The sequence below is a fragment of the Rattus norvegicus genome, chromosome X, assembly GCF_021556685.1.
Source record: "Rattus norvegicus strain SHRSP/BbbUtx chromosome X, alternate assembly SHRSP_T2T, whole genome shotgun sequence".
Taxonomy (NCBI): domain Eukaryota; kingdom Metazoa; phylum Chordata; class Mammalia; order Rodentia; family Muridae; genus Rattus; species Rattus norvegicus.
The window spans coordinates 11,096,601-11,168,689 of NC_141554.1; the positions used below are offsets into that span (position 1 = coordinate 11,096,601).

At 41.0% G+C, this 72,089-nt stretch overlaps 1 protein-coding gene and 1 non-coding gene across 2 annotated transcripts; one reads left to right on the plus strand and one right to left on the minus strand.

The window, feature by feature from the left end:
- Positions 1–3,934: 3,934 nt before the first annotated feature.
- Positions 3,935–4,041, minus strand: LOC120099406 (U6 spliceosomal RNA). The gene has a single exon (XR_015647265.1). It is a non-coding gene; the product is annotated as a U6 spliceosomal RNA (small nuclear RNA).
- A 24,777-nt stretch (positions 4,042–28,818) lies between these two features.
- On the plus strand, positions 28,819–36,147 carry RGD1564748 (similar to Mortality factor 4-like protein 2 (MORF-related gene X protein)). Its single transcript, NM_001446896.1, has one exon. It carries the CDS (start codon positions 29,057–29,059, stop codon positions 35,951–35,953), a length of 6,897 nt encoding a protein of 2,298 aa, NP_001433825.1. The 5' UTR covers positions 28,819–29,056; the 3' UTR covers positions 35,954–36,147.
- The last annotated feature ends 35,942 nt before the right edge of the window (positions 36,148–72,089 follow it).

The window sequence follows — 72,089 nt, forward strand, 5'->3', positions numbered from 1 at the left end:
CACTTCCTGTTATTTTCATTGTTAGAGGTGGAATTATGTTTGTGTCTCTCTCTTTTGGTTTTATTACAAGGAGATTATATTCTTGATTTTTGTATGTCATATTTTCTCTCCTTGTGTTGGAGTTTTCCATCTATTGTCCTTTGTAGGGCTGGATTTATAGAAAGATATTGTATAAATATGGTTGCGTCATGGAATATCTTGTTTTCTCCATCTATGTTAATTGAGAGTTTTGCTGGATAAAGTAGCCTGGGCTGGCAATTTTGTTCTCTTAGCATCTGTATGACATCTGTTCAGGATCTTCTGTCTCTTTATAGACTCTGGTGAGAAGTCTGGTGTAATTCTTATAGGTGTGCCTGTATATGTAACTTGACTTTTTTTTCCTTAGTGCTTTAAATATTCTTTCCTTGTTTTGTGCATTTCTGGTCCAACCTATTTGGAGTTCTGTAGGCTTCTTGTATGTTTATGGGCATCACTTTCTTTAGGTTATAGAAGTTTTCTTCTATAATTTTGTGGAATATATTTAATGGCCCTTTAAGTTGAGAGTCTTCACTGTCTTCTATACCTATTGTCCTTATGTTTGATTTTCTCATTCTGTCATGGATCTCTTAGATGTTTTGGACTAAGATCTTTATTATTTATTATCTTTGATGGTTGTGTCGATGTTTTCTATGGTATCTTCTGCCCCTGATTTTCTCTCTTCTATCCCTTGTATTCTGTTGGTGATGCTGCTATCTATGACTTCTGGTCTCTTTCTTAGGTTTTCTATCTCCAGGGTTTTCTCCTTTTGTACTTTCTTTACTGTTTCTATTTCTATGTTTAAATTCTGGACTGTTTTGTTCAACTTCTTCACCAGTTTGGTTGTGTTTTCCTGTAATTTTTTCAGGGAATTTTGTGTTTCCTCTTTAAGGGCTTCTACTTGTTTACTTGTGTTGTCCTGCATTTCTTTAAGGGAGTTCTTTATGTCTTTCTTAATGTCCTCCATAATTATCATAAAATGTGATTTTAAATCTAAATCTTTCTATTCCGGTGTGTTTGGATATCCAGTATTTTCTTTGGTGGGAGACCTGGGCTCTGATGATGCCAACTAGTCTTGGTTTCTGTTGCTTATGTTCTTGTGCTTGCCTCTCGCCATTGGGTTGTCTCTGGTCTTAGCTTATCTTGCTATTTCTGTCAGTGGCTTGACCCTCCTGTAGGCCTCTGTGTCAGCACTCCTGTAGAACTATTTTCCTGTTTTCTCTCAGCCCTTTCTGGTAACAGGTGCTGTGCTTTCAGGTCTGTATGCGCTACTGGTTACTGTCTTTCAGCTCTTGGTGCAGGCAGGAATCGAATGGGTCCTGCCCCTGACTACTCTTTGGTCCTTGTACCCAGGGGGCACAGCTCATACTAGGCAATTCCCTCTTGCATCAGGAAGGTGGACAGAAGGTAGTCTTCTCTGATTTCTCAGAAGTATTTGCACTTCTGAGGCTCCAGCTCTCTCCCCCACAGGATTTGGGTTCAGGTAGCCTTTTCACCGGTTAATTTCAGTTCAATTCTGGTCACAGACCAGAAATGCAGGTACGGTCAGATGACTGTTCCATATTCCTGTGTCCAGAGGCACTATTCAATTTTCTCTTCTACCAGGGAGGTCATCAGGGGTTGGCAGAAGTGGCAGTCTGTCCTGTGGCCTCAGGATGTTCTGCATGTGTGGGTGTTCAGCTCCCTTCCCCACAGGCATACATTTGGTTTTTAACTTCTGTTAGTTTCACTGTGTCTTTGTTCAGTTTCTGTTTCTATGATCTGTCCATTGCTGAGAGTGGAGTGTTGAAGTCCCCTACTAGTACTGTGTGAGGTGCAATGTATACTTTGAGCTTTTTCCCCCCATTTTTAAAATTAGCTTTATTCCCAAATATAAAATACAGTTTACAATTATTATGTGCATCATATTAACTCAAGGAAAGTAACAATTAGTATTTTAGAAAAAAAGGAGCATAAAGTGTAAGTGTACCTAATTCTGGAACCCATGTTCTGAAATACTAACACTTCATTCAGTTACCTCAAACAAACAAGCAAATAAAATAGCCCATTGGTTACTGAATGCCACTACGACAAAAGAGCACACAAGTGGAGCTTATACCCACCACAAAAACAAACAAACAACAATAGAAAAACCAAACAACAACAACAAAAACCCTTCTAATTCATTTGTGGGTTCAGAAGTCCAAAATGATTCTCAGCATGCTGAATTCAAAATGCCGCCAAGTTGATCTCCATCTGGAAGTTGCAAGAGAATATTGTGTTTCCTTGCCACCTCTTTCAACAGCCAACACAAGAAACACTCTATCAACTGTTTCCCATGTTACATTTCTTTCCAGTATCCAGGGATGCTTGTGAATGCATGAGACTCAGGTGAATAATGAAGTAAGCATTCTTTACTTCAAGTCAGCTGGCCAGCATATTTAACTTTAAACCCTACTTTAATACCCCCTGGATTGACAATTCTGAGGGTTAGCAATTGATTCCTCTAAGTATCTGTTTGCTGACTGAGGAAAATACAGGTGTTCCTTTTCACTGAAGCACGAGAGAATTGTGGTTTTGAGATGCCAAGATGTTTGCCCACCTGTTCATAGCTGCTAAGTGGAAAAGTGGTGATGTCTCTGTCTATGCTGATCATCATCTTCTGCATGGTCAAGGTTCTTTGGCAGGGGTGATAGTTTATTCAAATGGAAATATTTGAGGTATTAATGAGAGGTTTGTCTAACACATGAGGCATCCATCTACAGAGAAGTTCTAACCATCACCTGAGACTTGAAACAGGATCGACTACGACCTTGAAAGGAGATGGCAAAAGCAAAGATCTAGAATTGAAATGTGCTAGCCTGGGACAACCCTACAGAGAGGGGCTAGTGGATCATGGCTCTGCCGCCACTTTTCTCCTTCCCTCTGAACACCCACATTCAACAGTTTGGCAGAAACAGTTTAACACATTCAAATTTGGCAGTTTGGCAGTTTCTGACTGCTTAATGAGTCCACACAGGCCAGCAGTGGAGGGCAGAAGCAAGCAGCCAAAGAGGGGATATGGACGACACCACAGGACAACAAGAATCCCTGGCTTATCAATTTGATGTTTTGCATTAATGGCCATTTATTTCTTGTTTTCACTACAAAGTTTGGTTTTGGAATTAAACTTTATAAGCAATTATAACTGAAGTGTTTAAAAGTCGACATTCTCCCTCACTCAACCCCTGCACAAAAATGCACCTACCTGACTATTCTTACTGATTTGGCTCTATGATTCAGGGTTTTATACTCACTGATAATGACTGCTATTTATTTACTTTTTTCATCTTTATTAACTTGGGTGTTTCTTATTTACATTTTGATTGTTACTCCCTTTCCGGGTTTCTGGGCCAACATCCCCCTAGCCCCTCCCCCTTACTTTGAGCTTTAATAAGGTTTCTTTTATGATATAGATGCCCTTGCATTTGGAGCACAAATATTCAGGATTGAGAGTTCATCCTAGTGGATTTTTCCTTTGATGAATATGAAGTGTACTTCCTTATCTTTTTTGATAACTTTGGATTGAAATTAGATTTTATTTGATAATAGAATAACTAGTCCCAGTTGTTTCTTGGACCATTTGCTTGTAAATTTTTTCCAGGCTTTTATTCTTAGGTAGTGTCTGTCTTTGTCACTGAGGTGTGTTTCCTGCATGCAGCAAAATGCTCGATACCATTTATGTATCCAGTCAGTTAGTCTACGTCATTTTATTGGGGAATTTAGTTCATGATGTTAAAGGATATTAAGGAAAAGTTATTGTTGCTACCTGTTATTTTTGTTGTTACAGGTGGAATCATGTTTGTGTGGCTATCTTCTTTTGTGTTTGTTGAAAGAAGATTACTTTCTTGCTTTTTCTATGGTGTAGTTTCCCTCCTTGTGTTAGAGTTTTCCTTGTATTAAAAATATGAAATGCTTCATGAATTTGTGTATCATTGTCATATATGGGTCATGCTAATCTTCTCTGTGTTGTTTCAATTTTAGCATATGTGCTGCTGAAGTAAGTATCAATTTGTTTTTTTTTTTATAGGAGGGAAAGTACTTTGTTAAGGTTTTCAAGGTGTTTGCCTTCATTTTTTAGTATAGTAAAAGTGATTGTAGGTACAAAGTGTCCAGCAATCACCCCAAGACTAGTCAAGGAGAACCTCCAGTAAAGGCAGATAGCTCTGTTGGCTTGACATGACTGCAGACAGCCACACACCTATGATGTTATAAAGTTTAAAGCTATCAGAGGGTTACCTATCAAAACCAAGTGTTCTGTCTTTTATAGTATTTGAAAAGGGTAGAAAATGCTTTCTCTCTGTGGTCAGTCTCTAGAAGACCTAGTGAATCATACTTATTTTATCAAATCTATACAGGCTAAAAGGAAAACAAGGTCTTTGTGTTTAGCATTTTATGAGTAGACTCGACAGCAAACTCCTGTTCAACATGTCAGAGGAAAAATGTCTTTTGTTTATATGTTATATTGGTAAATTTTCACATACTACCTAAGCTCACAGAGAAGCTGAGTCTGGAATGCAATTTGCTCCTCCCACTCCAGACTCAGCCCTGTTTTCAAAATGGCCTCCAAAGCCCTCTTTCCTGATTCAGTCTGGTCCTCAGACTCTATGACAGAAAGAAAAAGGGAACAAAAGTCATTGTTCCCTTTAAAAACAGCTATTGATTGTGAATGCACCAAAATCACTGAACAAGGTAGAAACAGTTTCTTGGGAACAAACTGCTGGACTATCTCCTGGGAATAAAGAGCAGTAGCTCAGTTGGGAGCAGGTTTATGTAATACTCTGCAGTGTAGAGGTTTTCCTGAAAGCTGTCAGGCTAATCAGAAGTTAGAGATACTTGCTGGAGGCAATTGACCATTATGGGAAGAACAGTGAGATAGCAATAGGTCTTGGTCTCTGTTCTAGAGCTATGAAGAGGCTCCATGACCAAGGCAGGTCCTATACAAAAAGCATTTAATTGGGGATTTCCTTACAGTTTCAGAAGCTTAGTCCTTTATCATTGTGGTGGGAACATAGCAACATGAATGGCTCTTGAATAGTAGCTTAAAACTGTATCCTGGTATGCAGGCAAAGTGGAAGAGGGCATGGGGCAGAGACTAAGACTGAGCCTGGCATTTTCTTTGAAACCTTGAAACCTACCTCTAGTGACATACTTCCTGAAACAAGGCCACACCTCCTAACAGTGACACTCTTAATAACATGGACACTGTTAATACCATTCAAATCTATGACCCCCACAGGGACCATTCTTATTCAAATCATTATCCACGCAGCTTTAAAAAATTTTTTTTCCAGATAAGTGGGAGCTTAAATATCACATGGTTTCTGAGAAATTCTGGTTTTACATTTTTGCTTACCGGTAAGGTTGAGACTCAAGCTGCAATCTTAGGACTTTGCAGCACTGTCATTTTGAGGCCTACTTTTTGACCGAATATTCTAGCCTTTTGTTGATTATAAAAGGTGACATCAATCTTTCTCTGCATAGTTTTGGTGAGTAGGGGTGTTGAGAAGAAAGAAAGAACAAAGTTTAGGGCCTGTAGGCTGTGGACAGCATCTAGCCAGGGGCTCATAGAAAGGGGATCTACTGCTTGTCCCAGCAGTAACTGTCCTTAGCTTGGCAGAGGCAGACTTGGTAGCTGTTGTGGCTGGGAGCACAGAGCATTCTTCTACAGGAGAATTAAGCTGAGGCTTTGTAGTTTAACACCTTCTCCATGGCTTCCCATGACAGATCTTGAAGAAAGAGAGACAGTCCATAGTTCTAAACAGTTTATTGGTTGTTCATGGCAGAAAATGAATGCATAACTCAACATACCCACTTCTCAGGGTGAACCTGAGATTAAATACCCTTTTCAGGGAGGAATGTCTGGGAAGGGAAGCTTATTGACTAAGCCCTCTGGGTCTCTAGGTACATTATGAGCATAGAGAACTCTGTTTTGGGCCTCTGTGACCATAGAACACATTTCTTTTATGTGAGGAGCATGGCACATGTTCTAGTCCAAGAGTCTGGCAGAGAGCAGGGAGTCTCCTAAGTCTCAGGTGTGTGTGCCTGAGTGTCTAGGCCTCAATCTGCTCTTCCTTACCAAAATTCCTGGTGTGTTTTTATGTCCCACACTAAAGAGACAGGGAGTAACCATTATTATATGAAGTGTGAATATTAATGGGCCAAGGACAGGAAGGAGCCAGGGACCCAAGGAAGATAAAAATGAGATCCTGGTGTCAGGACCTGATTCCAGTGGCTGAAGTTTGTAGGCTAGTTTGTGAAGTTTTTGTTTGTTTGTTTGTTTTTGTTTTTTATTATTCTTTTTTCAACTTTTGACTGACTTGTTTACGTACTTGTTTCTTCAATGAGAAAGAAACAAATTTTCAGGTAAATAAGTCAAGGGCCCTCTGATTCTGTAGGATTGCTGAGGCTAGAGAGGTGATGTACTTTTGTAGCACTTGAAAAGTAGTTGACACCTGGATAGTGTCTGTCCATTAGATGGAGTTCTGTTGGGATAAATATGAACTGTGTCTCAAGCCCCTAGTTAGTGGTAGTTACCAGACTTACTCCAATCAAGAAAGGAAGAGCCACACAGCTCTTTGTGTCCTATGAGTAGCTCAAGGAGTGTGTACAATTCTTCCGTTGTGTAGAGGGTGAGCTGAGGAAGTTCAACGTTAAGAAACAGGGGCCATGAGTGGATTTAGTTATGAATGGTTGAGTTTAAAGTGACACTAGAAAAGGGTCCCCTCTAGGGCTAGTAAAGATTATATGATTGTGATAATAGCATGGGTAGATAAAGGGCAAGGTGATAAACAAATTACAGGTGGGTGTTCTTTTAAAAACTAAATCCAAGCTGTTTTATTTTTACCAAATGAAGACTATTTGCTTTTGTGAAAGCCTGATAGCTCAGAGAGGCCAAGAAAGCACCAGCTGACTTTCCCACTCCTCCAATGTCCCAGAAGAAAAAAAGCTCCTTTTTCTTCTCCAAAGTGTCTTAAATACCCTTCTCCTCAATGTTCCTCCTTTCTGTTATGTTTCCTTCCTGTAGGCTGGTTACTTGTTCTGCACCTTGACCTAGGATTGACTTTATTTAGCTCTTGGATTAAAGGTGTATGCTATGGCTTAGTCATACCACAGGTTATTGCTTATAGCAAATAGATAGCTGTAGGATCAAAGGCTGAGCCATATAACAATTAGAAATAGTTTTCTTACAGTCCACAATTTTGGGGCTCACAATGTGATCAAATACCTTGCAACAGGTAGGGATGAAGGGGAAGAAATAGCCTTAGAGCTATAGGGTATAGCCCTTAAGGCCACATTTATAAGGGGGAATGCTACCACCAGGGATTGTTGTAAGGGAGCTCAAAGGACTCACCAGTTAGAGATCTGGTAAAATTCCTGTAATAGTTGGAAGAGTCCAATGATTCATTTAGAATAGTCATCTAGGAAGTGGAAATAAAGAAGAGATCTTTAAGTTTAGAAGCTCTGAATGTAGGTTAATAGCTGATTCTTCAATAGCCTTGATTATAACACTGGTAGGGGTGTGTGGTACCTGTTCTACAATATGAAATTTTTAACTTTTCCTCTTGGGTCAGGGTCTACTTGTGTATCCATATAGGCATGGATATCAATGCCCTCAATGTATTTGTTATCTCAGGGATTTCTGATGGTGAAGGTGACTTACCACCCACCAATATCCTTTAACTATTTGAGGAAGTTGCTGTAGTCAGGTCTTGATTAATGCTATTAATAACTTTTTAAGGCATCCCCTGTAGTCAGAAGTTTTTTTCTTATGGTAAGGCTTTATCTGGTTGTGCATGAAGCATAGGTGTTTGTTGTCAGACTCTCCCTCTTCTTCCTAGAAGGTACTCTGTCAACTGAACAGGCAGCATGGATATTAAAAAGTAAGGTGGGTATTGTGAGCAATCTTGTGAAGTTAAGGATTTTGGGGAGATCTTTCCCCTGGGCAAATACCTAGAACTTTTAGCACGTCATGCCAACTTAATAGTTCTGAAGACAAAGAAGACCTCAGTAGGACTGGGGAAGAAAGAGCCCATGATAGGTGTCTTCAAGGATGGGGGCAGGTGAGAATTTAAGTCTTAGCGGTCCTGTTTACCCAATGGGAGCACTTCTCAGATGAGTGATCTAGAGCTCATTTTAGTTGTGATAGATAGATCTAAGTTGTGACTCCCTGAAGTATGGTTGTCATTGATCTGATGAGCGTGACCTGGTGTGGGTCCATGCAGCATGGATTGAGGTTTTCAAACAAACTCAATCTCCTTGAAAAAATGGTTTGGGTGCTAGGCTCAGTAGAAGGCTATGGGAGGACATGATCAGCATCGTCCAGGAGAAGTTGTCTTAATTGTCTTGCCTGTGATTGGAGGTGTTTTAGTTAGGGTTTCCACTGCTGTGAAGAGACATCATGACCAAGGCAACTTTTATAAAGGTCAACATTTAATTGGGGCTGGCTTATAGTTTCAGAGATTCAGTCTACTGTCATCATGGTGGGAAGGATGTCAGTGCCCAGGAAGACAAGGTGCTGAAGTAGGAACGGAGAGTTTTACATATTGATTGGAAGGCAACCAGGAAGACTGTCCTCTGTAGACAGCTGAGAGAAAGGTATTTTCCTAACTGAGCAGAGTCTAGGCATAGGACTTCATAGCTCATCCCCACAGTGATGTATATCTTCCAAAAAGGCCACACCTCCAACAAGACCATGCCTCCTACTCTTGCCACTTTCCATGAGCCAAGCATATTCAAACCACCATGGGAGACCTCTCCTTTTCTGAAGAGAAAGTCAAGAAGAGTGGAAAGAATTGGGAGGAGGGAGAAAAAAACTGCAGACTGATATAAAGTAAGTAAATTAATTAATTATTTTTTTAAAAAAGAGAAAAAAGTCATAACAAAAAGAGAAGAGTGTCTTGGAACTCCCAAGAGACATTTTATAAAAGCTGAAACAATGTTCTGATATCAGGTTCCTCCTAGGTGAAGACAAGCAAGTTATCTTCAAGTATATCCTTTATATGTGGGTGTAAAAGGGTCATTTTTAAGGTCTAGAGTGATAAAGTGAGAAGTTGAGGAAGATCTCTGAGAAACCAGAGTATAAGAGTAAGCACCGACAGACAGACAGACAGACAGACAGACACACACACACACACACAAACACACACACACACACACACAAAAGAGTAAGCACCACCTAATGGACAGGAAGAACTGTTGCATTAATTATCCTGAGATCCTGGACCAAGCCATAAGAGCCATCAGGTTTTAGAATGGCCAGGATTGGGGTGTTATAGGGAAAGTGATTGGCCTTGAAAATACCTTTGATAAAAGGATATTGTATAATAGGTTTTAGGACTTATGTTCTAAGATGATAAAGTATTGATAACAACACAGTTAAGAAGTAGGGTCCCAGAGTAACATCTTAATGGGGTAATGATGGTGGGACACTAAAGTAGAGGGTGTGTCCTGTACTTTGGGGTCAATGAAGGAATCTGGAAGACAACAAGATAAAGTTTTAGAATAATCCTTTGTCAAAGGAAGTTCTTCAGAGGAAAAGTCCTGAAGGAATTTGATGAAAAGAAAAGGAGAAGTTTAATTAAGATATCTCTACCCAGAAAGAGGGAAGGGCAGCTGGATTTAATGAAAAAAGTAATGAGTGATAAGGTGGCCCCAGAGGGGAAAGAAAAGCAGGTTGTAACCATGGACTGGCGAGGATATGGGCCCTTGGACAAACTCTTGATTCAAAAGGCATTCAAGAAGTTCAAAGTTAATCAAGGTTAATTAAGTAGGTGTGCCCAACCAAATTATGACACTCAAAAGGGGATAGGGAAATGTGTGGTATACTGATATGACTTTGTAGAAAGGAAAAGGTGAACAGGCAGCTCTGAGAAAAGTATAATAGTTAAATAAATAGTTAAATAATTTACTTGCCATCAAAGAGAGGCAAGTAGGCTAGTAGAGAGGAAGAAGCAGTTGAAGGTATGGACTCTGTATCTAGAGACAGAGATGGTAAATGGCAGAAGCCAGGAGATGCAAATGACCCTCACCACAGAAAGGATGAATAGGCATATTAGTTCAGTTAAAAGGATGTAACAAGGGGTTGGGGATTTAGCTCAGTGGTAGAACGCTTGCCTAGCAAGCGCAAGGCCCTGGGTTCAGTCCTCAGCTCCGAAAAAAGAAAGAAAAAAAAAAAGGATGTAACAAGCCAGGTGTCCCTCTAGCTTTTGCCATCAAATGTATGTGTGTTTATCAAAATCACCAGACAAGACTACTCCATGGGTAGCAAGAGGTTATTGGGAACAAACTTCTGGGCATGTCATGGGAGCAGAGAGTAGCAGGTAAGTGGAAGAGGCAGGCATATTTTATAAACTAGTCAACAGGATGGGGTTTGAGCTGACACGAGCTGTCCAGGTTAATTACAAACTAGATGCACTTTAATAGTTTTTCTTTTGAATGTTTGTTTGTTTGTTTGTTTGTTTTGATAAGTGGAATGTCTCAATTATGTAGTTTCTGAGAAATGGCTTTAGGTTTCTGTTTCCTGGGAAGAACTGACATCTGGTCACCATCTTAATATACTGTCGCCAGCACTGCCATTTTGGGGCCTGTTTTGTTACCTAATAGTGGATAAACAATTTCCAGCAAACATTGCTATTACTTATCTTGAAAAATACCTTATAGTAAAAACAACTAATGGAATACTCTATCACAACAACAACAACAACAACAACAACAACAGCAACAACAACAACAACAACAACAACAACAACAACAACAAAAGGTAACTAAAACAGACTAATAAAAATGCATACTGGGTACCAAAAATTATTTAACTATTTTGTGAGTTAACCAACAGGGAACATCAAAAAGAGAAATAAAAGACAGTTAATAGTCAATCTATGGAAAGAAGAGCGAGGACTTTCTGCCTAGAAGTCTTTCAATCAGTAACTCCAATGTAATGGTTTCAACAGGGCTTCATTATCTGCTTTATGGGGAAGGTTGTAAGCAGATTTGATAATATTTTGCTTTTTATCTGCTGTTTTCTTTCTATCTGCTACTGATACCCATTCAAAACCAAAAGCATGGTAATGGTAGAACATTCTCAAGTTTGTACAAAAAAATGTTTTTTACTATCTTATGTTTTCTGTAAGATTCACCTAGGAATCCACAGAACCCCTGTACTTTAACAATATAGTAGTAGTTTGAATGAGAATGGTTCCTACAGGTTCACATATTTGAATGCTTAGTCATCAGGGAGTGAAAACTCTTTGAAAGAATTAGAAAGATTAGGAGGTGTGGCCAACTAGGTTCTTAGGGACTATAGGACGGACAGCTCTTGAAGTATTCTATAATTTGACAAGTCACCTCTTTTCTTGCTTAGGGAGTCCATGGAGACCCCAATCAGTGGATTCTATCCAGTATCCAGCTTAGAATGAGATGGTTTAACACATGGGAAAATTTTCCCCAAAGTTTTCAGGCAAAGCCACTGTCAAGCAAGACTTGACTTAGCCTCACCCAGATCGAACAACTGGTTATATGGAGACTAGAGGAGCCAGAAGTTCCTCTTAAGCCCAGGTAAACCCTGATGATTAGATGCTCAACTTTCCCTGACAGGACAAATGTACACACACACACACACACACACACACACACACACACACAAATGATATGTTGATTTTAACAATTCAAGTGATCACATTCTTTCAGAAATTAGACTTAAATTTAGCTGTACAAGATTTTTTGGAACTATTTGACACTACTGATTTCCTTCTTGATATAAAAATTGCTGCCCAGATATGAGCCTTCAGGCTTCAGTTCAACTTAACTGTAATGCCTATCTGTAGTGAAGAGGCATGGGTTCTCTATTGTTTTAGCCTAAAAACCCTGAGCCTTCTTTTTTGCACTGATTAGCTAATTACATCAGATTGTGAAGTTGAGCTCCCATAAATAGGATGAAAATCAGTCATGAACTATTTCAGGGATAACAGATAGGAGCTATGTTTGCCTCAGTGTACTTCAGCTAATTTGGGTCTTTGGCACACCCATTTTACAAAAAAGAAATTGCATCTCTCGTGTGATTTTCACTTTGTGTGTCCCTTTGTACTTCAGCAAAGTAGTATACTGATTGTCAGGATTAAGTAAAAGGGCAGCTATCTATCTGCAAAGGAGTTCCCTTCTGTGAGGGATATTGGGTTGACAGTCTCAAAACTATGATTGGGTCTTGAAATGGGAGTGAGAGTATGAGAAAGTGTTCAGAGAATCATGATGGAACCTGAAAAAGGAAGGTGAGGCTTCCCTTTAAAGCCTGGAGAAAGCTTCATTAAGAGAGGATTGTGGCTTCATTAAGAGTGGAAAGGAAAGAGAGAGGTGGAAGGGAGAGGGACAGACAGAGAGAAGGAGAATGGAGATAGAGAAACAGACACACACACACACACACACACACAGAGAGAGAGAGAGAGAGAGAGAGAGAGAGAGAGAGAGAGAGAGAGAGAGAGAGAGAGAGAGAGAGAAACACACACACACACACACAGGCAGAGAAGAATAGTGCTTCTATCACAATGATGGTGAAAGAAGTTCAAATAATCTCTTCAGAGAGCAACCTTCATCTTCATATTAGAGCTCTTAGAAGTCTCTCCAAGGAGTCAAACCAATTCCTAGAACAAACGAAAGTCCTGACTTTTTATAATGTTTTAGGGATAGTAGAAGTTTCATATTATGGTATCAGTTCAATATAGCATACATGACAACCAGCAGGAGTCAGATATCATACTTTTGAGAGTTGCCAATTCATATCACAGGCTGACTCTTAATTCTCTGTCTCAGGGAGAGCTGCAGGTAGGCCTGGTCTGATTCAGGCTATGGGATCATACTTAAAAGTGCAGGTCTAAAGGTACAGAACTGTGTCTGAACACTGATGATGCCAGGAACCATTGGAAAGAAAGGAGACAAACTGTAGTAAAAGCTTATCCATTCATGTTAAACAGCACAAGGATTGCAAAATGTGAAGGTGAAATGGTGAAAGCCATGACAAATGTAGTTGGAGCCAAGAAATATGTGTCCGATTGGACAGAAGCTCAGCAATCTGAAATTGTTAAAGTGTATACAGCAAACTGTATGTCAGAAGCCAGGGTCACAGGCAAAAAACAGAGGAAAATATCTCTTGTTGGGATAATGAAGACTACAAGAATGATTGAATTTTTGTAAAGGGAGGGGAAGGTAATGAAATATATTATGGTGCATTGAATAAGAATGTCCCTCATAGGCTTAGATATTTGAATACTTGGTCTCCATTTGTGGGGGATATCTTAGGATTTTTATTACTGTGATGAGACCATGAGCATTGCATAAAGAAAAACATTTAATTAAGACTGGCTTACAGATTCAGAGGTTTAGTCCATTATCACCATGGCAGGAAACACGGCAGCATGAAGGCAAATGTGGTGATGGGAAAAGAGCTCAAAGTTCTACATATTGATCCTCAGACAGCAAGGAGACTTTGTGCTACACTGGGCATAGCTTGACCATATGAGACTTCAAAGTCCACCCCACACTTCCTCCAGCAAGGCCACCCCTACTCCAACAAGGCCACACCTCCTAGTACTGCCACTCCCTATAGGCCAAGCATTCAAACTATTGAGGCCATTTTTTATTCAAACCACCACAGAGTAGTTCAGCAGTAGGGGTAGGCTTCAATTTGAAAAGCCTTATGCTACTTGTAGTTCATGCTTTGTGCTAGTAGTTTAAGATGGGAGCTTGCAGCTCCCTATTCCTTGCTGCCATGTCTCCTTACCATGATGGACTTTTCATTTAGTAGACATAAGCTAAAATAAACTCTTTCTTCTACAAGTGCCATGCTCAAGGTATTTTACAGCAAGAGAAAAGTAACTAATACAGATACCAAAGATTCCAAAGAAATTGATTTCAAAACAGAGTAATTTTCGTTTAGTTTTCAATAACAAGTATCCATTTTGATTTGGTTACATAGGAATTATATGCTCATTACTGATCACTTGGGAAATAAAGAAAAAGTTTAAATTTACATAAGCAAAACTCATGTAGAAATTTGAAATCGAGAGATTACATAACAACTGCTGAGGAATATATAAGTACATATAAACAAGCACACACATTAAGTCATTTAGAAAATCATGAGTCCCACATTTTACAGAATCCATTTCTTTTGTGCATTCATTTATTTCAAGGGACAATGCAGTGATACTTTTCTAAGCCAAATCTTATAAGTCTCAGGTGTTTGAACTTTCAATTGTTGACAGAAAAGAAGGGGAATATGGATTATCAACTTTAGAGGGAGACTTTGGGTTAAAAGCAAAATAGGTTTGTTAATAAAAAACTAAATGTAACTTACTAACTTCATATATTTGAGAAAGAATAACACATTTTAGAAATCTATAATTTAAGATTTGAAATGCAAACATAGCAATGAGATTATATTATGGTTATTGAGTTTCAAAACCAAGAATGACTAACCAAGCCTTCCTAAGATTTTTGTTAAATCTAGCTACACTTGTCAAAAATGTATTCTAAGTTGTTTGGAAATCACTACAATCTGGCCCTATATAATAATAATTGGCCAGTTTCTGAGCAGAAGAAGGAACATAGAGATGGGTAGTAATGCTACCCTGGGACCATTAGCTTTTTAAATCAATGAATGTTTAGTTGAAGATATTCTTGTATATAAGTATATTGAGGTTTCAACGTGGAAAAGAACATTCTCTGGCTCTTGATTCTACTTTGAGTTTGGGGCTACAGTTCCAGATTCGGTTGGACCAATAAGGGGTACTGATAAGTTTTTGAAAACCAAATGTACATTTGTAAACCAAATGAATGCTTTTCATCACCCCATAAGAGGATAAGAATCAGAAGTCACCCAGTAAGGCTTAATGTAAGATACTTTGAGAGATGGCTACATTCTCCATTTAGAATTGATGTGGATGCTTCCCTCTGTGGTTGCTACCTGGCAAGAGCCTGTTTAAATTCCTTTCAGACAGAGTAAAAGACTTCTCATCTCATGGGTATACGTGCATTTTGAAATAGAGTGGAATATTCAGAAACTAGTATTTATTATAATAACTATTTGAAATGTTTAATAGTTGTGAAACTATTAAATAGTTAGAACAGTTCTCGAAAGGTAAATGACAGGTTTTTATTTTTCCCGACTGTGTAAACATAGACCTTGAAACCTTTTCTGTATTAGTTTGTACAAATGCAGCTTTTTTTTTCCTTTTAGTAACTGAATGCTTGTTCAATCACATAGAAATTTAAAAGTGCATTTAAACAGTAACCTACTGATGGACATTTAGATTGTTCCCAGCAGTTTGCTCTTATAAACAATGCTACAACAATCTTTATTATATATACTCACTAAAATAAAAAAGAATTCTTAAATGTACAATTGCTGAGTCTATTTTATTACACTTAACATTTAGATAGACACTGACAAACTTCTTTCCAAAAACTCTTTGGCAGTCAGGTAGAAACATTTACCATTGAAGCCTTACAAGCTGAGTGTGAAGTAGAAAGGAGAGAACATATTCCTCAGCCATGTCTTCGGACTTCTACATGTGCCATGGAAATTACACATGCGTGCGTGTACACAGACACACTACTACTACTACTACTACAACAACTACTACTACTACTCACTACTACTAGTAATAGTTGTTGTGGTAGTAGTCATTTATTACATTTATTTGTGTCTTTCTAGGAAAGGAGGGCATGCAAGCCACTGTGCCTGTGGTGCTCAGAAGATACCTGGTCAGAGTGAGTTCAGCTCTCACCTCATCTCATGTGAGTTCCAGGAATGGAACTCAGGTTGCCTGCGTTGGGTACAAATGCCTTTCCTGTTGATCTATCTCACTGTCCCTAATAATAATTTTTTTATAATTACAATACTCACTCAAATAAAAACATTTGCAGCAAGAACATACACAATCACATGCTTTTTAAAAAAATATCTCTTTGTCTCTAGGTACACAATCCAATGTGAGCATGTATAGTAGGTTCTCTCTCTCTCTCTCTCTCTCTCTCTCTCTCTCTCTCTCTCTCTCTCTCTCTCTCTCTAAGTTAGAGGATAATATCCAGGGCTCAGCTCTCCCTCTTTCACCATGTTGACACATTGTACCACGTTTAAATTAAATTAAACATAACTATCATCTCAAATATTCAAACATGTTATTTCCTCATTGGAGAACACTCAGAATCCTTTTTTAAAATGCCTGAAGTGTTCAGTATGTTATTGGTATCTTTATTACTCTATGTAGGATGATATCATTATGTAGATGAAGGTAGGTACAAGATAGAATGAGGCCTGTCATTGGACCAGAGGGAAGGATGGGTGGGAGAAAAGATTTAGAAAGGGGGAGGAGACTGGAGCAAGGGAGGGGAAGAGAATATGGCTGCGGGTATTAAGATTCCTTTCTATACATTTGCAGATTGTTATGACTATTCTTAAGGGAGGGATGTGTACAGGATTTTGTGTATCTAGATGAGCCAACTGTGTCTTATCTAGGTGGGCAATTATATCTTATCAATTGGATCAGAGGTTATTGTGTTGTGTGTTCTTTCACGTGGCAATTTAATTGAGTTCAAGAGAGTATGTAGTGGCTGGACACACTGGACCACCATAGAATTGGGATGTGTATGTCTGGCATGGTAGCAACCTGCCTTGGGAACTAGATGGATAAAGAGATTGTTGCTGGGCTCAGAGAGTAGCCATCAGCAGTGTGATATGGGATGGAGCAAAGCCGGTGAGATGCTGTACTGACTGAAATGAAGATATCTAACAGATGTCTTAGGGCACTACGATGCCAGACCTAGTGTGGGGTAAACGAATCATTTTATTTAATTTTACCACAACAACTCTACTGTGCGATAGCATACCAGAATCAAGTTTTATTCCTGTATTCTTCTAACTTGATAAGTGTTGATCAGCCTCTGTCTTCTTAATCCCTCTACTCTCTACCCTAATCAGTTGATAACAATCATTCAACTCATTTTCATTCTTAAGGCTAAATAACATTTTGGTGTGTATTCCATTTTTGGTTTATTTACTCATTGATGCATACTTTTTATTTCTTATTTTTTAGGAAAATATATTTTACTGTTTGTTTATTTGCTTGTTATTTATTTATTTACTCATTTATTCATTTATTTTTGCATGTTATATGAATGTGAGTGCCACAGCTGGCATGTGGTATATGGAAGTCAGTGGATAATTGTTATACAGATTCATTAGCTGGCTCGATCTCTTCCAAAAGTTAGCCCCACCCCCAGGTAGACTCTTCTTTGAAACAAAGAAGAAGTTAACTTTTGGAGAATGGAGGTCTGATGGGCAGAAGAAAACCAATCCTCCCCCCTCTACTACACAGGATGAAGGCTACTATGAATTATTTTACACCCAGCACAAGTCTCCATTCCAGGATCCACATAGGCCACGTGAGGCTAAATCACATGGTTTGAAGCCTTTTCACACTTTTTGGAAACTTGTAAGAGTTAGAAATTCCCTTTGTTTATATATCTAAAGATTTTCCTTCAGGACTCTTGTCATGCTATGCATGATGACTTTCTCTCCTAATGTAGCCCCTGCCTGGACTTGAAGGCCCTCTCTTCTATTACCAGGTCCTATCTCTCCTACCTTCAAGCCTCCACTATGTTGTCTCTGGTATGACAGTAATTATTCTCGTATTTCAAAGATGAATCATCTCTGACTATTGAGACAATAGTCACAAAGTTCTCTCTTCTAATAACATCAATTTGTGGAGGAGGGCTCAAATCTCATCCTTAGAAGTAGATCTAATCCTTTCCAGTCTTAGAGCACTGCAACAATCAAAGAGTCCAGCTAGTCTTGAAGGATGTTAGGCAGATCTGAGCTATTGAGACATAGAGACTAATTGAACAAAGGAGGCTTCAGTCTAGATGTTTTAGTCCTGAGCCTCTCAAACAATGTGCAGAGTGTCGAGAAGAGGGATGAGTTGGATGGACCATGGCCAATTAGTCATCTTTTAGCGGTTACTCAAACTGTTTTAGGAGTTTAGGAGCCTCAATCTCTCAGTAACTGCTCAAGACTGTCAGAAGGGTCAGCAGTTAGAGTTCCTCAGAAGAGGGTCAACCCAAGGAGCTAGGATAATGCTGAACAGTTAGCAAGGATCCAGAACATAAGCAAGGAGGTAGGAGCTGCACACTTTGTGGAGAACATTAAGAGACAAACTTACATGAGGAAAACTTTTACATCAAGGTTAACATGAGCTACAACTCGCTGGACCATGACCAGAGAGCTACAGATGGATGAGATCACTATAATTAGTTTGTTTTTTTATCAGACATCAGACTCTTATATAAGAACAAGCAAATGGAAGCTTAGAGAGGAAGTCCATTAAAGTCAGCATCCAAGGAATGAATCTAAACAGCAGTGTCCTTGCTTTCACATATGATAAACTTTGTATATTTGATTCAAACATTAACAATACTAGCTATTATTTAAATAGCAAAAAGAGTCTCTCAAGTAAAACACAATTTTTGATTAGAAACAACTTGATAAGGTGAAATTGTTAAAATTGGGCCATTACCTTTAATGACCATATCTAGAATTTGAATAGATGACATAATACATATTTTGTTGACATCAAATTGTTATATTTATGTTCCAAGACTACATAGCAAATATATTTTATAGTGTCAAGCTATATAAAGAAACAATTTAATTCTAAGTTTTATTCTCTCAAAAGAAATCATTTCCAATTTTAAAAAGTATACTCCCAGAGACAGTGTCTGCACTGTCAAGAGTAAATGATTCACTTTACAAAGTTTTCTAAAATTAATCCTAGTAACAGAAGCTTTAAAAAATCTCCTACAGCATTTTTATTCCATGCCCCCAACAGATGAAAGCAGTTAGTCATTTCACATATGTAATAAATAATTTATATAGAACATAAACTTTATTGACAATGAAGGCTAGAACAAACTCTATTCCTTCTGCAGAAGGACAGATCTCTAAGTCACTACATCCTGACAGCAATAACCATATTTCTTACATAATCTTACTTTAAAAAATTGGCTGTGCAGAGGCATAATTTGTAAAGCAAGATGATCAAATTTGTAGGGTATGTGGTGCCTTGCTACCAGACAGGCATAAGAACCAGTAAGGTTGAATGAGCTTGAAATCCAGAATCTCAGACATTTGATGGCAGGAGTGGAGCCATTGCCTCTGTCTATGTACCTGCTCTGGAATACATAACCACAAAACCCCACTGAGAGGTGGGTATACAGTCAGGTAGCATAACACCTGGAGTTATTCTTTATGCTAATGAGGTATCCAGACAGCCTTGAGCATTTTACTAATGAGCTTCCCTTCCTGGGTATTCCTTCTCCCAAAAGGTATTTAATCCTTGGTTCACCCCAAATAAAGTATACAAATTTACATCTAGTGTTATTTTGCAAGACTCCCAAGAGACCATCAGGGACCATAACTCCAGTGTAAGCACTTGATAGCCTGTATTTGAGTTTGGACTCAGGTCAAAACCCCTCCCTACGTGACACGTTATGAAAGTGACACTCTCATCTAGGGGATTAGGGTTTATATAGGGAAGTTTTATAAGCTGAGGTTTTTAAGCCTTGGGAATCTTTTTCAAGCAAATATCTAAGTCTTGTTTGGGGGCAGTTGGTGACTCTTACAGTCTATATGCAGCCTCAGAAGCCAAGCTGAAAGTCAACACTTGGATCGGATTCCGTTCTGATCCAATAACCAGATTTCTCCAGGTTTAAAATTAATTTGGGCCCTCATTTTTGTTAGGAAATCCCTCGCCAGTACCGGGTAAGGACATTTGGGAATGGCCGTGAACAAATGGGTCACCCGTCCCATTCCTAAGTCCACTGTTCTTTGGGTAGTCTATGAATATTGCTTGGTTCCTGTGTCACCCTGGACCCAGGACCTCTTGGAAGACAGTGGCCCTTTAGCGTTTAAGAGCACTGCATATTGAGCTCCAGTATCTACCAGGAAGTCTAGAGGCTTCACCCTGAGTTTGGGGAGGGGGTGCGAACCTCGACTCCCTCAATCTTCTTTTCCCTCCATGACCATGGTCTTAACCTTTGGCTTTCTCTTTAGGCATTATTTAGCCCAGGGTCCTTGTAGAAGGCAACATTATCTAATGTTGGTCGACAGCCTCCTTTAGGCTTCGGTAGTAATACATCGGAGCTGGAACTTTCTCTCTTGGGTCTGGAATATTATCAGCCATAAGGACTTTGGCTAAATCTCTATTTAATATCTTTCTTGTCTTAATCTTTTTATTTTTAGTTTCTCTATTATGGTATACCTTCTCTGTAACTTCCTTTAAATCCCTCAACAACTTTTCTCTTAATCTTTCTAATTTTCTAATTTTTATAACTTTTTCTAATGTCTGATGTTGACTGATTGATAAACGCCAGGGACATTATGTTAGAATTCTATGCCTCCTCAGGGTCTAGGTGCATATTATAGTGGAAAGATTCCATGTTCGACTCAAGAAATACTATTGGGCCTTTATTACTCTCCTGCCTGGCTTCATAAACCTTGGCCAAATTTGTGGGCTGCCTACCTGCGGCCCTGAGACCTGCCATCAGAATCTGGCAGTAGACTCGAAGATGCTCCCTACTTTCACCTGTGTTGTAGTCCCAGCCAGGTCTCCTGAGGGGGAATCCATCATTGATATCGGCTGGGTTCTGGGTTGGGGTGCCATTAGCTCCCAGAACATTCTTTCAAGATTCTAAGATGTTCCTTTTCCTTATTGTGAAAACAATCTGTAAAGCTGCAGACAGTTACCCCAAGTGTGCTGATGAGTGAAAAGGATAGTGTCAAAGAGACCTGTGCATTTCCCAGGGCTACAAGAGAATTGGGCATTTTCCCTCTTCAAATTATAAAGATCAGCTGTAGCAAAGGGCCAGTAATGGTGAAGCTAGTTCCCTTGTTAATTGACTGGTCCCACTGCTCTTAGGAGTAAAACAATACTCCGGCTCTATAGCATTGGGGGGCAATGTATGCCTGGTCCTTGTTTCCTGTGCAGGCCTCCACTTCTATTCCTGAAGTCAATACCACTCAGCTGGACATGGAACTGGAGGCTGCACAGGGGCTTCTTCAACCGGTGGAGTGTAAGGCAGAGGAAAACAATGTCTTCAGGAGTGCTATCCTGTAAGATATTGTACAGCAGGGTGGTAGGTTTGGGAGCTTCCTGTTTCCATTCTCCCATCACAAGGGCTGGCATTGCTCCTCTTGATGAGGAAATATTAACAAGGGAAAAGAGGAAAGACTTAACCAAGGTGGTGGGTTAGTGAGCAAATCCTTCCAAACTACTATATTAGGGATTTGATCAGGGTGCCTCTTGAGCCTTTTGAAACACCTGGTCTTCTACCACTAACACTGTGGAGAGATGGAAGGTCACCTCTGGCAGCTAGCCAACATCAAAAATTGGCCACTCTGAAATGAAGTTTGTGGTCATTATCCCCTTTTCAAATCTACTGAGAGGTTGTGAGCTCTGGCCCTAACTTCCTTAAAATGGGCTAAAATGATATTGAGAGGGTGAGAATTAGTCTGTTCCATAGCATCCATCAAAGTCCAATACAGATATAAACAAAATATATAAACAAAATACAAAGAACACAGTAGACAAATAAACATGCATAAACTAGCTGTGCCCTGACTGAAAACAGAAATGAATCCAAAATCTTGGACTCACAAACTCCTGCCCCATAAACTGAAAGTGGCATGGGGAAGAAAGTAACTGATGGTGATGTTCTTCCTCTACCAAAAATTCCTACCCACAAGGGGGTGACTGTTTCACCCTTTGTGGGGTCAGGAACCCTTGTGGCTCTGACCTTCCAGCATGTCTACTCTTAGCTACTCATTGCTGCTTACACTGCAAGGCCTTCCTCAAATTGAAAGTAAGAACAAAGACAGACAATTCACAGAATACTGAACTCTCACCAGCCAGTACTAGACTCTCCAGGTTGGGGATCCTGGGGATCTGGGGGATCCCAGACAAGCCCCCACAATGTTATGCCCATTTAAAAAAACCCCAAGATACTACCAGGGACTACAACTCTGATGAAAGCACACCAGAGTATTCAATTTCGGACTTGGGTCACAACCCATCCTGCATGACAGCTTTGGAAAATGACACTCGGGTCCAGGGGCTTAGAGTTCATATAGGGAAAATTTGCAAGCTGAGGTTTTTAAGCCTTGACATCATATGATTGGGTAAATGGGTAAAGGAATGCTAACCTTCAAACTGATAGCAGTTGTCCAGACTACAAAGAGAGACTACACATCTTAAAAGGGGCATCTTTGACCTGTTATCAGTGACCAGTTTTTCCTGTTGTCACAAGCTGGCCACAGCTGTTATGTTCTTTTCGTCTGCTGGGAACACTTGGTGATCTCTTTCCCATTGTTCAAGGGTGGGGGTCGTATTACTCCAAGGACAGGAGCTTTCTTCTTTCTCCAAGGACAGAAGACAGCAGCCTTTCCCAAGGTTTCCCAAGGATAGCAGCTTAAAATAAAGTTTAGAGGACAAGATGGAATCTGTACTGCTGTTTTCTGTCTCTTAACTACCATCAAATAAGGCCATATTAACCAGCAAGGAGTTTCTCAGAGAGCTGCTTCATTAAGGATCTCTGTGGGGAAGGCTTTCTACCCTCCAGCCCCTCCAGTACTCTTGGCATTCACTCCCAGTTAAACCATATTCTGCTTGTCCTGGACCCCGCCTACCCTTCCTGCCTGTTGCGCAGGATCCCAGAGGGGAAAGATAGACCTTTACCAGGCTCCTTGACTCCCTCTCTAGGCAGTAAGCTGGTGGCACCTGGGTACTGATCAAGGAGGCTGGGAACCACTGTGGACTTTCTGTTTCAGGCTTTTCCCTGCCTCCTCCCAGCAGTGTACTGGCAGCAATCAGGCATCCCCAGCAGAGAGGCAGAATGCAGTACTACACAAATGAAATGAGCTTTTGTCTTTTGGAGTCTCTTAGGAAACATCAGTGCCAAAGCCCTTCTTCTCCTTGTAGGCTTCAAGGTGAAAGGACAGGTACTGGCCCTAGAGCTCTCAATCTGGGTAGACATTAGATTATATTCTCAAAGCACCACAGGTGAGCCAGGTTGAAGAGAATCCCTTAGTCTAAGTCATCTCCTTCCAAGCAATCTAAGGGCTAAGGATATCACATAATAGAATCATTTGCTGAGTCTACAGATATAAAACCCACTGTCAACAACACCATTTGGATATTCTAGAAAGCTTTCCAAAGCTGAGGGTTTGATTACAGAATATCTGGTATCCTTCTTTAATGAGGAAACATGGGTCATGAGGGTGTAGATGCTGGAATTAGCTTTTACTTTTAGGAAAGAATTGAGTGCTAGAGTAAAAAGCAAGGTCCATTGAACTAGCCTACAGGTCCCATACCCATTAGATGGTAGGCTAAGGTACAAAGTTGTCCTGGTCATAGCATCATTATATGTCAGTTCAGGAGACATTAAGGGCAGAGTAATTGCTATTTGCTTCTCTGTTATTTAAGATGCTTGGGTGATATGAGGGTGCAGTCTCTGGGATCCTTCTCTGGGTAAGAGAATCTATTCCCTGGCCCCCAAATCCTGTCATGTGAGACATGAGGAGAAATTTACCTTTAAGGTAAAGAGAAGTTTTTGTTGTTTTTCTGATTTGCCCTACATTGCCAGAGCTGGTAAGGCCTAAGCAGGTGGAGTCAGAAGCAGTAGACCTCTGGCAAGTCTTATTTGCCATGCATCCTTATCGTGCAATGAGGCTAGCATGCAACTTACTATGGTAGGATGGTGGTCTTTCCAAGAGAACTTAGGCTCCATCCAAGAAAACGACTTGAGCTGGGTGGGTTTCCTGACATTTGAGTGTATAGTAAATTTAACTGATTTCACTCAAGCATTTAATCTTTTTTTTCTTCCAACTTTATTAACTTGAGTATTTCTTATTTACATTTTGATTGTTATTCCCTTTCCCAGTTTCCAGGCCAACATCCACCTAACCGCTCCCACTCCCCTTCTATATGGGTGTTCCCCTTCCCATCCTCCCCCCATTATCGCCCTCCCCCCAACAATCATGTTCACTGGGGGTTCAGTCTCGGCAGGACCAAGGGCTTCCCCTTCCACTGGTGCTCTTACTAGACTATTCATTGCTACCTATGAGGTTGGAGCCCAGGGTCAGTCCATGTATAGTCTTTGGGTAGTGTCTTAGTCCCTGGAAACTCTGGTTGGTTGGCATTGTTGTTTTATGGGGTCTTGAGCCCCTTCAAGCTCTTCCAGTCCTTTCTCTGATTCCTTCAACGGGGGTCCCATTCTCAGGTCAGTGGTTTGCTGCTGGCATTCGCCTATGTATTTGCTGTATTCTGGCTGTGTCTCTCAGGACAACATCTGGTTCCTTCGGCTTGCACTTCTTTGCTTCATCCATCTTGTCTAATTGGATGGCTGTATATGTATGGGCCACATGTGGGGCAGGCTCTGAATGGGTGTTCCTTCTGCCTCTGTTCTAAACTTTGCCTGCCTATTCCTCCCCAAGGGTATTCTTGTTCCCCTTTTAAAGGAGGAGTGAATAATTTGCATTTTGGTCATCCTTCTTGAGTTTCATGTGTTCTGTGCATCTAGGGTAATTCGAGCATTTGGGCTAATAGCCACTTATCAATGAATGCATACCATGTGTGTTTTTCTGTGATTGGGTTACCTCACTCAGGATATTTTCCAGTTCCATCCATTTGCCTATGAATTTCATAAAGTCATTGTTTTTGATAGCTGAGTAATATTCCATTCTGTAGATGTACCACATTTTTTGTATCCATTCCTCTGTTGAAGGGCATCTGGGTTCTTTCCAGCATCTGGCTATTATAAATAAGGCTGCTATGAACATAGTGGAGCACATGTCTTTGTTATATGTTGGGGCATCTTTTGGGTATATACCCAAGAGAGGTATAGCTGGGTCCTCAGGTAGTGCAATGTCCAATTTTCTGAGGAACCTCCAGACTGATTTCCAGAATGGTTGTACCAGTCTGCAATCCCACCAACAATGGAGGAGTGTTCCTCTTTCTCCACATCCTGGCCAGCATCTGCTGTCACCTGAGTGTTTGATCTTAGCCATTCTCACTGGTGTGAGGTGAAATCTCAGGGTTGTTTTGATTTGCATTTCTCTTATGACTAAAGATGTTTAACATTTCTTTAGGTGTTTCTCAGCCATTTGGCATTCCTCAGCTGTGAATTCTTTGTTTAGCTCTGAACCCCATTTTTTCATCTTTATTAACTTGAATATTTCTTATTTACAATTGTTACATTTCAATTGTTATTCCCCTTCCCAGTTTCTGGGCCAATATCCCCCTAATCCCTCCCCATTCCCCTCTCTAGGGGTGTTCCCCTCCCCATCCTCCCCCATTACCACCCTCCCCCCGAATAGCCAATTTTATATACCTGATTTTGAATATTATTTTATATCAAATAAACTACAAGTTTACTTTAAACTTATTATACTTGCTTTAGGTTTAATGTTGACAAGATACATAGAATACTTTATGATGGGATATAAAAATTGTACTCTCTCTTCAAGTTTGCTTCTATAAATGAATTACATTTGTATTAAGCATGAATGACCAATAAGTTCTATATCTTAATTATATTTAATAGGCTATATGAATTAGTAACTCTATTATAAGATTAAGATTTTATAATTTTATGTTAAGTTTAAGCTTAAAAAATTATATTTCTTGAATTAAAGATCATTTAGCATCAAAAGAAACTTTAAATCATAAATACCCTCCACAAAGAGACTGGAGACTCATTTTCTTGAACTTTTTATAATATGATTTTACAAAATGCCAGTTTTTTATATGACTCAGTTTCAAAACAAACCACCTTGAAAGCCTGGTATTACAATGATAAGCAGAGAGCTCAGTCGGTAGTACCTGCATTTATTTATATTACATGTTTGCCTTAGCCATAATAGTGGTGAAGTCACATTGCAAGCCTCATGGCTGTTATAGACTCCAAAGTGAGCCTAGGTCATTACTTAAGATGACAGCAAGCTACATGGAACTCCAAGGTGAGTATATCAGGCACATATATTTTTCGTAATCAAGAGTTGAATCCAAGGTACATCACAGTGTGTTATAGCAACTTAAAATTACTTATACATAGATTTTTTTAAAGCTCACATTCAATGAATTTGCAAATCCTAAAATACAGAAAATTAAAGTCTTACAAAAGCTTTAAAGATAGTAAACAAAAACAAGGAAAAGAGGAGACAAGATATTCAGAAATTTAAACAAAAGGAAGAAATGAAGTATATGATAAACAACAGTATCCCTATTGCAAATAGTTTATATTTTATCTAATTTTAAGCACAAAGTGTCTTTTCCTCTGCTCTTCTGGTTTGTTCTTTTTCTCTGTAACTGGGTCAGGTGACCAGCCTGACACAGGACAGAGACATGCCTGGGTCTGGAGCAGATGGGCCAAAATCCTACTACAGAGCTGCCTTCTCAGTAGACTAGAACAACATGAAAAATTTTTTCAGTAGCATTCATGTTCAAAAGACACCTGAACCTCTATAAGATGGAACCTGTGATCTATATATCCATAACCAGTTTGCGTGTGTCTGCAGATGGGAGCTGAGAACTTCAAATCACTTTACCTCTTAGCCATGAAAGACACAGCAGAATGTTTCAGGTTTGGAGAGGCAGAAACTTAAGTAGGTCCAAAACACAAGGCAAAGAGGCATATGGCAAAGGAGTCTTATAAAGATACAAGTTTAGATGCCCAGCAGAAAAGACAGATATTCTGGCTTTAAACCTTGCGAAAGATGTAAGGGAGCTAGGATTTATATGTGGGAAGTGACCTCAGACCCTACTGCTATCCATCTTATGGATTATTTCTAATTCTTGCAACTGGAACATTCTCTTCTTCTCTCAATACATTTTCTTGCTTAACCTAATCAAAAGCTTATTCAGTTTGTGGTGCTTTGAATGAGAATGGTCCCTATAGGCTCATCAGTTTGAATGCTTAGTTCTTAGTGGAGCTATCTTGGAAGGGTTAGAACGTTGTTGCCTTGTTTAAAAGCCAATGCCAGGCCCAGTGTCATCCTCTCTGTCTGCCTTCCTGTGGATCAGGATGTAAATTCTCAGGCTTGCCTACCTGGCACCAGGCTTCTCAATGTTTTATGGAAATGGAATAATCAGTTTTATCTACTGTTTTTCTACTCTATATCTTATTAATTTTTACCCAAATCTCCATTATTTTATTGTTCTTGTTTGTTAACTTCCTTCTTTTTCTAGTGTCTTAAGAGGGTTAGATTATTGAGTTGATAACTTTAAAAAATGTGTATGTGCTCTTTGTATGTATGTGTATGAGTGTTCAAAAAGCTCAGAATAAGGCATTGCATCCTTTAAAGTACTTGAGAAGAATGTCTATTCTGTTATTCTTGGGTGAATTTTATAGATTTATTTCTAAGATTATTTGCTTCATAGAGATGTTCCATACTTTTATTTTATTGTTATCTTCTTTTTAGTGTTCTGTCTTAGTTGGGGTTTTATTGCTGTGAAGAAACACCATGATCATGGTAACTCTTATAAAGGACATTTAATTGCAGATTCAGAGATTTAGTCCATTATTATCACAGCAGGAAACATGGTGACATGCAAGCAAACATACTAGTACTGAGAGTTCTACATCTTGATCCACAGGCAGGAGGAGACTCTGTGCCACACTGGGTATAGCTTAACCATGGAAGACCTCCATTCCACCACACAAAGAGACACACTTTCTCCAGCAAGGCCACATCCATTCCAACAAGATCACACACCCTAGTATTGTCACTCCTTATAGGCTAAGCATTCAGATACATGAGTCTATGGAAGCCATACCTAGTAAAACCACCAAATGTTCTATTCATTACTGAAAGTGGCTATTGAGTTCTCCAATTAGTACTTTTGAATTGTCTATTGTATTTCTGTGACTTTTTGTTTCATATACTTTGTTCTATATTCTTAGATGATTAGATGTTCGTTATTGGAATAACTTCCTAATAGTCTAACCCTTTCATCATTAGAAAGCTTTCTTTATCCTGTAATATTTTTGTTTTAATATCTATTTTTCTTTCTGATACTCACATTGGCACTCTACCATTCTTAAGGTTGCAATTTATGTCTTGTATCTTTTTCCATTTTTTTAAACTTTCAATTTATCTATATACTTTTTGAGACACTCAGTTTAACAGACTCATTTCTTAGTCTTGCTTTCTCAGGGTGAATGGAAATGAACTCATTACCCCACTCAGAAGTGGCCCAATCCTGAATGCAAGGGAGAAAGGGAGGATGAAAATAGACCTATTATTCCTAGGGGATTAAAGGCTAGAAGTGACACCCCTTTCTTTTTCTCCCTCTGGGATGTAGGAATCTCAAACCTGGAGCTTCTTTATATCCTTTCAACTAGGATTGAATGGTAAGAACCAAGTGATTCAGGCAGAAAAAGAGTCACGGAAACGAAATTGCTTTAATCAAGAAAGGTGAACAGCACATACATGTCTTTAATGCCTGTACTGTGGGAGGGAGGCAGAAACTTTGGGATCTTTGCAAGCTTGGGGAAAACTTGGAGAAAAAAAAAAAAAAAGGAAGGGAAAGGAAGGCCCTCCCTTCTCATGGCCATCATTGTGACATCAGAGTGGTGGTCCAATCATTTGGCTATGGAACATAATAAATTTACATAAGACTACTGATTGGTTGACGGGCATAGGCCCGCCCCCAAGATGACGTTTGTTTACGAATTGTTGCCAGAGAAACCGGCATTTGCCCTGCGGGTTGGACAGGCAGCAGTAACGCTTTTCACTGCCGCTCCTCCACCCTCTTTAAAAAGAGCTAAATTTGATGTAAAATCAGGGAATTTACTCCTGAATGTAGAAGTCATTTGGACTACAGAGTTCTGGGTTCGGTTCCCAGTTCATTTTTCCAGTCAGTCCAGAAAATATGGGAATTGATTAGTTCTTCGAAGATAAAGCAAGAATATTGCTTAAATGAGTTCCAAAAAGAAAGGTCCTTACCTTTGTGACCAGCAGTTTGCTGAAGGAGACGACTTTTCAAAGCTAAAGCCAAGCGACAGGCGGGTCCGAAAGGCAAGAAGTGTCTCCTCACCACAGAAGTCAACCGAGCTGAGGAGTCTTCAATCAACTCTTCAGAGACGACGGCGGGCCCGCTCTGTGAAGAAAAGCCATTCAGTGGAGAAAAGTTACTCTGAGGAGAAAACCTGTGCTGTGGAGAAAATTCCCTCCACTGAGAAAGCCTACTCAACAAAGAAAAATCCTTCGGCTGAGAAGCGTCGTTCTGTCGCCAAGAAACATCACACTATAGTTAAAAGCTCCTCGACCGAAAAGCTTCTGTTAGCAGAGAAGCATGCCTATGCTGAAAAATGCCTTACTACAGAGAAGAGATCCTCTGCAGAGAAGCACCCGCCAACTTTAAAAGGTCGGATGACCCAGAAAAGTGCTTCTGCTGGGAGGCACCACTCTGAGTCGCACCGCTCTGGGAAGACCCTTCGCTTTCCTGAGAAATCCAACATTAAAGAGAACCATCATTCATCTGTGAAGCATAGCTCTTTAGAGAAAGATCATCCTGAGGATAGAGGGCGTCCTATCAAGAAAAGATGCCCTACAGAAAAATCTCAATCCACAGAGAAAGGTCAGTTGACAGAGAGAAGTTCCTATGCTCCTGCCACTGAGAGAGGCCGCCCTACCAAGAGAAGTCAACCTACTAAGAAGGGTCTCTCTAATGAGAATCGGCACCCTGCAAAAAAGGGCTATTCAGCCAAGACACCTGGCTCTGCAGAGAGAGATCACCAGATAGAGAGAGGTGGTGCTACAGATAGTGGACTCTCTACAGAGAAAGATTGCCCTTCAAGGAGAAGACGGCCAGCCAAAAAAAGTCATCTGGAAGAGAAAGTCCACTCCCAGAAAAGTAGCTATGAATCAAGAGTAATTTCTGCAGAAAAAGATGGTCTGGCAGGAAGAGTTCGCCGCAAAAGAAGCAACCCTTCAGAGGAGGGTCACTCAGTCAAGTGTAGTATCTGTGACTCAAGTGTACCCTCTGCAGGGAAGGATCGCCCTGTAAGAAGTCGCTCCGATAAAAGCAACCCTGGAGAGGACAGACGATCAGTCGAGAGTGGTATCTCTGCATCGAGAGGACCCTCTGCAGGGAAAGATAGCCCTGCAGGAAGAGGGCGCCCCAATAAAATCCGTAGGGCAGAGAAGGGTCACTCGATGGAGTATGGTAGCAGTGCACCAAGAGGACCCTCTGCAGGGAAAGATCGCCCTGGAGGAAGAGGTCACCCCAACAAAAGCGGCCCCACAGAGGAGAGTCGCTCAGTTGAGAGTGATACCTGTGCATCAAAAGGACCCTCTACTACAGGGAAAGAGCGCCCTGTAAGAAGATGTCGCCTTAACAAAAATAGCCTTGCAGAACGGTTGTGCTCAATCCAGTGTGGTATCTGTACACCAAGAGGACCTTCTGCAGGGAAACATTGCTCTGAACGAAGAGGTCGCCCCAACAAAAGAGTTCCTGCAGAGGAGGATCGCTCACTCAAGAATATCTCTGCATCAAGACGACCGTCTGGAGGGAAAGATCGTCCTGCAAGAAGTCGCTCCAACAAAAGCGGCCCTACAAAGGAGGGTTGGTCAGTTGAGGGTAGTCGCAGTACATCAGGAAGACCCTCTGAAGGGAAAGATCGCTCTGGAGGAAGGGGTCGCCCCAATAAAAGTGGTCCTGAAAAGGAGGGTCCCTCAGTCAACGATAGTCGCAGTACATCAAGAGGACCTTCTGCAGGCAAAGACCGTTCTGCAAGAAGAAGTAGCTCCAACAAAAGTGGCCCCACAGAGGAGAGCCTCTCAGATGAGAGGGATATTTGTGAATCAAGAGGACCTTCTACAGGGAAAGAGCGCCCAGCAAGAAAATGTCGCCTCAACAAAAATAGCCTTGCAGAGCAGTGGTGCTCAATCAAGTGTGGTATCTGTGCATTAAAACAATTCTCTACAAGAAAAGATCACTCTAGAGAAAGAGGTCGCTCCAAGGAAAGTGGTGTTGAAGTGGGGAGTCACTTAGTCAAGAGTGGTGTCTCTACACCAAGAGGGCCCTCTGCAGGGAAAGATCTCCCTGCAGGAAGGGGTCGCCCTAACAAAAGCAGCCCTGCAGAGGAGGGTTGCTCAGTCAAGAGTAGTATCTCTGCATCAAGACGACCTTCTGTAGGCAGAGATCGCCCTGCAAGAAGTTGCTCCAACAAAAGTGGCTCTGCAGAGGAAAGCTGCTCAGTCAAATGTGGGATCTGTACACCAAAAGTACCCTCTGCAGGGAAAGATCGCCCTGGAGGAAGAGGTTGCCCCAATAAAAACAGCCCTAAAAAGGAGGATCCCTCTGTCAAGGGTGGTCGCAGTACATCAAGAGGGCCCTCTGCAGGGAAAGATCGCTCTGGAGGAAGAGGTCACACCAACAAAAGTGGGCCTGCAGAGGAAAGTCGCTCAGTTGAAGGTAGTCGCAGTACATCAAGAGGGCCCTCTGCAGGGAAAGATCGCTCTGGAAGAAGACGTCACACCAACAAAAGTGGGCCTGCAGAGGAGAGTCGCTCAGTTGAAGGTATTCGCAGTACATCAAGAGGGCCCTCTGCAGGGAAAGATCGCCCTGGAAGAAGAGGTTACCCCAATAAAAGCAGCCCTAAAAAGGAGGGTCCCTCTGTCAAGGGTAGTCGCAGTACATCAAGAGGGCCCTCTGCAGGGAAAGATCGCTCTGGAGGAAGAGGTCACACCAACAAAAGTGGGTCTGCAGAGGAGAGTCACTCAGTTGAAGGTAGTCGCAGTACATCAAGAGGGCCTTCTGCAGGGAAAGATCGCCCTGGAAGAAGAGGTTACCCCAATAAAAGCAGCCCTAAAAAGGAGGGTCCCTCTGTCAAGGGTAGTCGCAGTACATCAAGAGGGCCCTCTACAGGGAAAGATCGCCCTGGAAGAAGAGGTTACCCCAATAAAAACAGCCCTAAAAAGGAGGGTCCCTCTGTCAAGGGTAGTCGCAGTACATCAAGAGGGCCCTCTGCAGGGAAAGATCGCCCTGGAGGAAGAGGTTACCCCAATAAAAGCAGCCCTAAGAAGGAGGGTCCCTCTGTCAAGGGTAGTCGCAGTACATCAAGAGGGCCCTCTGCAGGGAAAGATCGCCCTGGAAGAAGAGGTTACCCCAATAAAAGCAGCCCTAAAAAGGAGGGTCCCTCTGTCAAGGGTAGTCGCAGTACATCAAGAGGGCCCTCTGCAGGGAAAGATCGCCCTGGAAGAAGAGGTTACCCCAATAAAAACATCCCTAAAAAGGAGGGTCCCTCTGTCAAGTGTAGTCGCAATACATCAAGAGGATCCTCTGCAGGGAAAGATCGCCCTGGAGGAAGAGGTCGCTCCAACAAAAGCAGCCCCACAGAGGAGAGTCGCTCAGTTGAAGGTAGTCGCAGTACATCAAGAGGGCCCTCTGCAGGGAAAGATCGCCCTGGAAGAAGAGGTTACCCCAATAAAAGCAGCCCTAAAAAGGAGGGTTCCTCTGTCAAGGGTAGTCGCAGTACATCAAGAGGGCCCTCTGCAGGGAAAGATCGCCCTGGAAGAAGAAGTTACCCCAATAAAAGCAGCCCTAAAAAGGAGGGTCCCTCTGTCAAGGGTAGTCGCAGTACATCAAGAGGGCCCTCTGCAGGGAAAGATCGCCCTGGAGGAAGAAGTCACCTTAATGAATGTGGGCCTGAAAAAAAGTGTCCCTCTGTCAAGGATAGTCGCAGTACATCCAGAGGGCCCTCTGCAGGGAAAGATCGCCCTGGAAGAAGAGGTCGCTCCAACAAAAGCAGCCCCACAGAGGAGAGTCGCTCAGTTGAAGGTAGTCGCAGTACATCAAGAGGGCCCTCTGCAGGGAAAGATCGCCCTGGAAGAAGAGGTTACCCCAATAAAAGCAGCCCTAAAAAGGAGGGTCCCTCTGTCAAGGGTAGTCGCAGTACATCAAGAGGGCCCTCTGCAGGGAAAGATCACCCTGGAAGAAGAAGTTACCCCAATAAAAGCAGCCCTAAAAAGGAGGGTCCCTCTGTCAAGGGTAGTCGCAGTACATCAAGAGGGCCCTCTGCAGGGAAAGATCGCCCTGGAAGAAGAGGTTACCCCAATAAAAGCAGCCCTAAAAAGGAGGGTCCCTCTGTCAAGGGTAGTCGCAGTACATCAAGAGGGCCCTCTGCAGGGAAAGATCGCCCTGGAAGAAGAGGTTACCCCAATAAAAACATCTCTAAAAAGGAGGGTCCCTCTGTCAAGTGTAGTCGCAGTACATCAAGAGGATCCTCTGCAGGGAAAGATCGCCCTGGAGGAAGAGGTCGCTCCAACAAAAGCAGCCCCACAGAGGAGAGTCGCTCAGTTGAAGGTATTCGCAGTACATCAAGAGGGCCCTCTGTAGGGAAAGATCGCCCTGGAAGAAGAGGTTACCCCAATAAAAACATCCCTAAAAAGGAGGGTCCCTCTGTCAAGTGTAGTCGCAGTACATCAAGAGGATCCTCTGCAGGGAAAGATCGCCCTGGAGGAAGAGGTCGCTCCAGCAAAAGCAGCCCCACAGAGGAGAGTCGCTCAGTTGAAGGTATTCGCAGTACATCAAGAGGGCCCTCTGTAGGGAAAGATCACTCTGGAAAAAGAGGTCACCCCAGTAAAAGGGGCCCTGAAGAGGAGGGACCTTCTTTCAAGGGTAGTCGCAGTACATCAAGAAGGCCCTCTGTAGGGAAAGATCGCTCTGGAGGAAGAGGTCACTCCAACAAAAGCGGGCCTGAAAAGGGGGATCCCTCTGTCAAGGGTCGTCTCAGTATATCAAGAGGATCCTCTGTAGGGAAAGATCACTCTGGAGGAAGAGGTCACCCTAATGAAAGGGGCCCTGAAAAGGAGGGACCTTCTGCCAAGGGTAGTCGCAGTACATCAAGAGGGCCCTCTGTAGGGAAAGATCGCTCTGGAGGAAGAGGTCACTCCAACAAAAGCGGGCCTGAAAAGGAGGGTCCCTCTGTCAAGGGTAGTCGCAGTACATCGAGAGGATCCTCTGTAGGGAAAGATCGCCGTGGAGGAAGAGGTCACTCTAATAAAAGTGGCCCTGAAAGGGAGGATCCCTCTGTCAAGGGTAGTCACAATACATCAAGAGGGCCCTCTTTAGGGAAAGATCGCCCTGGAGGAAGAGGTCACCCCAATAAAAGTGGGCCTGCAGAGAAGATTCGCTCAGTTGAGAGCAGTACCTGTGCATCAAAAGAACCCTCTGCAGGGAATGAGCGTCCTGCAAGAAGATATCATTCCAACAAAAGTAGCCTTGCAGAGGGGTGCTGTTCAATCAAAAGTGGTATCTGTGTACCAAGAGGACCCTCTGCAGGGAACGATCATTGTGGAAGAGGTCGCCCCAATAAAAGTGGCTCTGCAAAGAAGAGTCACTCAGTCGAGCATAGTAGCAATATATCAAGAGGACCCTCTGCAGGCAAAGATCGCTCCACTAGCAGAAGTGGACCTTCAAAGAAAAACCAGCTTGCCCAGGAGGGTCCCTCAAAAGAGAAGGAAAGCTATGCCAAGAGAGGGCCCTCTAAAAGGAAAGAGCACCATGCGGGGAGACGTCCCAACAGTAGTCAACACGAAGAGGAATTTCGCTCATTTGGAAGGGGTAAATCAAAAAGAGGGCCCTCTGCTGGGAAAGATCACCCCACTGGCAAAGGTCAGCCTCCAAAGAAAAGCCGCCCTGAAAAGGACAGTTCCTCTGCAGAAAGGGGTAACCATGCAGAGAGGGGACAGTCTACAGGAAAAGATCACCCCACAGACAGAGGTCAGCCTCGGAAGAAAAGTCACCCTGAAGAGGTAGGGCACTCAGTTGAGAAGGGTAATGAAGAGAGGAAACCCTCTGCAGGGAAAGATCCCCATACTAAGAGAGGTCGCCCTTCGAAGAAAAGCCACCCTGCAGAGAGGCATCTATCTGCCTCTATGAAATATTGTCCTCCTAAAAAACATCGACCTGCAGAGAATGTCTGTGTGAAGAGAGTTCGTTCTCCAGAAAGAGTTCACTCCATGGAGAGAGGTCACATTGCTAAGAGAAGTTGTCTGGCAGAGAGACAGCTCTCTGCTGAGGAAGGTAGCATGGCAGAGGAGGGTTGCTCTGTTGAGACAGATCTTTCAGAGGAGAGAGCTGAAGAAGGGACTGTGGTAGACAATATGTGCTCTGTGGAGAATGGTCATCCCTCCATGGAGAAAGTCTTCCTTGAAGTAAAACCCTCTTCAGGATCCATGTCTAGGGTAACAGAGCCAAACAACCTGCAGAGTACTCCAGAAAAGAGAATTGACAGTGATACTAACCAAGTAGCCCAGGTCCCTCACTGTAACCTGCCTGTTACTGTGAAGATAAAAATGGGAGTTGAGTTGAGGGTGCCTGATGAACTAAAGTCTCGTCTTGTTGAGGACTGGGACTTGATCAACAAGCAAAAGCAGTTATTCCAACTTCCTGCTGAGAAGAATGTAGATACCATTCTCGCAGAATACGTGACTTTTGTGAAGTCACAAGGACTTGCTGATAATAGAGAATACTCCGTCGATGAAGTTGTAGCTGGAATAAGAGAGTATTTCAACAGGATGCTGGGAACCCAACTGCTCTGCCAGTTTGAAAAGCCCCAGTATGCTGAAATTCACCTGGCTTACCCTGATATTCCAATGTCTCAGGTTTATGGGGCTCCACACCTCCTGCGATTGTTTGTGAAAATTGGTACTGCATTGGCCAATTCACCCCTTAATAGGCAGAGTCTTCTCTTAGTGTCTAGCTATATGCATGATTTCCTTGAATACCTTGCAGAGAATTCCACTTCTCTGTTTAAGGTCAGCAATTACAAAGTAGCTTCTGCTGAATATTGTTGCAAAGCCCTGTGAGGGTCAGCTGACTACTCAGTTAATCCTGGATCAGCAAATATTTCTGTTTGCTGTTTGCATTGTATAATTGATGTTCTTGAAGATTGTTTAACAGGGCTTAATGTTTCCATTTGATTATTGTTGTGAGCAGAAAAAAATTTAAGTGCTTCTTTATATGTACCATCATTCAACAACAAATAAATGTTCACTAAAAATTTTTGTTGCTTTATTTTGACAACATTGCTTGAATGTGGGTTCTTTTATCCCTTCTGTATTATGATTTTCTACTATGTATTCATATTATGTGATAAAATATCCTCATTTCCAGTACCAAAGGCTCAATATAATAGATATACACGAAACACATAAAACACATAATTAAAAGTAGAAATCTTTTTAAAATGTAAAAAGGTTATAAATATAGTTAAGAAGGCCATGAATTCACTCCCTAGATAGAAGAAGAGGAAGAAGCAGAGGAGGAAGAAGAGGAATGATAAAGAAAAAGGAAGAAGGGGAAGAAGAGGAGCTAAAGGGGGTAGAGAAGAGGGATGTGTAGAGACAGGGAGAATAAGAAGGGGAGAAGACTTGGCGGAGGGGAGGAAGAAAAGAAGAGATGGACAAGAAGGAAGGGAGAAAGGAGAGGAAGGGGAGGAAAAGTTGTGGAGTAGTAGGGAGGAGGAAGAGAAGGTGGAAAGGGGAGAAGGAAGAGGGGAGCAAAGAGAAAAGAAGGGAGGAAGGGGAGGAAGGGGAGGAACAGGAAGAGCTGAAGGAGGATTAAAAGGAGGGGAAAAAGAGAAGGGGGAGGAAAAGAAACAGAAGACAAGGAGGAGAAGAAGCAAGACGATAGGGAAAGAAAGGACAGAGAAGGAAGGTGCAAGAAGAAGAAAAATGAGGGGAGAAAATAGGGCAAGAATATTAAGAAGAATGGAAGAAATGGTGGAGGAGGAGAGAAAGAAGAAAAGGAAGACAAGAAGGGACAAGGTAGGCAAGAGAAGGAAAGGAGGAGAAAGATCAGAAGAAAGGAAGTAGAATGGAGAAAAAGGAAGATGAGAGGAGAAGTTGAATAGGAGAAAGAAGAGGAGAGGAAGAAAAACAGAAAGATGGATGGGGAAAAACAGAAAAAGTGGGAGCAGGAGAAGGGGGAGAAGGAGGACAAGAAGAGGAGGTGGAGGAGTAGGGAAAGGAGGAAGAAAAAGGAAAGTGGAGAAAGGAAGGGGTAAAAGGAGAACAATAAGTAATGGAAAGGAAAGAGGAAGGAGAGAGTGAGGAGAGGGAAGACTAGAAGGATGAGAAGGGGCAAGGCAGGGAGGAGAAGGAAAGCTGAAGGAGGAAGACAAGGAAGGGGGAGAAGACACGTAGAAGAAAGTTGGAAGCAGGACAAGTGGAAGAAGAAGAAGGGAGGAAATGAAGGGATGGAGAAGCGACTGAGGAGGAGGAAGAATAGGATGAGGAAAAGAAGGGGAGGAGGAATGAAGAGGGATAGCAAGGAGGAAGAAGGCAGGAAAGAGGGAGAGGGGAGGAGGAAAAGAAGGGAAAGGCAGAGGGAAAGGAGGGTGTGGTGATTTGAATAAAAATGCCCCCCATAGTACCATAGGGAGTGGCATTATTAGGAAGTTTGGCCTTTTTGGAGTAGGCGTGGCTTTCTTGGAGGAAGTATGTCATATTGTGTTCCTGCTGTCTTCTGATTAAGTTGTAGAACTCTCAGCTCTTCCAGTACCTTGTCTGCCTGAATGCTGTCATGCTTCCTACCATGGCTGATAATAGACCAAAAACTCTGAACTATAAGCTAGTCCCAACTAAATGTTTTCCTTTATAAGAGTTGCCTTGGACATGATGCCTCTTCACAGCAATATCAATCTTAAGGCAGAGGTGAGGAGGAAGAAAAGAAGGGATGAAGAAGTACAGGAATGAGTAGGGATCTGACGAAAAGGGGAAGAGGAGCAGAAGGAGGGAAGAAGAAAAGGAAGAGGAAGGAGGAGGGGAAGGAAGAGAGGAAGAGGATGAGAAGACGATGAGGGGAGGAGAACGTGTGTTTGTGTGTGTGTGTGTGTGTGTGTGTGTGAGAGAGAGAGAGAGAGAGAGAGAGAGAGAGAGAGAGAGAGAGAGAGAGAGAGAACCATAGGTGAATACTATTTGCCTGCAGTTAGTTCCTGAACCAAAGGTAAACAGGATTTTGTCTTTCTATACTGTCATAATTTATTGAATAACAATAAAGTCACAATGCTTAGAGGTTTCCATGGCAGCAATTTGTAGTAGCTAGGCTGAGGCAAATGCAGGTTCATTATTCCCATCTTAATTACTAATATTAACCCAATCACACAGTGCAGTAAATACATCTGTATGCATGCATAATAGTTACAGAATGGATATGAATGAAGGGGATTGCAGTAAAGTTGGACTAAGAAGGAGTCTGTAGGGATAATGAAAGAGACAGTGCCTCAAGGGAACTGCTGCTGGAGCTGCTGGAGTCAGGTTTGAGAGTAAAGATGATAGTTCAGCTGCCAGGTGAAAGGTTGGATCCATCAAAAGTAGGAAATGGGTGAGGGGCAGGGAAAGGCTGATAAGATCCAGGTCCACATAGGCAAATAGGTGCACAGGCAAGGGATCCAATAGGCAGTGTCAACTGCAGGGAGCATAGTCAAGCAGAAGCTCCAGGAACAGTAAGGAGATCCTCAGTTCTTCCTTACATACCAGGTATCAAACTGGTGTGGGAGCCATGCCAACACAGTGTTAGGTGTCCATCACTTTATGGGCTCCAGATGAAGGAGTTCCATTCTTTTTTTGGTCTGGTATGTCTGGTAAGTTTTAGGGCCTGGTTTTCCTTATAGGGTTTTAATTAAATGCACATGTGCCACACAGTTTCAATTCACCTAATAAATGAATAGAGTGGGTTCTCCTCTATTCCCAGGAATAGGATATTTGTCAGTCTATGCTAGATGAGGGTTACCTAATAGACTGTACAGATTCTGAATCTACCCAGGGACTTCTCCCTTAAAATAGCCAGCTGCTTGTAAAATGGAACCTCCTAGGTAGAGCCTAAAATTTTTATTGTCATTCAATGTAGAGAAACTCAGGGCTGCACATAGCCTGATTCCCAACAGGCTAAAGGAAATCAAAGGCCATGCACACATTAGAATGATTTTGTGTAGGGGGTTCACTACAATTTGCACCAAATCTGAACTCCCTTGGATAAAACCCCTGAATGTTCTTGAGTTTCATCAAAGACAGCATTGAAGCTTCAGCTCTGGAAGCAGCCAGCATGGCATCTACAGCTGCTTCTTGGCTTCATCAATGGTACATTATTTGTTCTCCTCTTTATCATCTTTATCCTCTTCATACTCTATGTCCTCTGCTTCTTTTCCTTATTTGCTTTCCTGTAGCATTTGTTATGTCTGTGTCTTGTTAAAATCTTTTGTGACCTTTGGTGACAAAGTTGTCAGAGATGGTGCTGTAGCCTACTTCTCAGATACCTAGGCTCAGCACAGCCTAGATAAACGTAGATAATGTTCATTATTCCCATCTTAATTACTAATATTAACCCAATCACATAGTGCATATGTAAATACATCTGTATGCATGCATAATGGTTACAGAATGGATATGAATGAAGGGGGCTGCATTATAAACATAGATAATGGTATTGAGGCAGAATTTGGGCTGTGCATATCTAGGTGTATCCAACATGTCCCTGTAATCAGGGTTGTTTTGTGGCATGTAGTTTTATAATAAAACCCAAATGATGCTCCAACATACAACAAAGATACTCAGAATGATATTTTCTAGTTCCATCCCTTTTCTTCTATTTCTTAGGAGTTTAAATAGTTTATCTAATCCTGATTTAAATTTGGTATCTGGCATCTGTCTAGAAAATTGTCCGTTTCATCCAAATTTTCCAGTTTTGTTGAATATAGGCTTTTGTAGTAGGATCTGGTGATTTTTGAATTTCCTCACATTCTGCTGTTATGTCTCCCTTTTCATTTCTGATTTTGTTAATTTGTATACACTTTCTGTGCCCTCTGGTTAATCTGGCTAAGGGTTTATTTATCTTGTTGATTTTTCTCAAAGAACCAGCTCCTGGTTATGTTCTTTATAGAGTTCTTTTTTTTTTCTACTTGGTTGATTTCAGTCCTGAGTTTGATTATTTTCTGACATCTACTCCTCTTGGGTGTATTTGCTTCTTTTTGTTCTTTTCTGGTCCAATCTATTTGGACTTCTGTAGGCTTCTTGTATGTTTATGGGCATCTCTTTCTTTAAGTTATGGAAGTTTTTCTCTATAATTTTTTTAAAAAGATATTTACTGGCCTTTTAAGTTGGGATTCTTTGCTCTTTTCTATACCTATTATCCTTAAGGTTGATCTTCTCATTGTGTCCCGGATTTCCTGGATATTTTACATTAGGAACTTTTTGTGTTTTCTATTATCTTTGATGGTTGTGTTTATGTTTTCTATGGTATCTTCTCCCCCTGAGATTCTCTCTTCTATCTCTTTTATTCTATTGGTGATGCTTGTATCTATGACTCCTAATCTCTTTCCTAGGTTTTCTATCTCCAGGGTTGTCTCCTTTTGTGATTTCTTTATTGTATCTATTTCCATTTTTAAATCCTGGATGGTTTTGTGAAATCCTTCACCTGTTTGGTTGCATTTTCCTGTAATTCTTTAAGGGATTTTTGTGTTTCCTCTTTAAGGACTTCTACTTGTTTACCTACATTGTCCTGTATATCTTTAAGGTAGTTATATATGTCCTTCTTAAAGTCCTCTATCATCATTATGAGATGTGATTTTTAAATCCAAGTCTTGGTTTTCCAGTGTGTTTGGATATCCAGTATTTTCTTTGGTGGGAAAACTGGTCTCTGATGATGCCAAGTAGTCTTGGATTCTGTTGCTTAGTTTCCTGCGCTTGTCTCTCCCCATTAGGTTGTCTCTGGTGTTAGCTGGCCTTGCTGTCTCTGACAGTGGCTTTACCGTCCTGTAAGCCTGTGTGTCAGCACTCCTGTAGACCTGTCTTCTTTCTCCTGGATCTGGGAACAGAGAGCTGTAGGAACAGTTCAGCTCCTGGTGCAGGCAGAAACTGGAAGTGTCCTGTCCCAGACTGCTTCTGCCTTTCTGTGTCCTGAGGCTACTGGGTGGGTTGCTGGGAGCAGGGTCTTACCTGTATTCTCAGATGTGTCGGCACTCCTGGCGACTGGCTTTCAGCTCTGGGTGCGGGCAGAAACCAGAAGTTTCGTGCCCCTGACTGCTCCAAGGTTCCTGTATCCAGAGGGCACTAGGCAGGTTCTTCCTGGGCCAGGAATGTGAGCAGAAGTGGCAGTCTCCCCTGAGCTCTCAGGATTGTCAGCACTTCTGAGACTGGTTTAGCTCTGGGAACAGGCCTATTTAATTGTTTTTCATGATATAATTTTATTTTCTTAGTATTTGCTTTATGAGTTACCACTTATATGTTTATAAATTTTTATAAAATTTTTTAAGTTAAATTATCATTTATTGTATTGCAGGGAGCATACACGAGTGTGGAGGTAAGAAGGCAACTTGCCAGAATTGGTTCTCTCCTTCCATTATATGGGTTCTGGGGAATTGAACTCAGGTAGTTAGGTTTGGTAGTTAGTTTAGCCTGGTAAGCTATCTCACAGGCCCAATTTATGTATTTGAAAACATTTAATTTCTTTCCTTACACTTTCATTATATGCATATATACATTGTTATCACATTCATCACCCTACCTTTTCACAGACTTCTCACACCAGTGCCAACCTCACCTCCTGCCAGCAAGTCTCTCCTCCCAATGTCATGTTTTTTGTTTTATTTTTGTTTTGTGAGCCACTGAATTTAACAAAGTTCTCCTATACAGATATAGTTATGAAAATATCCATTGCACCATGGGTAATTCCCCAATGACTGGCTACATTGAAGACGATGACCCCCCCCTCCCTTCTCCACACATACAAGTAGTCAACAACTGCCAGTAACTGTCTAAGGAGAGGCTGGACTCCTTGAGCCAACCCTCCCATCCATGACTAACTAAATGTTGACAAGTCCTGTCTTGTGTAAGTCTCGTGCAACTGCAGCTTCTATAAGGTCTTAAGTGCTCCAACTGCAACTTCTGTAAGGTAAGGTCCTAAGTGCTCAAGTCACATCCTGTACAGAAGAAGCATCTCACAGTTCTTTCCATCATCCAGTTCTTGCATTCTTCCTGCTCTCTCTTCCAGGATCTCAAATGAGTCTTGGAGAAAGTCTTAGTGCTTTTGATCAGCCATCAATCTCTGTAGTGCCACTGTTTATAGTACAAAAAACTTCGATGATCAAGACAGAGAGAAGCACTAGTCTATTAATGTAATCATAAATACCTAGAAAGTATTTAGACAACATGTCAATTTTGTAAAACAAAAGTGATAGGTTTATACCCTTAAGATCTAGAACCTCCTCAGCCATGTACCTTTGACCAGATCTATAGTACAAGATAGGCATTTCTTCCTACAGACTAGGCCTCAAATCCAATCTGAAAGCAGTTGGCTACTCCCATAACAATCATGCCACTATTGCCACAGTGGGCCTTTCTTGCCTGGAAGTTTACTATTATACCTTGCAGCGTTGACAGTTGACTTTTCTCTTCTAGATGCCTACATCACAACTTCAGCCTCCATGAAAGTTAAAAATCAAAGAGGAAGATTCTAGGTCAGTTCTATCATAATTTCTCTCTGCCTTGCAACCAAAGTATGTGGGATCTTCAGGAATAGGATCTGACCATTTGGTTCTGGTAGGTAATCAGATAACCAAGAGCAGTCATATATATGAATGTGTGTATGTATATATGTATATGTGTATATATGTATATGTGTATGTATATATATTACATATTTTTTAAGAAAAACTTTATTGATTCTTAATTAATCTCACATCATGAACTACAATCCCATTTATTTCCCCATCCCTGTCCCTTTGTATCTGTTCCCCACCCTTGATACCTCCCCCCAAAAGAAAATAAAAATTAAAAAAAAAATCTCACAATGGAAGCTGTACTGTGTCACAGTGTGTCCCACAGTGTACCTCTCTGTCCACACATCTTTACTTGCAAATGCTCACTTCAATAAGTCATTGGTCTGGTTCTAGGCCTCTGGCTTCTGCTACACCAATACTAGATCCTTACAGGGACTTCTCTCAAATATCCTGTTGTTGCCCTGTGCCATGGAGATCCTGAAGCTTTAGGGAGACCCTGAAGCTTTGAATCTACACGACTGGCCATTTCATATGCTCCATCAATTCACAGATGGAGTAGATATTAGGGTGGGCCAACTCAAAAGCCCTGAATCTGGGCCCGGGCCTAGGTGGTAGCTAAGTTGGTCAGCCTGCCAGAGCTTCCACATTCATGCCATTAGGGTGAGTTCTTGGGCACTGCCCTAGCTAGCTGGCCCAATGCTGCAGTTATCAAGGGGCAGGACTAGCTCTCATGACCTCAGGCTGGCAGAGGGGGCAAGATAAGAGGAGGGAGTATCTTTCCCTTGTCCATATGTGAGTCCAGCATTTTTACACAAACACTAGCTCTCCTGAGTGTCCCAGACAGTGGGGTGGGGGATCTCTGCACAGGTCTTGGATATCAACATGGTTCCAGGTGGCAGACCATGGCAGGAACATCTATATGACTTGGGCCACTGACACTAACACAAACCTTTGCTGCTATATGGCTGTAGACCCAGGCATGGCCTTAGGTGGCAGGGCAGGATACTCACATCAGGCTGTTTCTCACTACCTTTGCATCTCCAGTTTCACTTCTCTTCAGTGTTCAAACTGTTCTGCACCTCTTTCTTTCTCATCTCTCCACCACTTACTTGCTCATCATAGTGGCCCATGGTGGTGGGCCAGCACCATTTATATCAGATTTATATTAACTTAATTCCAGAAAGCTACAGAAAAATGTATTCTCTATTTCCATTTTTGGATTAATATTTTTTCTTTTCTTTTCTTTCTCTCTTTCTTTCTCTCTCTCTTTCTTTCTTTCTTTTCTTTCTTTCTTTCTTTCTTTCTTTCTTTCTTTCTTTCTTTCTTTCTTTCTTTTACATCCTAATTAGTTTCCCTTCCCTTTTATCCTCCCAATCCCCTACCCCACTTTTCCTCTTTCTATCCATCCACTCTTCCTCCATTTCTCTTTTAGAAAGGCCCCCATGAATGTCAACCAGCCATGGAATATCAAGCTGCAGTAAGACTAGGCACTTCTTTTCCTCTAATAGGGAAAAAGAAATCCTGCAGGATCCCCCCAAGCTCCACCTAATGACTGGCTGTGAGTCTCTGCATCTATTTTTATCAGTTCCTGGATGAAGCCTCTCTGATTGGTTAGGCACCAATCTGTGAGGATAGCACTTTTTTTCCAGTCATATTTGGTTCTATCCTAGGTCTCTGGGCTATCCAGCCTTCGTTTCCTGGCCTTTCTGGCAGTGTCAGGAGGCAAGGGTCTCAAGCTAAAACAGTCATTGAATTTCTGAGACACCTTTACCCCAGCATATATTGTAGACAGGACAAAATGTACATTGAAGGTTTTATGGCTGGATCGGTGTTCCAATCCCTCCATTGGAAGTCTTCCTGGTCATAAGAGATAGTTATTGCTAAGAGTCTTAGCTAGAGCCACCCTCATAAATTCCTTGGTAGTTTCCATTGTACTTGGGTTTCTAGCTTTTACAGAGAGGTCCTCTGCCCCCCCCCTTTTGTTTGTCTCTCCCAATACTCTCTCGCTTTATCTTCCACTAACCTCATCTCTCCTGTTCCCATCTGCATCTCCCATCCAGATCCCTCCCCATCCCCATCCATCTGCAGTGTCTACTCTATTTCCCCTTCACAGATTCACGCACACACACACACACACCCTTGAGCCCTCATTATTACTTAGCTACTCTGGCTCTATGAATTGTAGCACAATTATCCTTTACTTTACAGCTAATATCCACTTATAAGTGAGTACATAGCATGTTTGTCTTTCCAGGTCTGGGTTATATCACTTCATATGATTTCTTTCTAGTTATATCCATTTGCTGACAAATTTGACGATGTTATTGTTTTTAACAGTTGAGTAATACTCCATTGTATAAATATACCCCATTTTCTTTATCCATTCTTTAGTTGAGGGACATCTAGGTCATTTTTAGTTTCTGGCTATTAATAACAAAGTGGCTATGAACATAGTTTTGCAAGTATCCTTATGGTATTGTGGAGTGTCCTTTGGGCACATCAGGAGTAGTATAACTGGGTTAAAGTAAAAATATTCCCAATTTTCTTGGAAAACTGACATATTAACAAAGTACCTGTACAAGTTTGCACTCACACCAGCAATGCAGTAATGTACCCCTTTGTCCACATCCTTGGCAACATGAGCTATAACTTTCGTTTTTGAACTTAGTTATTCTGAAAGAGATAAGATGGGATCTCAGAGTCATTTTGATTTGTATTCCCTGATGGCTAAGAATGTTGAACAGTTCTCTAAGTGCTTTTGAAGTAAGACCTGATGAGTCTTTCGATTTCCCCTGTATCTGTTGTTATGTTCCCCCAATCCTAGTACAGCATGGCCTCCAGTTAGCAGAAGTCGTCTGTCAAAGTTGTGGGCCATAATATGATATGGGGGGTCCTGTTGGGAACTGTTTGGTGGGTCTTAAGAAGTGTTAGGGTCAGTGGACAATGTTTTACCTGGTATTCCTAGTACCATCTGGGAAAGCAGCTAGCGTTGTGCATGAGAATATGGAGCCCAGGGGAGGGGGCACAGTTTGGGACTGTTGGATGAGCTTTAAGGAGAGTTAGCAGGGTGACACCTTAGCTGAGGTTCCTAGTACCAGCCTTGTCCCCAAAAAGTCTCAGGAGTTGTGGGCTGAAATATGGAGCTCGGGGGAGAGTGCTGTTTGGATGGCTTTAAGGAGTGTTATATGGTAGGAGACAGTGTCTTACCTTGGTATTACTGTTTTTATGCATACTACATTCATATATATATATATATATATATGTTATATTCCCCAAGTGGATACAAATATTGTTATCAGACTAAATTCTAGACTGTTTGCAGGCTGAAGAAAATCAATATTCAAGAATGTAGAGTTAATAGGACTGAATCAGGTTTATTCAAATACTGGCACTTTGGAAAGTAGAAAAGTCAACTTGTCCCTACATCTTTTGGTAGACTCTCAGGCATATAACCACAGAGAGCTTTCACAGGGATGGAAAGGGAGAAATTGAAAGATAACATATCTTTGCCATCCAGGGTGATTGTTTATTCTTTCTTTTCTACTCAGATCATATATAATGGACCTCAATTTCTGGGAGAGATCTTACAGTTCTTTTTAGAGATGTATTCCCCTTCTGCAAGTTCAACTTCACAGCAATTCACATGCTTTATGTCAGAGATACAGGTGATTAAAGAATGAAGAGTGACATTACACATGCTGGTGTTATCAAAACCACCAGACGTTCTGCAAATACAAAAAATACCCAAGATAATTTAACACTTCACTTCTTATTCAGTTTTCTCTTTTCCCATTTTTTTTTTTTTCGGAGCTGGGGACCGAACCCAGGGCCTTGCGCTTCCTAGGCAAGCGCTCTACCACTGAGCTAAATCCCCAACCCTAACACTTCACTTCTTAATCATTTAGTTACACCTCTTCCAGAATACAGAATGGTTGGCAAGAGAAACACAGATATTTTAACAGTCACAAATAACCTTTTAGAAGGACAAAAGCAAGGGAGGCAAAAAAGAACTTGGCCAAGTATAACTCCTAAAGCAATGTTCAGTTCTACAAGATTATTTCATATACTATCATATATTTTAAAGAAGCTACAGGAAGAACAGAGAACAAATGTATAGAATTTCTTTTATGAAACATCTTATTTGCTGTTTATGGTTCTCTTCATTCATTTCAAGGATTCTAGCCCATTATCTAGAGTCATGTCTTTAATACAGATTTTGTTGGCATAAATTTAATCTTTTTATATATTATAGAACTAACAACTCAGTTGTATGCATATGTTAGATAGGAGGTATGTTCCAGAAGAGAACATCCAATAGAGTAACAAATGTATTATGTCTGAAACATAGATGTATGTATTTTTGGTTTTTACAATGTCAGAAAACACTGAATAATGATAAAATCACATGGTCTGGTGGTTTAAATTTGTCCAATGATCCCTCTTCTTTGGTAGCCAGGTCTAGGTGGGGGTACAGGTTCTTTTATTCCAACCTTAATTATATTTTTTAATTTTTTCCAACTTTATTAACTTGGCTATTTCTTATTTACATTTCGGTTGTTATTCCCCTTCCCGGTTTCCTGGCCAACATGCCCATAACCCCTCCCACTCCCCTTCTATATGGGTGTTCCCTTCCCCATCCTCCCCCCATTACCGCCCTCCCCCCAACAATCACGCTCACGCTCACTGGGGTTTAGTCTTGGCAGGACCAAGGGCTTCCCCTTCCACTGGTGCTCTTACTAGGCTATCCATTGCTACCCAGTTGGAGCCCAGGGTAAGTTCATGTATAGTCTTTGGGTAGTGTCTTAGTCCCTGGAAGCTCTGGTTGGTTGGCATTGTTGTTCATATGGGGTCTCGAGCCCCTTCAAGCTCTTTCAGTCCTTTCTCGGATTCCTTATTCCTTATTCAGTTTTCTCTTTTCCCATTTTTTTTTTCGGAGCTGGGGACCGAACCCAGGGCCTTGCGCTTCCTAGGCAAGCGCTCTACCACTGAGCTAAATCCCCAACCCTAACACTTCACTTCTTAATCATTTAGTTACACCTCTTCCAGAATACAGAATGGTTGGCAAGAGAAACACAGATATTTTAACAGTCACAAATAACCTTTTAGAAGGACAAAAGCAAGGGAGGCAAAAAAGAACTTGGCCAAGTATAACTCCTAAAGCAATGTTCAGTTCTACAAGATTATTTCATATACTATCATATATTTTAAAGAAGCTACAGGAAGAACAGAGTCATTATCTAGAGTCATGTCTTTAATACAGATTTTGTTGGCATAAATTTAATCTTTTTATATATTATAGAACTAACAACTCAGTTGTATGCATATGTTAGATAGGAGGTATGTTCCAGAAGAGAACATCCAATAGAGTAACAAATGTATTATGTCTGAAACATAGATGTATGTATTTTTGGTTTTTACAATGTCAGAAAACACTGAATAATGATAAAATCACATGGTCTGGTGGTTTAAATTTGTCCAATGATCCCTCTTCTTTGGTAGCCAGGTCTAGGTGGGGGTACAGGTTCTTTTATTCCAACCTTAATTATATTTTTTAATTTTTTCCAACTTTATTAACTTGGCTATTTCTTATTTACATTTCGGTTGTTATTCCCCTTCCCGGTTTCCTGGCCAACATGCCCATAACCCCTCCCACTCCCCTTCTATATGGGTGTTCCCTTCCCCATCCTCCCCCCATTACCGCCCTCCCCCCAACAATCACGCTCACGCTCACTGGGGTTTAGTCTTGGCAGGACCAAGGGCTTCCCCTTCCACTGGTGCTCTTACTAGGCTATCCATTGCTACCCAGTTGGAGCCCAGGGTAAGTTCATGTATAGTCTTTGGGTAGTGTCTTAGTCCCTGGAAGCTCTGGTTGGTTGGCATTGTTGTTCATATGGGGTCTCGAGCCCCTTCAAGCTCTTTCAGTCCTTTCTCGGATTCCTTCAACGAGGGTCCTGTTATCCGTTCAGTGGTTTACTGCTGGCATTCGCCTATATATTTGCTATATTCTGGCTGTCTCTCTATGAGAGATCTACATCCGGTTCCTGTTGGCCTACACTTCTTTGCTTCATCCATCTTATCTAGTTTGGTAGCTGTATATGTATGGGCCACATGTGGGGCAGGCTTTGAATGGGTGTTCCTTCTCCCTCTGTTCTAAACTTTGCCTCCCTATTCCCTCCCAAGGGTGTTCTTGTTCCCCTTTTAAAGAAGGAGTGAAGCGTTCTCATTTTGGCCGTCCTTCTTGAGTTTCATGTGTTCTGTGCATCTAGGGTAATTCAAACATTTGGGCTAATATCCACTCATCATTGAGTGCATACCATGTGTGTTTTTCTGTGATTGGGTTACCTCACTCAGGATGATATGTTCCAGTTCCATCCATTTGCCTATGGATTTCACAAAGTCATTGTTTTTTTTCTAATTTTTAATTTTTTAAATTATCTTTAATATGTTTTTATAATCCAGTCACTATCCCCCTCCCAGCTTGCCCTCCGACAGTTCCTCATCCCATTTCTCCTCCCCTATCTTCAAGAGGATGTTCCACCCAACCCCAGCAGGAATCCAACGCTCACTGGGGTTTCAAGTCTCTCCAGGGTGTCTTCTCTCACTGAGGCCAGACCAAACAGTCCCCTGCTGTTAGCGGCCTCATACCATGTATGCTGCCTGGTTGGTGGCTCAGTGTCTGAGAGATCTCAGTGTCCAGATTAGCTGAGACTGCTGGCTTTCCTATGGGGTTGCCCTCCACCTCAGCTTCTTCAGGCCTTTCCCTAATTCAACCACAGGGGGTCTCCAACTTCAGTCCATTGGTTGGGTGTGAGTATCTGCTTCTGCCTCAGTCACCTGCTGGTTGGGCCTCTCAGAGGTCAGCCATGCTAGGCTCCTGTCTCTAAACTAACCATAGCATCAGTAATAGTATCAGGCCTTGGGAGACCTCAAGATGGATCCCAATTTGAACCGGTCACTGAACCTCCTGTCAGTCTCTTCTCCGTTTTTGTCCCTGCAGTTTGTATTAGCCAAAAATACCTAGGATACCTAGAATACCTAGGATACAATCCATGAAACTCAAGAAGGTTAACAAGCTGAGGAGACAAAATGCCTCAAGACCACTTGGGAGGGAAAAGAAAGCAATCACAGTGGGGAGAGGGAGGGAGGGATTTGGGTGGAAGAGGGGGTAGGGAGGAGAAAAGGGAACATGATCAGGCATGCGGGGGGGGGGGGGGCAGAGAGTGAAGCCCTGAGAGCCAGTAGAATGAATGGAAACAGGCAACCTCAGGAGGTCGGAGGTAGGGGGACCCTCTAAAGTGTACCAGAAATCTGGGAGGTGAGAGACACTCAGGACTCAAAGGAAGGGACCTTAGATAAAATGCCCAACAGTGCGGAGAGGGAATTTGAAGAATCCACCTCCAGTAGAAAGACAGGGCATCATCAAGTGAATCCCACCATCAAAAACTCTGACTCAGAGTTGATCCTGTCTAAAAGTCTTGAGGTTTTGTCCACTCTGGATCCTGACTGAGGAGGGTACACTGTGACCATCAACCTATCAACCTTATGCTCTAGGATGAAGCCTTTCCTGACATGACTGTACATCCCCCTTCCCAAGTTGCTTCTTGTCAGGTATTTGGTCACAGCAATGTGGAAGGTGCCAAGGCACTGGGCATACACTCTAATCTTTGAGGACTTTATTCAGGACACTTCAGTAATGACTTCACTTTAAGCTTGCTTGGGTAATGAATAAAACAGAGAATCACTGATGGGATTCTGGTAGACTTTCTTCCTCAAAGGTCCGTGTATAGGGTTAAAGTGGTGGTCCCTTAAAAGTTAGGGGTCTAGTAGGAGGTCTCAGGACTTGGAAGTCCCAGCTCTAGAATTAATAGAGATAGTTCTCATGAGCAGATTGTTATAAAAGGAATAATCCTGTTAGCTCCAGTCCTTTCTTTGGCTCCCTGTCTCAAAATAGTTTTATTTTTAAATATTGCAAGAGACCATGGGCAGGTAGACTGCCTGCCCAGATATAATTCTTCCTATATGCACTCCTGTCAAAATGTCAGTAAGACACCCACCAGAGGCTAAACTAGTGAGGTCACCCAATTCTTTGTCTTTTAGTTTCCAAAGCAGTGAACTAAACAAACCTCTTTTCTTTTTAAAGTTAGCATGCCTCTTGTATCTTGCCATAGTAATACAAAATATTCCAATGTAATCCCCATAATCTGTTAATTTTTTCTATCTCCCTAAGGCTAATTGTAAGTCTGGGTGTGTCTTATTTCCAGCAAGGCACAGAGAAACCAAGATATGCTCATCAAATGAATGTAGGATTGTGTAAATAAGGACTTTTCTATTTGACAAGCATTGCGATGTTGCCCAACTTGTTTTTCATTTATAGTCATCTACATAGCTGATGTTCAGGGCTAAATTCTAGATAGACGCACTTTAGAGATTGCTGGTACAATTTTGACTGTAGGCAAAACAGGTTTGTTGTAAATTCACTACAGATGTCAGAACACAGGTGTTAACAGATCTTTTTAATAGGGTGGTCTCCGTGCGGTCTAACTTCTTGAGTTCTTTGTATATTTTGGATATAAGCCCTCTATCAGTTGCAGGATTGGTAAAGATCTTTTCCCAATCTGTTTTTTGCCATTTTGCCCTAACAACAGTGTCCTTTGCCTTACAGAAACTTTGCAGTTTTATGAGATCCCATTTGTCGATTCTTGATCTTAGAGCATAAGTCATTGGTGTTTTGTTCAGGCAATTTTCTCCAGTGCCCATGTGTTCCAGATGTTTCCCTAGTTTTTCTTCTATTAGTTTGAGTGTATCTGGTTTGATGTGGAGGTCCTTGATCCACTTGGACTTAAGCTTTGTACAGGGTGATAAGAATGGATCGATCTGCATTCTTCTACCCAGTTGAACCAGCACCATTTGCTGAAAATGCTATCTTATTTCCATTGGATGGTATGTGGATTCATTTCTGGGTCTTCAATTCTATTCCTCTGGTCTATCTGTCTGTCTCTGTACCAATACCATGCAGTTTTTATCACTATTGCTCTGTAATACTGCTTGAGTTTAGGGATAGTGATTCCCCCAGAAGTCCTTTTATTGTTGAGGTTAGTTTTAGCTATCCTGGGTTTTTTGTTATTCCAGATGAATTTGAATATTGTTCTGTCTTACTCTATGAAGAATTGGGTTGGAGTTTTGATGGAGATTGCATTGAATCTGTAGATCGCTTTTGGTAAAATGGCCATTTTTACTATATTAATCCTGCCAATCCATGAGCATGGGAGATCTTTCCATCTTCTGAGATCTTCAATTTCTTTCTTCAGAGGCTTGAAGTTCTTATCATACAGATCTTTCACTAGCTTGCCAACCTTAATTATTAATATTAACTCTTGTACCATATATTACACAAAAAATGTATCTATCTGTCTGTCTATCTATCTATCTATCTATCTATCTATCTATCTATCTATCTATCTATCTATCTATCTATATATCTATCTATCTATCTACTTACCTACCTATCTATCTGGATGGGAGTAGCATAATACTTAAAAATATTCAAGAGGTTGCAATAGACTTTCAAGTAGTCACAGAAGTAACCCGATAGAAATGTACATAGAATATATATTAATAAGGTAAGAAAAGAAATCCAAAACTACTATGAGAGAAGAAGCTGCTGCTGTAGAGTCAGACTACAGTGGACCACAGGGTTGAGGGCAAAGCTGCAGAGTTCAGTACAATTGCAGAGATGAAAGGGCAGGATTGGGTACAGGCAAGGGAACAAGAGTTCCTGACAGGTAACCAGTAGAATAGGCAGGTGGCAGTTGATTATGTTGTATCAACAATAAGGGCCAAGCTGAGCAGAAGCCCCAGAGATAGTAGGAGATTTTCAACCTCTTAGTGCTTGGTGGATGCCCTGGTCAGATTTTGACAACTTGATATAAACTAGATTTATCTTGGGAGAGAAACCAAAATTTAAAAAAAAATGCCTCCCTCCAGATTGCCTGTGGGCAAGTTTGTAGAACATGTTCTTGATTAATGATTGATGGGGAAGAGCCCAAATCACTGTGTGTGTTAACACCACTGGCCTGGTTGTCCTGAATGACATAAGAATGTAAACTGGACAATCTATAGTTAGTAAGCCAGTGTTCCTGTAAGGCTTCTGATTTAGTTCTTTTTTTTATTAGATATATTTCATTTACATTTTATTTGTTTTTTATCTTTATTAACATGAATATTTCTAATTTACATTTCGGTTGTTATTCCCCTTCCCGGTTTCCTGGCCAACATCCCCATAACCCCTCCCCCTCACATTCTATATGGGTGTCCCCCTCCCCATCCTCCCCCCCAACAATCACATTCACTGGGGGTTCAGTCTCAGTAGGACCAAGGGCTTCCCCTTCCACTGGTGCTCTTTCTAGGCTATTCATTGCTACTTATGAGTTTGGAACCCAGGGTAAGTCTATGTATAGTCTTTGGGTAGTACCTTAGTCCTTGGAAGATTTGGTTGGTTGGCATTGTTGTTCATATGGGGTCTCAAGCCCCTTTAAGCTTTTCCAGTCCTTTCTCTGATTCCTTCAATGGGGTCCCATTCTCAGTTCAGTGGTCTGCTGCTGGCATTTGCCTATGTATTTGCTGTATTCTGGCTGTGTCTCTCAGGAGAGATCTACATCCGGTTCCTGTTGGCCTACACTTCTTTGCTTCATCCATCTTATCTAGTTTGGGGGCTATATATGTATGGGCCACATGTGGGGCAGGCTCTGAATGGGTGTTCTTTCTGCCTCTGTTCTCAACTTTGCCTCCCTATTCCCTCCCAAGGGCATTCTTGTTCCCCTTTTCAAGAAGGAGTAAAGCATTAGGATTTTGGTCATCCTTGAGTTTCATGTGTTCTGTGCATCTAGGGTAATTCAAGCATTTGGGCTAATAGTCACTTACCAATGAGTGCATACCATGTGTGTTTCTCTGTGATTGGGTTACCTCACTCAGGATGATATTTTCCAGTTCCATCCATTTGCCTATGAATTTCATAAAGTCATTATTTTTGATAGCTGAATAATATTCCATTCTGTAGATGTACCACATTTTCTGTATCCATTCCTCTGTTGAAGGGCATCTGGGTTCTTTCCAGTTTCTGGCTATTATAAATAAGGCTGCGATGAACATAGTGGAGCACGTGTCTTTTTTATATGTTGAGGCATCTCTTGGATATATGCCCAAGAGAGGTATAGCTGGATCCTCAGGCAGTTCAATGTCCAATTTTCTGAGGAACCTCCAGACTGATTTCCAGAATGGTTTTACCAGTCTGCAATCCTACCAACAATGGAGGAGTGTTCCTCTTTCTCCACATCCTCGCCAGCATCTGCTGTCACCTGAGTTTTTGATCTTAGTCATTCTCACTGGTGTGAGGTGAAATCTCAGGGTTGTTTTGATTTGCATTTCCCTTCTGACTAAAGATGTTGAACATTTCTTTAGGTGTTTCTCAGCCATTCGGCATTCCTCAGCTGTGAATTCTTTGTTTAGCTCTGAACCCCATTTTTTAATAGGGTTATTTGTTTCCCTGCGGTCTAACTTCTTGAGTTCTATGTATATTTTGGATATAAGGCCTCTATCTGTTGTAGGATTGGTAAAGATCTTTTCCCAATCTGTTGGTTGCCGTTTTGTCCTAACCACAGTGTCCTTTGCCTTACAGAAGCTTTGCAGTTTTATGAGATCCCATTTGTCGATTCTTGATCTTAGAGCATAAGCCATTGGTGTTTTGTTCAGGAAATTTTTTCCAGTGCCCATGTGTTCCAGATGCTTCCCTAGTTTTTCTTCTATTAGTTTGAGTGTGTCTGGTTTGATGTGGAGGTCCTTGATCCACTTGGACTTAAGCTTTGTACAGGGTGATAAGGATGGATCGATCTGCATTCTTCTACATGTTGCCCTCCAGTTGAACCAGCACCATTTGCTGAAAATGATATCTTTTTTCCATTGGATGGTTTTGGCTCCTTTGTCAAAAATCAAGTGACCATAGGTGTGTGTGTGTTCATTCTGGGTCTTCAATTCTATTCCTCTGGTCTATCTGTCTGTCTCTGTACCAATACCATGCAGTTTTTATCACTATTGCTCTGTAATACTGCTTGAGTTCAGGGATAGTGATTCCCCCTGAAGTCATTTTATTGTTGAGGATAGCTTTAGCTATCCTGGGTTTTTTGTTATTCCAGATGAATTTGCAAATTGTTCTGTCTAACTCTTTGAAGAATTGGATTGGTATTTTGATGGGGATTGCATTGAATCTGTAGATTGCTTTTGGTAAAATGGCCATTTTTACTATATTAATCCTGCCAATCCATGAGCATGGGAGATCTTTCCATCTTCTGAGGTCTTCTTCAATTTCTTTCCTTAGTGTCTTGAAGTTCTTATTGTATAGATCTTTTACTTGCTTGGTTAAAGTCACACCGAGGTACTTTACATTATTTGGGTCTATTATGAAGGGTGTCGTTTCCCTAATTTCTTTCTCGGCTTGTTTCTCTTTTGTATACAGGAAGGCAACTGATTTATTTGAGTTAATTTTATACCCAGCCACTTTGCTGAAGTTGTTTATCAGCTTTAGTAGTTCTCTGGTGGAACTTTTGGGATCACTTAAATATACTATCATGTCGTCTGCAAATAGTGATATTTTGACCTCTTCTTTTCCGATCTGTATCCCCTTGATCTCCTTTTGTTGTCTGATTGCTCTGGCTAGAACTTCAAGAACTATATTGAATAAGTAGGGAGAGAGTGGGCAGCCTTGTCTAGTCCCTGATTTTAGTGGGATTGCTTCAAGTTTCTCTCCATTTAGTTTAATGTTAGCAACTGGTTTGCTGTATATGGCTTTTACTATGTTTAGGTATGGGCCTTGAATTCCTATTCTTTCCAGGACTTTTATCATGAAGGGGTGTTGAATTTTGTCAAATGCTTTCTCAGCATCTAATGAAATGATCATGTGGTTCTGTTCTTTCAGTTTGTTTATATGATGGATCACGTTGATGGTTTTCCGTATATTAAACCATCCCTGCATGCCTGGGATGAAGCCTACTTGATCATGGTGGATGATTGTTTTGATGTGCTCTTGAATTCGGTTTGCCAGAATTTTATTGAGTATTTTTGCGTCAATATTCATACGGGAAATTGGTCTGAAGTTCTCTTTCTTTGTTGTGTCTTTGTGTGGTTTAGGTATAAGAGTAATTGTGGCTTCGTAGAAGGAATTCGGTAGGGCTCCATCTGTTTCAATTTTGTGGAATAGTTTGGATAATATTGGTATGAGGTCTTCTATGAAGGTTTGATAGAATTCTGCACTAAACCCGTCTGGACCTGGGCTCTTTTTGGTTGGGAGATCTTTAATGACTGCTTCTATTTCCTTAGGAGTTATGGGGTTGTTTAACTGGTTTATCTGTTCCTGATTTAACTTCGATACCTGGTATCTGTATAAGAAATTGTCCAATTCCTGAAGATTTTCAAGTTTTGTTGAATATAGGTTTTTATAGTAAGATCTGATGATTTTTTGAATTTCCTCTGAATCTGTAGTTATGTCTCCCTTTTCATTTCTGATTTTGTTAATTTGGACGCACTCTCTGTGTCCTCTCGTTAGTCTGGCTAAGGGTTTATCTATCTTGTTGATTTTCTCAAAGAACCAACTTTTGGTTCTGTTCATTCTTTCTATGGTCCTTTTTGTTTCTACTTGGTTGATTTCAGCTCTGAGTTTGATTATTTCCTGCCTTCTAGTCCTCCTGGGTGTATTTGCTTCTTTTTGTTCTAGAGCTTTTAGGTGTGCTGTCAAGCTGCTGACATATGCTCTTTCCTGTTTCTTTCTGCAGGCACTCAGCGCTATGAGTTTTCCTCTTAGCACAGCTTTCATTGTGTCCCATAAGTTTGGGTATGTTGTACCTTCATTTTCATTAAATTCTAAAAAGTTTTTAATTTCTTTCTTTATTTCTTCCTTGACCAGGTTATCATTGAGTAGAGCATTGTTCAATTTCCACGTATATGTGGGCATTCTTCCCTTATTGTTATTGAAGACCAGTTTTAGGCCGTGGTGGTCTGATAGCACGCATGGGATTATTTCTATCTTTCTGTACCTGTTGAGGCCCGTTTTTTGACCAATTATATGGTCAATTTTGGAGAAAGTACCATGAAGAGCTGAGAAGAAGGTATATCCTTTTGCTTTAGGATAGAATGTTCTATAAATATCCGTTAAGTCCATTTGGCTCATGACTTCTCTTAGTCTGTCTACATCTCTGTTTAATTTCTGTTTCCATGATCTGTCCATTGATGAGAGTGGGGTGTTGAAATCTCCCACTATTATTGTGTGAGGCCCAATGTGTGTTTTGAGCTTTAGTAAGGTTTCTTTTACATATGTAGTTGCCCTTGTATTTGGGGCATAGATATTTAGGATTGAGACTTCATCTTGGTGGATTTTTCCTTTGATGAATATGAAGTGTCCTTCCTTATCTTTTTTGATGACTTTTAGTTGGAAATTGATTTTATTTGATATTAGAATGGCTACTCCAGCTTGCTTCTTCTGACCATTTGCTTGGAAAGTTGTTTTCCAGCCTTTCACTCTGAGGTAGTGTCTGTCTTTGTCTCTGAGGTGTGTTTCCTGTAGGCAGCAGAATGCAGGGTCCTCGTTGCGTATCCAGTTTGTTAATCTATGTCTTTTTATTGGGGAGTTGAGGCCATTGATATTGAGAGATATTAAGGAATAGTGATTATTGCTTCCCGTTATATTCATATTTGGATGTGAGGTTATGTTTGTGTGCTTTCATTCTCTTTGTTTTGTTGCCAAGACGATTAGTTTCTTGCTTCTTCTAGGGTATAGCTTGCCTCCTTATGTTGGGCTTTACCATTTATTATCCTTTGTAGTGCTGGATTTGTAGAAAGATATTGTGTAAATTTGGTTTTGTCATGGAATATCTTGGTTTCTCCATCAATGTTAATTGAGAGTTTTGCTGGATACAGTAACCTGGGCTGGCATTTGTGTTCTCTTAGGGTCTGTATGACATCAGTCCAGGATCTTCTGGCCTTCATAGTTTCTGGGAGAAGTCTGGTGTGATTCTGATAGGTCTGCCTTTATATGTTACTTGACCTTTTTCCCTTACTGCTTTTAATATTCTTTCTTTATTTTGTGCGTTTGGTGTTTTGACAATTATGTGACGGGAGGTGTTTCTTTTCTGGTCCAATCTATTTGGAGTTCTGTAGGCTTCTGGTATGTCTATAGGTATCTCTTTTTTAAGGTTAGGGAAGTTTTCTTCTATGATTTTGTTGAAGATATTTACTGGTCCTTTGAGCTGGGAGTCTTCACTCTCTTCTATACCTATTATCCTTAGGTTTGATCTTCTCATTGAGTCCTGGATTTCCTGTATGTTTTGGACCAGTAGCTTTTTCCGCTTTACATTATCTTTGACAGTTGAGTCAATGATTTCTATGGAATCTTCTGCTCCTGAGATTCTCTCTTCCATCTCTTGTATTCTGTTGGTGAAGCTTGTATCTACAGCTCCTTGTCTCTTCTTTTGGTTTTCTATATCCAGGGTCGTTTCCATGTGTTCTTTCTTGATTCCTTCTATTTCCATTTTTAATTCCTTCAACTGTTTGATTGTGTTTTCCTGGAATTCTTTCAGGGATTTTTGTGTCTCCTCTCTATGGGCTTCTACTTGTTTATTTATGTTTTCCTGGAGTTCTTTCAGGCATTTTTGCGATTCCTCTCTGTAGGCTTCTACTTGTTCTCTAAGGGAGTTCTTCACGTCTTTCTTGAAGTCCTCCAGCATCATGATCAAAAATGATTTTGAAACAAGGTCTTGCTTTTCTGGTGTGTTTGGATATTCCATGTTTGTTTTGATGGGAGAATTGGGCTCTGATGGTGCCATGTAGTCTTGGTTTCTGTTGCTTGGGTTCTTGCGCTTGGCTCTCACCATCAGATTATCTCTAGTGTTACTTTGTTCTGCTATTTCTGACAGTGGCTAGACTGTCCTATAAGCCTGTGTGTCAGGAGTGCTGTAGACCTGTTTTCCTCTCTTTCAGTCAGTTATGGGGACAGAGTGTTCTGCTTTCGGGCGTGTAGTTTTTCCTCTCTACAGGTCTTCAGCTGTTCCTTTGGGCCTGTGTCTTGAGTTCACCAGGCAGCTTTCTTGCAGCAGAAAAGTTGGTCTTACCTGTGGTCCCGAGGCTCAAGTTCGCTCGTGGGGTGCTGCCCACGGGCTCTCTGCAGCGGCAGCAACCAGGAAGACCTGTGCCGCCCCTTCCGGGAGCCTCAGTGCACCAGGGTTCCAGATGGTCTTTGGCTTTTTCCTCTGGCGTCCGAGATGTGTGTGCAGAGAGCAGTCTCTTCTGGTTTCCCAGGCTTGTCTGCCTCTCTGAAGGTTTAGCTCTCCCTCCCAGGGGATTTGGGTGCAGAGAACTGTTTATCCGGTCTGTTTCCTTCAGGTTCTGGTGGTGTCTCAGGCAGGGGTCCTGCCGCTCCTGGGCCCTCCCCCACGGGAGCCCAGAGGCCTTATACAGTTTCCTCTTGGGCCAGGGATGTGGGCAGGGGTGAGCAGCGTTGGTGGTCTCTTCTGCTCTGCAGCCTCAGGAGTGCCCACCTGACCAGGCGGTTGGGTCTCTCTCTCTCACGGGGTCTGGGAGCAGAGAGCTGCTGCGGGCCGGGATCGTGAATTCTTTGTTTAGCTCTGAACCCCATTTTTTAATATAGTTATTTGTCTCCCTGCGGTCTAACTTCTTGAGTTCTTTGTATATTTTGGATATAAGGCCATTATCTGTTTTAGGATTGGTAAAGATCTTTTCCCAATCTGTTGGTTGCCGTTTTGTCCTAACCACAGTGTCCTTTGCCTTACAGAAGCTTTGCAGTTTTATGAGATCCCATTTGTCGATTCTTGATCTTAGAGCACAAGCCATTGGTGTTTTGTTCAGGAATTTTTTTCCAGTGCCCATGTGTTCTAGATGCTGCCCTAGTTTTTCTTCTATTAGTTTGAGTGTGTCTGGTTTGATGTGGAAGTCCTTGATCCACTCGGACTTAAGCTTTGTACAGGGTGATAAGCATGGATCAATCTACATTCTTCTACATGCTGACCTCCCGTTGAACCAGCACCATTTGCTGAAAATCCTATCTTTTTTCCATTGTATGGTTTTGGCTCCTTTGTCAAAAATCAAGTGACCATAGGTGTGTGTGTGTTCATTCTGGGTCTTCAATTCTATTCCTCTGGTCTATCTGTCTGTCTCTGTACCAATACCATGCAGTTTTTATCACTATTGGTCTGTAATACTGCTTGAGTTCAGGGATAGTGATTCCCCTGAAAGTCCTTTTATTGTTGAGGATAGTTTTATCTATCCTGTGTTTTTTGTTATTCCAGATGAATTTGCAAATTGTTCTGTCTAACTCTCTGAAGAATTGGACTGGTATTTTGATGGGGATTGCATTGAATCTGTAGATCGCTTTTGGTAAAATGGCCATTTTTGCTATGTTAATCCTGCCCATCCATGAGCATGGGAGATCTTTCCTTCTTCTGAGGTCTTCTTCAATTTCTTTCTTCAGAGGCTTGAAGTTCTTATCATACAGATCTTTTACTTGCTTGGTTAAAGTCCCACCGAGGTATGTTATATTATTTGGGACTATTATGAAGGATGTTGTTTCCCTAATTTCTTTCTTGGCTTCTTTCTCTTTTGTGTAGAGGAAGACTACTGATTTATTTGAGTTAATTTTATACTCAGTCACTTTGCTGAAAGTGTTTATCAGGTTTGGTAGTTCTCTGGTGGAACTTTTGGGATCACTTAAATATACTATCATATCATCTGCAAATAGTGATATTTTGACTTCTTCTTTTCCAATCTGTATCCCCTTGATCTCCTTTTGTTGTCTGATTGCTCTAGCTAGAACTTCAAGAACTATATTGAATAAGTAGGGAGAGAGTGGGTAGCCTTGTCTGTCCCTGGTTTTAGTGGGATTGCTTCAAGTTTCTCTCCATTTAGTTTAATATTTGGTATTGGTTTGCTGTATATGGCTTTTACTATGTTTAGGTATGGGCCTTGAATTCCTATTCTTTCCAGGACTTTTATCATGAAGGGGTGTTGAATTTTGTCAAATGCTTTCTCAGCATCTAATGAAATGATCATGTGGTTTTGTTCTTTCAGTTTGTTTATATAATGGAATATGTTGATGGTTTTCTGTATATTAAACCATCCCTGCATGCATGGGATGAAGCCCATGATGGATGCCATGTGATGGAAGCCATGGGATGATCATGATGGATGAGTGTTTTGATGTGCTCTTGGATACAGTTTGCCCAAATTTTATTGAGTATTGTTGCATTGATATTTGTAAGGGCAATTGGTCTGAAGTTCTCTTTCTTTCTTGGGTCTTTGTGTGGTTTAGGTATAAGAGTAAATGTTGCTTCATAGAAGGAATTCGGTAGCCCTCCATCTGTTTCAATTTTGTGGAATAGTTTGGATAGTATTGGTATGAGGTCTTCTATGAAGGTCTGATAAAATTCTACACTAAACCCGTCTGGACCTGGGCTCTTTTGGTTGGGAGACTTTTAATGAATGCTTCTATTTCCTTAGGAGTTTTGGGGTTGTTTAAATGGTTTATCTGTTCCTGATGTAACTTCGGTACCTTGTATCTATCTAGGAAATTGTCCATTTCCTCCAGATTTTCAAGTTTTTTTTGAATATAGGCTTTTGTAGTAGGATCTGATGATTTTTTTGAATTTCCTCTGATTCTGTAGTTATGTCTCCATTTTCATTTCTGATTTTGTTAATTTGTACATACTCTCTGTTTCCTCTCATTAGTCTTGTAAGGGTTTATCTATCTTGTTGACTTTCTCAAAGAACCAATTTTTTGTTTCTACTTCGTTGATTTCAGCTCTGAGTTTGATTATTTCCTGCCTTCTACTCCTCCTGGGTATATTTGCTTCTTTTTGTTCTAGAGCTTTTAGGTGTGCTGTGAAGCTGGTGACATATGCTCTCTCCTGTTTCTATCTTTATGCACTCAGAGCTATGAGTTTTCCTCTTAGCACAGCTTTCATTGTGTTCCATATGTTTGGGTATGTTGTACCTTCATTTTCATTAAATTCTAAGAAGTCTTTAATTTCTTTCTTTATTTCTTCCTTGACCAGGTTATCATTGCGTAGAGCATTATTCAACTTCCATGTACATGTGGGCATTCTTCCCTTCCTGTTGTTGAAGACCAGCTTTAGCCCATGGTGGTCTGATAGGACGCATGCGATCATTTCTATCTTTCTGTATCTGTTGAGGTCTGTTTTATGACCAATTATATGGTCAATTTTGTAGAAAGTACCATGAGGTGGTGAGAAGAATGTATATTTTTTTGCTTTAGGAAAGAATGTTCTATAAATATCTGTTAAGTCCATTTGGTTCATGACTTCTCTCAGTCTGTTTAATTTCTGTTTCCATGATATGTCCATTGATGAGAGTGGGGTGTTGAAATCTCCTACTATTATTGTGTGAGGTGCAATGTGTGCTTTGAGCTTTAGTAAGGTTTCTTTTTTGTATGTTGTTGCCCTTGTATTTGGAGCATAGATATTTAGGATTGAGAATTCATATCGGTGGATTTTTCCTTTGATGAATATGAAGTGTCCTTCCTCATCTTTTTTGATGACTTTTGAAAATCGATTTTATTCGATATTAGAATGGCTACTCCAGCTTTCCTCTTTACACCATTTGCTTGGAAAGTTGTTTTCCAGCCTTTCACTCTGAGGTAGTGTCTGTCTTTGAGGTGTGTTTCCTGTAGGCGGCCGAATGCAGGGTCCTTATTATATATTCAGTTTGTTAATCTATGTCTTTTTATTGGAGAGTTGAGACCATTGTTGTTGAGGGATATTAAGGAATAGTGATTATTGCTTCCTTTTATATTCATATTTGGATGTGAGATTATGTTTGTGTGCTTTCCTTCTCTTTGTTTTGTTGCTGAGATGATTGGTTTCTTGCTTTTACTAGGGTGTAGCTTGCCTCCTTATGTTTGGCTTTACCATTTATTATCCTTTGTAGTGCTGGATTTGTAGAAAGATATTGTGTAAATTTGGTTTTGTCATGGAATATCTCGTTTTCTCCATCTATGTTAATTGAGAGTTTTGCAGGATACAGTAACCTGGACTGGCATTTGTGTTCTCTTAGGTTCTGTAAACATCTGTCCAGGATCTTCTGGCTTTCATAGTCTCTGGTGAGAAGTCTGGTGTGTTTATGATAGTTGTGCCTTTATATGTTACTTGACCTTTTCCCCTTAATCCTTTTAATATTATTTCTTTATTTTGTGCATTTGGTGTTTTGACTATTATGTGATGGGCTGATTTAGTTCTTACCTCTAGGTGCTTGCCTGGAGTTCCTGCCATGACTTCTTTGGATGATGGACTGTGATGTGGAATTAGAAGTTGGGAAAAAAACCTTTTCTCATGTCTTAGTTACTTTTCTATTTCTGTTATAAAACACCATGATCAAGGAATTTATAAAAGAAAGAATTTATTTGGGCTTATGGTTTAACATGGTTAGAGTCCATGATTGAGGAGAGAAGGCTTAGTAGCAGAAACAGAATATTGAGAGCTCATATGACAAACCACAACAGAAAGCTAGTAAGGGCACACAGGAATGTTTCTAGTCTTTTGAAACCCCAAAGCCCTTCCATGTTATACATGTCCTTCAATAAGGCCACAACTAATCCTTTTCAAACAGTCCCAGTAACTGGGGACCAAGAATTCAACCATATGAGATCATTTCTAGGAAACCATTTCAAGTGCCATTACCCTCTCACCCTGTAATTTTTTTAACATTAAAGATACTTATGAACCCTGTGCATAGTCTTACACAACTTTAAATATACTTAGAATTTGGGGTTAAATAGGATTTCAAGAAAAGCATGACCCATTTCTGCAGTACTCATGTTATAGAGAGGTACAAAAGATAGAAGAGAATAGGGAAAACATAGATTCAAGACCTGCCAGGATCCAGGCTGTTACTGATGAGTGTTTTCTGCTCTTTTTATAAAGAACGACTTTTTCCACATTTAAATGTATGTATATGTGTGCATGCTGGTATTGTGTGGACACAAGTGTATGTGGTGTGTGTATGTGTGTGTATGTGTGTGTGTCTGTGTGTATATGTATGCATGTATGTATGTATGTATGTATGTATGCAACCATGCATTCAAAAGCCTGAGGTTGATGTCAAGAATCTTTACAGCTCTTCTGCCATTATCCTTTGAGGCAAAGTTTCTCAGTCAAACCCAGAGATCATAGATACATTAGCCATCTTGATTTAACAATACTCTAATTCTGTCTTCTGAAGCTGGGATTATAGTTGGGTTACCATACCCCCTCATCACCACATTTACATGGTTTCTGGGGATCTAAGCTCTATCCAAGTACCTAACCCTAACTTATAGCTTGTCTTCTACCTCTCCTCCCAGGGCAAAATTTCTCCCCTGAATGCTAATGTACTATATAGACTGATATATGCCCATTTTAGAAGCTTAAGGTGGGAGAGCAGCAGCCTTGGTTATTCTCTACTTTTTTCTATATGCATGCATGTACACATACAAGGACTCATGGTCTATTGCAAAAGAGGATCATGGCCCCAATATTCTCAGTGATGTGCTTTGAAGCTCCATGATTCACTGAAGGATGACATCCTGGACACAGTATGCAAAAGCAAAGAGCATTTTATTCTGCAGAAGTCCAGCATGCTGGGGTCTACCATTACTGAGATGGAGACCTCCAAGTGAGTTCACAGGCCCAATTTAAAGCACATTAGGGGAATTCCAGAGTTGGAAAAGGTGACCTTTATCTAGCCTGATTGGATGTATATCTAGGGACATTCCAGAACCACTGCTTGGGTGAGAGGCTGGAAACTGTTAATGGGGAAGCCAGGAAACTATTGCTGACCCATTGACCTTGCCTTAGGCCAGGTGACTGGGCAGCTACTGATGATGCACAGTTTCTGATTGGCTGCCTTAGGCCTAGGATTTTTCCAGTAACTGACTTGCCTAGACTTGCCCAGATCTTAGAAACAGAGATCTAGGCCTAGTCTCCCAAACTGCCAATTTGAAGCCTGTCATGGAGTCAGTCATCCTTTCTCAGTCCTCTCAGTGTCAAAACCTCTATACCACAAAGGGAGGCTGCTGTAAGGAAAGAGGCTGACTTTTGACTTCACTTACCAGGAACTCATCTTCAGCAGTAGATAATTAGAAACTGAATCATACACATTCATACCTTGCCCCTCCGAGGAAGTTAGGCCATGACTGGTTGCTATGGAGAGTGAGATTCTGTGTACTTGACCATAGTGATCTGAACTGAGAAGGGAGATGGGAGCAAATCTTGTCCTTTCCTAGTTTTAGAAGGTATTTTAGAATATATGTTTACTTGATATATGTGCCCTTCAGGCATGGCAAAGGCTTTCAAGAGGGTTTTGCAAAGCCAGTTACTCTAATTTCTTTCTTTTTTAAAATAAAAAAATTGTATTTACTTAGAAGCATTTAAAATGTCAACAAAATAGCCACAATTTTTTTTTTTTTGCAATTACAGAGTGGTATTCAGTTAGAAAAACAACATTTTTCTTCATATAAGCTGCATCAGAAACAACTAAAGATGAAAAAACCCCAAAAATAAAACCAAAAGAAAAAAAAATCAGAAGAAAAAAAAGATAAAAAACCATAAAATAAAAAACATAAAACAAAAAACAAGTAAGGTTAGTGGCTATTGAAAATATCACCAGTACAGGACTATCTAAAGACACATTCGATAGTGTGTTAACTATATGAAAAAAAATACCCTGTACAGTTTTAAAACAAATCTTACACAGTCTTACATTTCAATTTTTTTCTTTAAAAGGAGTGAGTTGTGTACGGGGGTGGGGAGAGTTAAATGCTTTATAGAAAAGAAAACAAAACTGCGCTAGAACCAACTTATTCATCATCTTCTTCTTCATCTTTGTCTTCTTCCTCATCCTCTTCATCCTCCTCATCGTCTTCCTCTTCCTTCTTTTTCTTGTCCTTTTCAGTATTGATCACCCACCCCACCCCCCTTTTTGCCTCATTTGTTTCCTTTAGTTCTGTAGGCAGCAATAGCCTTCTCATGCTTCTCCATCAGCTTGGCAGCCTTCTCATAGAGCTGCTTGTCATTCCTGGCAGTGTTGTTCCACATCTTTCCTAGTTCTTCGAGACATCACCAATGGATAAACCAGGATGCTTGCCTTTGATTTTTGGGCGGTACTCAAAACAGAATAAGACGAAGGCTGAAGGAGGTCTCTTGGGTACATTGGGGTCCCTGAACTTCTTTTTGGTCTCTGCTTTGGGGAAAATGTAGGTTTTCATTTCTCTTACATAATGAGCCTTGTCAGCCTTTGCCATATCTTCAAATTTCTTCTTTTCTTTAGCAGATATGGTCTTCTACCTCTCTGAGTATTTCTTGGAGAACTCTGAGAAGATGACAAAAGCATCCAGGTGTTTCTTCTTGTGTTCCTCCCGGTAGGTTTGCACAAAGAATGCATATGAGGACATTTTGCCTCTTGGCTTCTTAGGATCTCCTTTGCCCATGTTTAGTTGATTTTCCTTCTCGAGGCACAGAGTCGCCCAGTGCCTGTCCAACTCTGACTTGCCCTGGCAGTCTCCATGGAGCTCAGTGTACTCTTAAATTTCTAGGGATGGGTCCTCAGCGCTTCCAACATTATCATGCTGGACAAAGTACTTCTTGTCTTTGTTATTTAAATCAATCCATGATTGCTGCCTTTAAGCACCTCCTTTACCCAAAACCAAAGTAATGAAGTATATCTAGGGTGAAATAATACTGTAGCTTCAGTTACCTTGACAAACCAGTGAATCAGTTACAAGAATTTCCGTGAAAAAATAACTAGAACTATTAGATTGGAATGTTAAATAGGATATGGTATTTGGGTGACAAATTAATGTTTTTAATATATGCTTTCCTTGTCTTTCTTTTCAAATATTTATTGACATGCTAGAGTGTGGGTCAAGTGGAACTGTGTCACCAGACACAAACTGGGAAGGTTGAGTGGATTCAGAAACCTCAGTATTTCTTGTATTTGAGAATGATAGGGATCATACTCAGGTTATCAGGCTTGTCAGCATGTGCCTTTATCTGCTGAGCCATCCTTTTTAGCCCAGTTATCACGCCAAATGTTCCCAAGAGGAAAAAGTCAATAATAGATTCAGGATCAGCACAAAACATTAAAAAAAGAAAAAGAAAAAGCTCCAAACTAACAAACCACAAGGCAATCTCTTTGCCTCCACTTTCTTCCTTTTTCTTTCTTTCTTTTCAGCTAAGAGTTTAGTAATCAATTTATGTAGCAGCTTGACTTATCCCATGAACTTCTTGCTGTGACCAAACCCTGACAAGGAGCTTAAGGATAGATGGGTTTATTTCAGCTTATAGATCCTCTCTCAAGAGGATCTAGTCCATTCTGTTGGAGAAGGCATGGTATCAGTAGCATAAGGGAGCTAGTCATATTGTATCCAGAGTCAAGAAGCAGAGCTGACAAGAAGTCAGACCAGAATATAAAACCTCAAGAACCTGACATGAGCTACCTACTTCCTCCAGAGAGGATCTACCTCCCAAATGTTCTATAACCTCCCAAACTGGTGCCACCAGCTGGGGAATAAGTGTGCAAATCCACAAACCTATGGGGGACATTTAACATTTAAACTACTTTTAGGTCTCAAACCCAAGACAAATGGTTAACTGAGGTGTCCCTTAACATATCAACGTAGATGCTGGCACCCAGATTCTCACAGAATCCTTATCTCTACCTTTTACAAGGCCCTTCTGGCTGGCATACCCTGCTCCATACCCTGAATTCTCCCTCCACAGCTTTCCTAGTATCTATATCGCTCAGCCATTTGGCTGTGCCAGCCTCTTGGCCCAGTCTGCCCCTCTTGGTCTTCTGTTCCTCTCTCCTCCCCAGTTTCCTCACATGGCTCAACTTAGTACGATCATGAGCAGAAGTCTCTGCCTCTGGCTGTGCTTCCCCCTTTATCTAGAATCAACCTCCTCCACCATATCTAGGAACAGTTGTGTCCTTCCTTTTTTTCTATTTCCCTTTTTTAAACAAGTACAACCCTACAAATAAGCAATAGTTATTCTACTAGCATGGCTCCTTTGCAACAGTGGTAATGGCAGTGCACTCTGGACTATGAGTTTTGGATAGTTCATAGCAGGAGGGAAACATTAACCTGGGGTTTATAATATCCCAAAGGTGTATAAAACCAATTCTATTTACTCTCTATTAAAAGTGATCAAAATTTTGTGCTTTAGTTTTCTCTATTCTTAAAATTTTAAATTCATTCTTTGAGAATTTCATACATCTTTTACACTCTATTTTGGTCATGTCCACTTAATATTTCCCCTTTCTAACTCTTCCCAAATCCTTCCCATATCCTCATTCCAAACTTAGTCCCATGCAAATGTGCTGATGTGAAACCAACCCACTAGAACATGGTCAACATACCAGGGTCCTCATACCTAAAGAGAACCAATTCTCCCTTTGCAGTGGCCATCAACTGTCAATAATTTCTCCTCTAGGAGTGGGCCCTCATGAATCCTTCCTTCAGTCATACCAGAATGTTGGCTGACTTGATCTTTTGGAGGCAACCATAGTTTACAAGCACAATAGTAAAAAGTAGTGTCCAGAAGATCTTTTGAGGCAGCACTCCTTCCATACCTCTGGCCCTTAAAAATCTCACCACCCCTTTGTGATGCTTGTTGAGAGTTGACAACAGAAGATATCATAAAGATGCCCCATTTAGGGCTGAGTGTATTACCTACACTAATTTCTACATTTTGACAAGTCAGTAATCTCTGTACTAACCTTCATCTGCTGTCAAAAGGAATGAGAGCTGGTCTAATCTGATACCTGCCATTTTAGTAGGCTACAGGTAGGTGTGGAGAGGGAGTTGCATGAGTGTAAATGGAGGAAGTCATTTGCCTGGTCCCCAGTGGACTAGTAGTTAAGTTTGAACAGCAGTTTCCTCTACTCTCAATAAGAATATTCTCAAGATTGCTCACTCATATACTGTTTTTCAATGAGACAGTGAGCTGAGAGAATGGCTTAGTGGCAGAACACTTGCCTGGAGTGGCTTCATGTCCCTGGACTGAAGTCCCAGAATTGCCAAATTGTAATATGAATAATAAAATCAGAGACTGCAAATAAACTTGTAGAGCTGTTATTCCTCAAGCTCTTTGAGATCATTATCACATGGCATGAGGTTGGGAATGAATTTAGTACAAATGATTATTTGCTAGTCCAGGTTTTATTAACCATGTATTTTATGTAAAGCCCAACCAAAGCATATACATATATTAGAGCAAGTAGAAGTGCAACAAACTTCGTGAAGACTTCTCACGAAAAATGTCTCTTCTGAGACAGAAATAAAGTGGTACATGGCTTCCTAAGACAATATATCAGAAGCAGTTTAAGTACTAATAGCAATCATTTTCTGGGCAATAAGGATGTCTGTGCAGATGGACGGATGATGTAGAAGGCCTTTATACCTTCTGCCTTGCTGCTGATTCTAAGATTTTATTTTATTCTATCAAACTCTCGGGAGAATTGCTTCTAAAGCAATTTTTGGCCCCAAAGTAAATAATAAATAAGTGAAACAAAAGTATATATTTCATTGTAGTTTTGTTTTTAAATTAATTTCCTACCAGAGAAAAGTCCCTGGTGAGGTGGTTAGTTGGCAACAACAGCCTCTAGGGAATGGTCATTTCCTTATAAAGATTTTCTTGTTGCTAAAGCTGAAGAAAAAAATCACTCTTAAAGTGTGTTATATGTGTTTTTTTTAATAAATTGGTGAGAAATTTCAGTGTCAAAGTTCTACTGACATAACAAGTTATTACTTTTAGATCCATTTTTGTTTATTTCAGCCTCCAGAGTAGTACTAAAGTTTGTCTGCCACACAAACATACTCAGAGAGTTATGGGCACACAGTTATATTTAACAGAAATCTCACTTAAGTATGGTGGGATATGGAATTATATTCATGGCAACATAATTAAAGTACGGAGACAGATAACAAGTAGTGGGAAGTGTGTGCAACAATTCAGGTAAATGACTGTGCTCTGGGCTGTAGATTAAAGCAAACTATAATGAGGTCTCTATTTAATGAGAGACTTTAATTCTCAACCAGATTATAGGCAAAGGATTCTTCAGAGAAGTGCCAGCTCCTGGTCTTAGTGCAGGAGTGGGTGAAAATGCTGTTTTGAAAAGATTCTAATTTGAGTTTAGATGTAGCCAGTGAAATGAAAACTAGAATGCCAGACTTACTCTTCATCACTTTGTTATGTACACACAGGATGAAGTCCATATGTAAAGACCCTGTAGATAATTTTTAAACCGAGTACCCAAGCCTCTCCCAACCAACAATCCTCTCTCTCTCTCTCTCTCTCTCTCTCTCTCTCTCTCTCTCTCTCTCTCTCTCTCTCTCTCTCTCTGTCTCTCTCCCCTACCTTAACTCTTGTGATTTCCCATAGGGAACTGATGATAATGCCAAATGCCATAGTCGTTGCATCTAGAACTTCGATGAATGCTTCTTTCAGAACATGCCTGGCAAGGCTATTGATGCTTAGTGAAATTAGAGCTTGGGAGCTGGGGACTAATTAGCCAGATTCTTTCTAGTTACTCTGGCTTTGGTCCCCCATTAATCTGACTGTATCTTCTGATTCCTGAGAGACCTTGAGTCCCTAATCCTGGCTTACTTTTTGCCACCCTGTTCATCCTGCCAGCAACTCCCCCAAAAAGATTGCCAGGGTCTTCTTGTATGAGAAAACAATGTCTTGTTTTTACTCTTAAATCAGTGCCCAGACTATTTCTTACTCTTCCTACCTCCCTATTATGGTTTGTCCCAGCTCTGAAGTACTCAGGTCAAACCTAAAGGCCTAATTTCTTTTTTTTCTATTATTGGATATTTTCTTTATTTATATTTCAAATCCCCTATCATATTTCCCCTTTGGGAACCCCCTTCCCATCCCCCACACTCACGGCCTCAATGAGGGTGCTCCCCCATTCACCTACCCACTCCCTCATGCATTCCCTTGTACTGGGGAATTGAGCCTTCATAGGACCAAGGGCCTCTCCTCCTATTGATGCCCAACAAGGCCATCTTCTGCTACATATGTGTCTGGAGCCATGGGTCACTCCATGGTTGGTGGTTTAGTCCCTGGGAGCTCTGGCAGGACTAGCTGGTTGATATTGTTGTTCTTATTATGGGGCTGCAAATCCCCTCAGCTACCTCAGTCCTTTCTCCAACTAATGCATTGGGGACCAAGGTCTCAGTCCAGTGGTTGGCTGTGAGCATCCACCTCTCTATTTGTCAGGTTCTAGAAGAGCTTCTTAGGAGACAGCTATATCAGGCTCCTGTCAGCATGCACCTCTTGGCATCCTCAATAGTGGCTGGGTTTAGTGACTGCATATGGGATGGATTCTCATGTGTGGCAGTCTCTGGATGGCCATTCCTTCAGTCTCTGCTCCACATTTTGTCTCCCTATTTCCTCCTTTGAATATTTTTGTTCACTCTTCCAAGAAATACTGAAACATCTACATTTTGATCTTCCTTCTTCCTGAGCTTGATGTGGTCTGAAAATCATATCTTAGGTATTCCAAGCTTTTGGGTTAATATCCACTTATCAGTGAGTACATACCATGTGTGTTCTTTTGTGACTGGGTTACCTCACTCAGGATGATATTTTCTAGTTCTAGCCATGTGCCTAAGAATTTTATGAAGTCATTGTTTTTAATTGCTGAGTAGTACTCCATTGTGTAGATGTACTATATTTTCTGAATTCATTCCTCTGTTAAAGGACATCTGGGTTTTTTCCAGTTTCTGGCTATTATAAATAAGGCTGTCCTGAACACAGTGGAGCATGTGTTCAACATATAACTATGTTGGAGCATCTTTTGAGTATATGCCCAGGTGTGGTATATCTAGGTCCTCAGGTAGTAAGTACTGTGTCCAATTTTCAAAGAGTGGTTGTACCAGCTTGCAATCCCCCCAACAATGGAGGATTGTTCCTCTTTCTCCATATCCTCATCAGCATATGCTCTCACTTGAGTTTTTGAACTTAGCCTTTCTGACTGGTGTGAGGTGGAATCTCAGGGTTGTTTTGATTTGCATTTCCTGGATACTTAAGGATGTTGAATATTTTTTAGGTACTTCATGGCGATTCGATATTCCTCAGTTGAAAATTCTTAGTTTACTTCTTACCCCATTTTTTAAATAGGGTTATTTGATTCTCTGGAATCTAACTTCTTGAGCTCTTTGTATATATTGGATATTAGCCCTCTGTCAGATGTAGGATTGGTACGATTTTTCCCAATCTGTTGGTTGCTGTTTTGTCCTAATGAAAGTTTCCTTGCCCTTACAGAAGCTTTGCAATTTTATGAGGTCCCATTTGTCCATTCTTGATCTTAGAGCCTAAGCCATTGGTGTTCTGTTA

What these genes read in the sequence shown, in the direction of transcription:
- RGD1564748 (NM_001446896.1), top strand. Translation starts at nt 29,057, where the DNA reads ATGAGTTCCAAAAAGAAAGGTCCTTACCTTTGTGACCAGCAGTTTGCT.